The sequence below is a fragment of the Myotis daubentonii genome, chromosome 13, assembly GCF_963259705.1.
Source record: "Myotis daubentonii chromosome 13, mMyoDau2.1, whole genome shotgun sequence".
Taxonomy (NCBI): domain Eukaryota; kingdom Metazoa; phylum Chordata; class Mammalia; order Chiroptera; family Vespertilionidae; genus Myotis; species Myotis daubentonii.
The window spans coordinates 59825214-59895299 of NC_081852.1; the positions used below are offsets into that span (position 1 = coordinate 59825214).

At 56.0% G+C, this 70086-nt stretch overlaps 1 protein-coding gene across 1 annotated transcript; it reads left to right on the forward strand.

The window, feature by feature from the left end:
* Positions 1-6599: 6599 nt before the first annotated feature.
* Positions 6600-40353, forward strand: LOC132214583 (transcription elongation regulator 1-like protein). The gene is made up of 8 exons (XM_059661939.1): positions 6600-6682; positions 9323-9411; positions 14014-14168; positions 21144-21213; positions 23424-23556; positions 31897-31986; positions 38381-38499; positions 39545-40353. Exons 1-8 carry the CDS (start codon positions 6635-6637, stop codon positions 39699-39701), a joined length of 861 nt encoding a protein of 286 aa, XP_059517922.1. The 5' UTR covers positions 6600-6634; the 3' UTR covers positions 39702-40353.
* Positions 40354-70086: the final 29733 nt, after the last annotated feature.

Genomic DNA, 70086 nt, shown 5'->3' on the forward strand with positions numbered 1-70086 from the left:
TGAGAGCCGGACACATATTTTTGGCCAAAAGATGAAGTGACAGTTATCACCCTTTGTCTTCGGGAAGGACTGATGTTGCCAGGCAAGAGGCGACACCTCTCTGTGGTGGGGCCAGAGTGGCTGCCGGGGAACTCAGGGTGTCTGCGCCCCGACCACACAGGGGGCCTCCGCGATTAGTGCCGTGAAAGAGCTGTAGGCTGCCCGCGGCTGTTCCTGGCATGTTCAAGGCTCTACTCGTTATAGATTATAGGTTATAGATTATAGGTGATTATAGAGTATAGAGTATAGATTAGCAAAATCTTCATTAACCTCAAAATCAAAATGAAAAATCTGTGATCCTTGCTTGACAACTTGGGTTTGAAGGTGGTCGTGTTGGAGGGCGGGACTCTGCCTGAACTTCCCAGGGTCACAAGGCTGGGCCGGCTCGGCCACACCGGCTGCCATAGAGGCTGGAGGAGCCGAGGTGACCGCAGGGGCCGCGGGGGAGGGTGCTCTGCGGGGCATGTTCTTTGGACCTCTGTTTAGTGCACTTTCAAATGGAAAGAATAGTTTGAACACCTACTTAAATGTTACAACTTTTGACGTTTTGGTGTTTATAACGCAGGTCAGCCCCACCTCTGAGTATGGCTTGGCTTCTCACTGTGACCCCGGAAAAGGGACCAGGCAGGTTCTCCACCACGGTCACCGCAGCTGCAGCTCCTGCCCAGGTGGCCGGTGCCCCAGCCACCCGGCTCTGACAGTAGTCTGTTCGCCCCTGCCCTTCAGCATAGACTCGCTTCTTCCCCCCGAGGGGAGGGCGGGGGGTGTTCACAGGAGTCCCCCAGAACCCCCACGCTGTGACACTGACTCTGGTCAGCAGAGGCTGCACGACGGGGCTGACGTCTGCACAAGAGGGAGCCAGGAGCCCCTCAGTGATGACATAGCAGAGCGTGTCCCCATGGGGCGAGCACACCTGAGTCGCTGAGCACTTGAGTCAGGGAGAGGTTAGCGGGCTCTGGGGAGGCGCCTGCTCCTCAGGAAACAGTTCAGGGAGGCTGGTTCTGTTCAGCCTGAGGGACAGCCAACCGGGTGGACGCGGTGGTCGACCTGGAGCACAGACACCGAGGAGGCCGGGCTCAGGGTGGGTCCGAGGACCTGGGGAACCGAGGTGGGGCGGGAGGCCTCCCAGGGCCCCACAGTGTGACCAGGTGACAGGGACTGTGGAGACTGCAGGCTCCTGAGGGTGAAGGTCCCCAGGCCAGTCTCCAAGTGCAGGCTCGCACCCCAAGAGCAGGGGTCCTGGGCCGAGAGGGTGAGGAGCCGCCTCTGGAGGAAAGCCGGGGCGCACGCGCAGCCACGACGGCTCTCTCCAGCCCGGGGACCAGCTGTGATGCTCGTGATCGCACTGTCCACGCCCAGCTGGTGGGGACGAGGGCCGCTCAGCGACAGGCCTGCGTCAGCCTTCCCCAGCAGCAATCCGAGGCCTCTCGCCATCGGCTCGCTCATTCCTCGGAGCTGCTGAGAGGTCGTTCATGCCGCGGTCTTGCTTTGCATCCATAATCCTGCTCAAGTAAGACAGGTGGCCGCGCCCCCCGGGGTCTGCACCTGTTGGGGTCTGCGCCCGTTGGGGTCTGCACCCACCGGGGTCTGCACCCACCACGGTCTGCGCCCGCCGGGGTCTGCGCCCGCCGGGGTCTGCGCCCACCGGGGTCTGCACCCACCGGGGTCTGCGCCCGCCGGGGTCTGCGCCCACCGGGGTCTGCACCCACCGGGGTCTGCGCCCGCCGGGGTCTGCGCCCACCGGGGTCTGCACCCACCGGGGTCTGCACCCGCTGGGGCAGGGGCCTTGGGGCCTCGAGCTTTGCTGTTTCCACTCCAACAACTCCAGGCCCCTGTGGAGGCAGCGGTTTGTTAAAGCTCCGAGGAGATCTCGGGGAAGATGAAAAGCCTGGGGGTGAGACTTCATAACTGTCTCACTGAAGAGGCTGGGAGATAAAAGGCAGCGCACCAGGTCGATTGCTAGAAGGAAAAATAGTGGAGACAGACCTTGTTCAAGACCCAGCGAAGCGGCAGTGGGAGAGCACGGTCAGACTCCCGCGGGGATAGGAGGCGTGCAGGCTGGCGTCCCCGGGAACTCTGTCCCTGCTGCGGGGCTGCCACCTCTGTGGCCGTGGCAGACCAGGCACAGCACTCGCCCGCCCCCTGCACGCCCGGGAGGGGTTCGTGCCCGCAGAGCAGGAGGCAAGAACGTGCCGTTGGTGGCAGAGGAGGGAGGCGGACCCCCGATCAGGGAACCGTACACTTTGGGGCAGCTTCCGTCCCCGTCTCGAAGCAGCCTGCTATGCAGAGGTTTTTACTATAACAGACGACTTATTTTTTTATGTCACCTTTGGAAAGTCGCAATGCTGACATTTTGCTTGCTTGTGTTTTGCATACATGCGTCAGCTTCTTTTCCGTTCTAACTAAACAGTGGATTTAGAGGAACCCATTTATCTATCGCCTGTAATCGCTACAAACCCATCATCATAATAATGGTCTTGTCTTTGTGTGCGTGTGTGGGGAGGCGGGTGCAGATGGGGGGTCCCTGAGCCCTGGTGCCTGCTTCCATCACAGCCGGCAGCAGGGCCCGGTGTGTGCCCCCGGAACCCCAGGATCCCTCCTCTCAGCCCCCTAGCCGTGCTCCCAGCTGGACTGGACAGTGACCATGTCCAAGGACAGGGGGCCTGGGCTCTGTGCTGGGCTCCCCTCACTGAGCTGCAGCCAGGCCCCCCCCCAGCACCCCGTCAATCCCAGCCCCCAGGACCCCCAGGCTTCTCTGGGGCTGGCTGTGTCTCTCTCACCTCCGTTAGCACCTGGGCCAGCAGCTTGTGCGATTTACCCTTAGGGCAGCATGAAGACCGGGCTCCGGCCGCTTTCCCCAGGACCCCGTCCCCTCAGTGTTTCCGCTCTTGCGGAGCAGGCCGGCTCTGAAAATCAATGCATTCTTCAAGCCTCATTGAGAGCCGCAGACAGTGGGCCTGAGTGTGTCATCTCTATTATCTCCAACATAAATTGCATTTTTCCCTTATTATCACGATTCTCAAAGGAGCCCAGTGCTGCTTAAATGGACAAATAATCGTAGCCCTCCCTGGAGGCTCGCTTGTCACCTGGAACACGGCGCACCTCGTCTGTTTTCCTTTTGTGTGAGCGAGGAGGTTGCCCTGCTGGCTGCAGAAATGATTTTCAGGTGGCGCTTACGGGCAGACGCTGGACTAAAATGCCGCCCATTCTTCTCCTTACGGCAGCGGTTCTCAACCTGTGGGTCGCGACCCCTTTGTCGGTCGAACGACCCTTCCACAGGGGTCGCCTAAGACCATCCTGCAGATCAGATATTTACATGACGATTCATAACAGTAGCAACATGACAGTGATGAAGTAGCAACGAAAATAATTTTATGGCTGGGTCACCACATGAGGAACTGTATTTAAAGGGCCAGAAGGCTGAGAACCACTGCCTTACAGTGTCTCTGTAGGTGGGTGTTTGTTATGTGTTCTTGGAGGTGAGAACATCTACACACAGAAATGGGGCCCCTGGATTATGGCCGACAGGAAATGGGCCCCAGTGGCTCCGGGCTTGTCCCCTGCCTCCCCCACATCCCACCCGGGCCTCACCAAGAACAGGTCACCGGAGAGTCATCTGTCCCCAGCACGGGTCCCCGACGATGACCTGTTTGCCGAGCTTGTCCCAGGAGGCCTTCCATTGGCTGCGGGCTGAGGCCAGGTGCACAGGTGTCGCCGTGGATTTTCTTCGCAAACCCTTCCCAGAAGGGCCAGTGTTCTGTGACAACCAGGAACTCCTCATCCCACTGCCCCCTCCGAGCTACGGCACCTCCAGGGCATGTGGTTCGGATCATGTGTGGGCCGGGGGTCCTCTCGGGCTAAGGGGAGGATTCCCACAAATTCTTTGGAGAAGGTTGGTTCCAACGGGACAGTCGGTCAGAGGTTGCTTAGCTTTTCAGAACAGGAACAGTGAATCCTCTGTGCTGCCTACTCCTTGGGCTACTCCGTGTCTTTGAGTTGGGAATGAGCCCCCTTCCCTAGCAGGATCTAGAGGAAGCGTGTTCTCACCGGCCCTCCGAGGCCATCATGTTCATCTTGTGTTGCTTTGGGGTATACGCCAGGCAGTTCCCGGTTTCCTGTGGACTTTCGGAATCCAAGAACGGGAAGGGACTTAGGAGACTATTTCATAGATGAGGAAACTGAGACCGGAGATGTCAATGTTATTGAATTAAAATTAGGTTGAATTTCAGAATCACTCTTCGAATAAGGAGATGCTGATATATTTCTCAGGTCTTCTTTTCTTTTTTAAAAAAAAATATATTTATTGATTTCAGAGAGGGAGAGATAGGAACATCAGCGATGAGAGAGAAACATCACTGACCGGCTGCCTCCTGCACACCCCACCCTGGGGATGGAGCGGCAACCTGGGCACGTGCTCTGACTGGGAATCGAACTGTGACAGCCTGTGAGCCACCCCGGCCGGGCATCTTTTTGACAAGTTAGACCGTTTCGACTTGTCTGCCATAGTTCTTTGTTTCAGTCATTTTTAAAAAGCCATTTTTTGAACGTTTAAACACATCCTAGTGCTTTATTCGGCGTGGGTCTCCTTCGCCGCGGCCAGGGCACACAACCACTCCTGGCCCGTCCCCTCCTGTCGTGTCCACGCTGCCCTTGATCTGGGGCCTGACCCGAGGGGATGACCGGTGCCTTTGCGTCCTCATTTCTGAGACTCTCAGAGAGCAGGTGCCTTCGACCTGGACTCCTGACCAAGAGGCGACGGCTGGAGAGCTGGCCGTGGAGTCTGGATGCGGGCAAGCCCGCCGCATTCTTCTCTTACGGGAACGAGGTCGATGAATTGCTGAGCCGCGAGAGAGTGCCAAGCTACGTCTTGCCCCAGAGAAGGAGCCCGGCTTTTCTGTCCCCACTTTTCAAGGGGATAAGGTCCTGCCACTGTCACCCCCGCCCCCAAGGGCTCCTCTCCTGCCCTTGGGTCAGCCTTGCCAGGTCCTGATGCGTTTTGAGGGAAGAAGCTGATTGCTTCCCACAAACGCCCCAGGCTGTTCTGGCTCCCCGTGAGCAGGCAATACATACTCAACAGGTGATCTACGTAGAGATTTCCCGTGTGGAACCCGTTCCCCCTCCCCCCACCCCCTCCCAGACTTCCAGGCGACCTTCCCTGTCCACCTTCCCCAAGGCCAGTCGTGATCAGACCGGTATTTGGCATGGCCGGGCCCCGAGGCATGCCTCTTGGTTGTGGCCACAGCTGCTCAGGATTCTGGGGCCAGTGCTGCCTCTGTGTGAGGACATGGCCTGTTTGCCACCAGCCTGAGCTCCGGGCCCCCTTAACAGCCTGACCCGCCAGCTGGCTGCTGGGGAGAGCCTGCCGGGTCTGGGTCTTCAGAGTGACAGCTAGTGGGCAGCAAGCCTCGCTGTGGTCGTAACGTTGCTGTCCACCCATCTATCACGTGACAGATGAGGGCGCCCGTCGGCTCCATGTGCTTTGGCCTTTCCAGAGGCAGCAGCCCCGTGGGGACCGGACATCGGTCCAGGTCCAGGGCTGTCCCCCCTGCGCTGCCTGCAGCCACGAGGGTTCCCGGTACAGACGCCTCCAGAGGCATGATGCTCGGGCCCCACGTGGGGTCCAGCCTACGTGGTCCCTTCCTGCAAACCTCCTCCCCAGAATGGGGGTCAGAGGAGGCCAGAGTGGCCGTGTCTTGAGGAAAATGGGGTGCAGGTGGGATGGGCTCTTTGGCTCTTCCCCCACCTCTACCCTCTAAATGCAGATGCCTGAGTTGGAGGGGACCTCGAGGCCACTTCCCGCCACTTCCGTGTGTGCGTGTGCATTTGCAGAGGAACACACGTGTGTAAAGGGGTGCCACTGTCTTCATGTTGTCCCTCCCCCCGGGCCCTCCCTGGACCTTCCTGGGCTGACAGAGGCTTCCACAGGGTCCTGGCCTGCAGGGCCATGAGGCGCCTCAGGGCTCCTCGGTGGCTGTGGCTGTGAGGTGGGTAGGAGGTTGATGGTTTGGGCTCCTCTCCTAATTCTTGGTATGAACAGTGGTTAATCCCGGCGTTGCTCATGGCACCTCTCTCCCACTCACAAACGTTTAAGGTCTCTGTAGACGTTTTAGAACAAGATGAAACCTAAATTGTTTTATGTTCAGAATCCAGGTTTTTTGACGTTTCTCCTTCTGTCTCCCAAACAACTACTCTTCGAAGTACAGGGTTGTCTGGTCCATGGCGAAGCCAGCGGCCACGTTAGCGATGAGCAGACAGGATTGGTGGCCATGAGCCGTGGAAGCCTAAGAAACCTGGTCCCCATCAGCCTCCTGTCCTTGTCAGGGAGCCCGTGTCCCCTCCACCCGTAGCCCACGTGGCCTGGTCGTGAGGTGTGGCCGACAGCGTTGGGGGTGGGGCTGCGAGCAGGCACAGATGGGGTCACCAGAGGAGCTGGGCCTCATTGGAGGGACTTGCCACGAGACCACCGTCCAGGCCACATGTTGCCCTCGTTTAGTTTTCTCCAAACGGACGTGACCAAGGGGATGCTAATGACGACTATTTTGGTCCAGCAGAGAAAAGCAGGGACCGGGTCCGCACGCCCCGCCCTCCTGCCCTGATGCTGCGCGCGGAGAGGAAGAGCCCGGCCAGGGACGAAGGACACAAGGTCGGTCTCGGGACGTGAAATCCTGGCGGGGGCGGGGGGTGGGGGCGGGGCGGTCTGGGCCGCACACCCTTCCCACCGCTTTCCCACGTGAGGATGCGCACGGATGCTTGGCCAGTCCCTGTGCAGGACGGTCACACCCAGAAATTGCAGCGGACGCCCCGGGAAGGATACGGCGTGGGAGAGGCTGGGGAGAGCGGAGCTCGCTGGGTGTGACCCTCGCTCCCGTGTCCTTGTCCCCACATTTCACGGGAAGCTTGTGCACGCGGAGCGGCCAGGCTGCGGCAGCAGGCACCCCTCGGGCAAGGCGTGTCGGTGCTTGGCAGTGACTTTTCAAGAAAACCCAACACGCATTTGTTTTTTAACACGTTCTGGTCTTAGACCTTCTCTGTGCCCAATTGCCAAGGGCATTTTAAGGACCAACCATGGACGCACGGGGCACGTTGCTGTCACGTGAAGAACCCCAGAGACCCGCTGTGGCGGCTGCATTGGAGTCACAGCTGGGGCTTATTTTGTCCGGCTCTGTCAGATGGGCTGAGGCCCCTGGTCCGCCCGGTGCTTCGTTCACACTCCCTCTCACTCGGTTTGCTCGGCGGTCTCTGCCTCGGGCCCGTGACGGCCCCGTTCCCCGGTTTTCCTGCCCGCGCGGCAGTCCAGGCACCACCGCGGTGTCCACGGCCTCCTGCCCACCTCAGTGCCCAGCAACTGGTGTGGACGGATCCCGGATGTTAGTGCAAATGAACGTTTTGTTCCTCGGTGGAGGGTTTCGCTCTGAGAGAGCCGAGCTGTACCAGGGTGACATTTATTAATCAGTCTTTCTAGGGCCCTAACTACTTTCTTTATCACTTTGCTCTGCGTGTCTAATTCACTTTTATTACCTCAGCGTGGAAGGGGAGCGTTACGCCTTGATTAGCCATTTTTTATCACCAACAGGAAGCTATCACCTGCGCGGGCCTCGGGACGAGCGAGGGCCTCGGCAATTAGCGGCTCCCAGTCCCAGCGCCGCCGAATTTAAGGGTCCGCCCCTCACAAATCACGGCCCACCGTCCTTCCCCGAGTCATTAGCAGGATCGTCTCCTACTCCGCAGCCCCTCACTGGGTTGCGCCTGTTCAATTAGCCCCATAATGAAACTTTCCCCTCGTTTTTCTAATTGGATTAGTAATATAAACTCCGGTCTTAATGTATTTTTCAACGCAACCCTTTCAGAATATTCCCTGTCCTGTGAATTATTCTTCTCGGCCTCGTTCGATCACAGGAAGCAAAGGCAGTTTCTTCTACCCCGAAGTTCCAAGAGAGATCACTCTGAAGCTTACAAACCGAGGGGCAACCATATACTTACAAGTCATTTCCGTCGGGTAGTTACTTGTTGCAAAGAACGGAGGGGCATGGGGAGACCCAGGACAACACCGAGGCGCGCGTGTGAATGGATGACCCCTCCTTCCTGGGTTGACTCGTCTGTCCGTTAGCAGACGCCCCGGCCAGCGTGCCCGTCCGGAGACCACGCGGGGACGCTCCCGGGTGAACGTTTCCACCCCAGGGCTGCTCGTCCCTCCTCTCGGCCATTTGGTCCCGATGACATGAGCCCTCTCGGCCCTCAGCTCACGGGTGGACGGTGTCCACGGGCCGCAGCCTCCCTCTGTCGTCCACGTTGGACAGAGCACGGTTGGTGTATGTGTTGGAGATTTAGCTCACCTTAGAGACACGTGGGGTTTCCTTTCCCTTTTTAAAAATATATTTTTATTGGTTTCAGAGAGGAAGGGAGAGGGAGAGAAACATCAATGATGAGAGAGAATCATTAGTTGCTTCTCCTGCACGCCCCCCACTGGGGGTCCAGCCCTCGACCGGGCCTGTGCCCTGACCAGGACTCTCACCGTGACCTCCTGGTTCCTAGGTCGACGCTCATCCACTAAGCCACGCCGGCTGGCTTCTTTTTCTTTTTAAGTTTAGGGAAAATAAATCTCCATTTTCTTCTAGGTGTTCACAGCCTCTTCTTTATTTTATACATAGAGACACAGAAACACGGTGCTTTTCAAGCCCAGCTGTGTACAAACCACCTGCACATTGCACTGCCTCTTGAACTCTGGCCCCAGCTGGGAGCTCCGGGAGGGGACGGTCAAGGGCGCAACCAGCCTCTGCAAGGTCGTGGCTCATCGCTCCCTCCTGCTGTCAAGGGAAGGGACGGGCCAGCCCCAGCTGCACCAGGGTCTCTGGCAGCTTTCGGTTTCTCTGCCCCCGACTGTAGTGTTTTGGTGCCACAGTGACTCCAGCCGCTGGGTCACCCTGTTTCCGGAGATGAATCCGGCGGGCTTGTCTGCCGCCAAGAACTTACGGCACCCGGGAGCCACCTCTGGCTGCTCTGCCCGTCTCGTGCCTGTGAAAGCAGACGGTGTGGCTCCTTCGGGATAATTAGGGTGCCTGTGTCTGAGTTACTCCCCACGCTCTGCTGTGCCGCGAATTCCATCTTCTCAGCCTAATTGCCTGGTCCCTCTGGCTGTGCTGTTCAGAGCAGGTCATTATCTCACGGGCACTGTAGGCAGGGCTGTCTGCAGGAGACTTGTTATTCTTTACTTGGTTGCCTGTCATTGAAGACAAGGGTTTAAATAAAAGCATAAAAGGCGCTTTCCTTCTCTTTCTGCTGAAAGGAGCCTCCACCGATCCTCGTGACAGGAGAGGACAGCGCGGCCAAAGGCAGCAGACCCGTGGCCTCCACTCCGGTGCCCGGCTCCCCCTGGTAAGAGGCCCTATACCCCGAGAGCAAGGAGCTAGAGCAGGGGCGGGCAAACTTTTTGACTCGAGGGCCACAATGGTTTCTTAAACTGGACCGGAGGGCCAGAACAAAAGCATGGATGGAGTGTTTGTGTGAACTAATATAAATTCAAAGTAAACATCATTACATAAAAGGGTACGGTCTTTTTTTTCAATAGTTTTATTCATTTCAAACGGGCTGGATCCGGCCCGCCGGGCCGTAGTTTGCCCACGGCTGACTAGAGCCTTGCCTTGTCACCAGAGAGGGATGCGTGCTCCTCAGGTGAGACGGGGCTTAAACGTTAATTGGCAGCTCATGGCAGGTACAGCTCTGCACGCGGTCACATCCTGCAGGGGGGAAAGCGGCGTTTACATGATGCGGTGCCGCAGCAGGGCATCTGCGAACATGTATTAAAATAAGAATGCCGGTGCGTGTGCGTCAGCGAGCCCGGCGTCTGCAGAAAAGGCGCATGCGTGCCTCCAGCTCCAGAGGGTTCCCTGTGCCCAGGAAGAGTAGCGGGTGGCTGTTCATAACGACACCAGTGAAAGTAAAATTGCTAAACACACAGAAAAAGGTGAGGACTCCTCCAAGGAGTCACACTGCAAATACCTTTGGGAGTGAGCAGCATTGGGTTCTTAAATGCCCTTTCAGCATGGAGTGATTTGGAGGCAGAATGAAAAGGTTATTCCAGGAAAAAGCAGTTTTAGAACCGGAGCTTAGAGAGCAGGATGAGGTTGTGGGGGCTGTGTGTGTGTGTGTGGGGGGGTAGGGGGGGGTGGTGCACTGAGAGAGCGGACATCACAGCCACGGCAGATGCTAGGTGCCGTCTGCACCGTCGGCGGGGCGTGTCCCGGGGAACCCTGTGGGCTGTGACCTTCCGGTCCTGCTCTTGGCTTATTCTTGTTAGTCTCCAGGCAGCTCGCTCGAACCCAGAGACAGCCATGGGCTGCACCTGTGTGGGCAGGTGGGCAGGGAAGCCTGCAGTGGGGATCCCCCCGAGATTGGCCGGGCTCTGATGGATGCCACGGCGAAGGAGGTGCACTTTGAATCTCTCGGAGGGCGGACTCTTCTGGAAGCCCTCGCCACTGTCAGATGGAGCCCCGGAAAGCTGCGCTGTGGGGACAGGCTGGGTCCCGGCCGTCGTTCTGGTGTTGAGCCCACGCCGCCTGAGGGTTTCACGTCTCCTCTCAACAGAGCGGAGCCGCCAGCAGCTGCGGGCCCTGGCGTTTTCCTGCTGCTCGTTATTTAAATACGGGACATATGTTTCTGTGCAGCCACAGAGATGGGTAGATACAGTCTTGCAAGAGGCAGCGGAGTTGAAGTGATGGTGGTCGGGCGCGCAGACACGTGGCCCAGGTCTGGTTGAATCTCTGCCATCAGCTGCGCTGCCTTGCGGGTGGGGACGTGAGGACTGTCTGGGCGGCATTGGGTCAGGCTGCCACCCATGTCTCCATCTGCCCCTCAGTGTGGCACACCTCCCCGCAGAAGGAGGGGCTGGAGGAGGTCCCCCCGCAGGAAAACAGCAAGTTGAAAGGTGCCCAGGCATTGCTCTCAGCTGTCCTGGATGCTCATGTGGCACCAGCCTGGCCAGCCTTTGGGAGAGATGTGAGCTGCCCACCCTGGAGCTGAGCGGTGAGCACACGGAGGCTGCGCTTCCAGGCTCAGAGCTGCCTGGCACCCCTCACTGTGCCCGCCTCGCCCTGTTCCAGAGTGGCCAGCAGAACCTCTGGGCCTCGGCTGTGCTCCACTAAGGAAACGCTGTCGGGGGGCGGGCGCTGGAGCTGGGGATGGTGGGGTTGGAGGACGGGCTGGGGAGGGGAGAAAGACACCCCTGCGTGTCTCCTCCGCGCTCGAGACTCCCCTGCAACACGTCACTCCCGACACGGGATGAGCAGGTTTACACGCGGAGCGGTTCTTCCACGCCGGCTGGGTGGCCAGTTTAACCCGGTCGGACACTGTCTCCCTGGAGACAAGTCCAGGTTGTCACCTGGGCTTCTGACCCATTGGCGGTGGATCCAACAGCCCCCTCCTTGGTTTTGATTAATTTGCTGGAATTAATTTGTTCGTTATTTAGATATGAACATATGGGGACATATGTTTCACGAACTCAGAGACGGTTTACTCATAGTTCATTATGAAAGGATGTAACTCAGGACCAGCAGATGGAGAGGGGTGCAGGGCGAGGTCTGGGAAGGGGCACAGAGCTCCCGGGCTCCCCGAGAGTGCCACTCCCCCAAACCCGTATGCTCCCCAACCCAGACGCTCTCTGAACCCTGTCTTTTGGGCATCTATGGCAGGTTCATTACACGGGTGTGATGGATGACATCATCGGCCAGGGGTGATGGGACCCGATCTCCATCCTCTCCCCTGCCCAGAGGTCTGTGGTTCCAACCCTCTCGTCACAGGGGTGGTTCCCCGGTCGCCACCCAGCCCATCCTCAGGCACCGTCCCACGCCGCCTGTGGTGAGAATAACCACACACCATTTCACCTTCGCCATGCCTGCTCTCTTCCCGAGGGTCTGGGGAGCTCTGTGCCAGAAATGGCAAAGATCAAGTACATCCATCCTATAATATAATAAAAGCCTAATATGCAAATTGTCTCCTCAACCAGGTGTTCAAACAGGAGTTTGACCAGGAATTTGACCAGGGGGCGGCAACGGTGGCAGGCAGCTGGAGGAAGGGAGCCCCACCCCCACCCCTGGCCGGCAGCTGGCAGCTGCTAGGGAACCTACCCGTGCATGAATTTTGTGCACTGGGCCTCTAGTTTCATTATAAACCAGGACATCACAGGAAGGAAGGTGGGATGGAGGTTCTACTCTCCCCTCCCTAAATCTTTGTGTCTGCAGATCCCATGGCCCCCTCACCCACCTGCCCTGGGGATCAGCCAGGACTGTTCAACCAGGCTGCCAGGTCAGCCCCTCCCTGAGACAAAGGGGTAGGGGGTAGAATGAGGAGAAGAGAAAAGACAGCAAAGGGCATACGGACACTGCCTCTCAATTCCGAGACTCAGCCCTGGGATGTGACCCCGTGAACACCAGGCTCTGGCCTGGGAAGGACACTTCTCCTGGGACGGGATGCACAGGGCGAAACACGGAGGGTGAGAGGGACCCAGCGTGTCTTTGTGCGGGTGGGCAGGGACCAGGCATGTCGCCTCTCCCTCCGGGGCTGAGGTCGGAGCTGGGAGAGAAGCCGACATGTCCCCCACCCCGTGGAGCCTGCGCATGCTGGGCTTTGCTACCTGAAGGTGACCGTGCGAATCCTGCTCCCCACGAAGCAGCAGCTCTGTGTTCGATGGCGACATCTGGATTTTACGTGTTAGGGCTGCTACGTGTGGGTGCTCTGTACTGGACTTAAACTTGGTGCAGGGCCCAGAGCCTCTGGGGGTGGGAACAGGGAAGAGGGAGTCTGGCCACCATCCAGGAATTACGCTGTGATTAAGGGAGGGGAACATGCACGTATTACTTAAAACGATACATAAAATTAACGTCCCATGGTACAGCGGCTCGGTCTAGTGGGAACCAGCTGTGACGAGTCGATGGTCTGTGTCTTCAAGGGAAGCTGCTGCTGTCATGCCCGCCACCAGCCATCTGGCCCCGTCGCACCGCATCCCGCTGGCCCGGAGCCGGGCTCTCTGTGCCCGGATAGAAATGTACCGAGCTAACTGTCACTCCGCTCCCCGGGGAACAATCCCCTAGTAACCCCTGATTCACTGCGTGTTTCCCTTGCTTAGAAGCTCGGTGGTGGAAGGTCGGGAATCCCCCCCTTTGGAGTCCCCCCCAGCCAGGGTGTCCAGGGAGCGTCTCTGGACCCAGCGTCTCTGGGCTCAGAGGTGGTGCATCCCTGATGCAGCAAACGTACAAGAGACAGTCTAGGATCCGGAGAGAGTGGGGCCAGATAAATCCCCAACTGTAACGCTTCTTCCTTTTAAAAAAACTTTTTATTATCTTTTTCTTAATCCTCATCAGAGGACATTTTTTCCTCCCACTGCTTTTCAGAGAGAGTGGAGGGAGGGAGAAAGGGGGAGAGAAACATCCATGTGAGAGACGCATCGGCTGGTTGCCCCCCGTATGCACCCTGACTAGGGGGCAGGGAGCACACACACAACGCAGGTTCGTGTCCTTGACCGGAAAGTGAACCTGAGATCCCTTGGTGTGTGGGCCGATCTCTGACCACTGAACACGCGAGCCCCTTTCTTAGTGAAATGGACTTTTCCTAAGTTGACTGGCACCAACGGGGAAAATCCCCCAGGAGCTCAGTGGGAAAATGCGTGTATCCCCCTGGTAAGGAATGCCGGGGCCTCACGGTTGGGGGGGGCGGAGGGGCTTTCTGGAAGCCATGCTTCCTGGTGTCTTAGCACCTCCAGTTCCTCAGGGGGAGGGCAGGCGGCAGGGAGGACCCTGGAGGTCGGGCTGGTGGCCTCCGTGGAGGCCTGTGGGACAGCCAGGCTCCCTGGACGTGCTCTGGCCGGAGGTGAGGTGGTCTCTTTTCTTTGGAAACCAGACCCCTGGGAGCACGTGGGGTGGGACCCACCGACCCACCGTGTCCTCCGTGAATGTCTAACTCAGGTGGGTTTTTCCATCGGAACAGGTGTGTGGTCTGGACGGGCGACGACCGGGTTTTCTTCTTCAACCCCACGATGCAGCTATCCGTGTGGGAGAAGCCCGTGGACCTGGAGCACCGCGGGGACCTCAACCGGATCCTCGAGGACCCGCCGCACAAGCGCAAGCTGGAGGCCGCGGCCGGTGAGCGCGGGCCGCACGCGGGCCCCGTGCGTGTCCAGGCGGAGCGTTCCCGGGGAGCGGGCGGGACGTGTGCTCTCCCTGGTTGTGGGGGACATTGACTTTTAAGGAAGCTTCAGAATTTAGTAATTACGTTCTTACGGCGCTTTCTGCCGAAACATCGATCCTCCAGGAGGGTCGGCTCCGGCTTTCTTTCCGTGTCAGTCTTTAACTCAGAGAAGGAAGGCCTTTCCTCCCGCGGCCGCTCCACGTGTCCCTCCCGCCTCATCGTTAGCCAGCGTGTCATTTTCTCAATGGCTCGTGGACCCCACTGGAGAGACCAGGTGTACACAGATAACGCGTTTCCTCCCCCGGGGGCGCGAAACCACCTGTTGTTTCCTTGGAGGCTCCTGGAACCCCGTGGAGCCATGTGCTTGGCGAGGGGACGGTGCCGGGCAGCGGGCCAGCTGTCCCAGAGCCCGAGAACATTGCGTGTCCTCGGTCGGGTCTTTCCGATTAGACCGCCCACATTTTTATTAGCTCTGTGTTGGGCGAGCCCCCCCCCTCAGTTCGTGGGCCACATTGTGGGGGGCACTTGAGGTCAGCCCTGGGCTGACCTGACACACAGGCGCTTGACCCCTTGAAAGAGGGGTTTGGTTTTATTTTGTGGGTGTTTGTCGGGTTTGCAGTGACATTTTTATCTCTACTGATCTAGGGCTAACAGATGACAGCGGCCCCCTCTTTTAGTCAAACCCAGAGGCATCTGCCTGGACTTCAGAAGAGGGGGTTCTACAAGCTTCCTTGACATTTTCACAGCTCTGAGTAGAAGCCACTGCTCCTGGGAAGCCGGTGTTTGTCTCTCAGGATGGAGAGATGACAAGTTTAATATGTTCGTTTCTGTTAATATCATAAGGACGTTCTCCAGAGAGCTGGAGCCCGCGCATGCTGGAAAGAGAGGCGTGTTCTGGGTGCCTCTTGAACCGAATCTGTAAAGTCTTAGCCATGCGGGAGAAGAGACAATAATTTTCCTCCCGCCTTTCTAAGCTCTGGCTGGGCTAACAATCAAATTAGCATGAGACAGATGAACAGGAGAGAATGTCCCAAATTTCTTGTGGATGTACGTATGGGGACCCATAAGAATGAGGGGCGCAAGGACAAGCAGGCCGAGGAGGTTTATACGCCATTCGTAGCTGGAGAGGAAGGGGGATGGTTGTGGTTTGAGACTTCAAAGGGCAGGAGGGCCATCACCTGGGCCTGGGAAAGCCAGTGTTTGGTAACTGAGTGTTTGCTGGGCCCTCAGTAACCACAGGGCCTCGCCGGGTTCCTCTGTCTATGACCCTTAGTTCTTAGTGACTGTGGTTACTGTGATGTAGCTGCCTCCCTGGACAGGGCCTCGGTGTAAATATTAGGGGGAAGGTCAGGAGTTCTTTCTGCATCTTCTGTTCCTTAAAAATAACCAGGTTTGCCGAAACCGGTTTGGCTCAGTGGATAGAGCGTCGGCTTGCGGACTGAGGGGTCCCAGGTTCGATTCCGGTCAAGGGCATGTACCTGGGTTGCGGGCACATCCCCAGAAGGGGATGTGCAGGAGGCAGCTGATCGATGTTTCTCTCTCATCGATGTTTCTAACTCTCTATCTCTCTCCCTTCCTCTCTGTAAAAAATCAATAAAATATATTTAAAAAAAAAATAACCAGGTTAAAATATTCCATGTCCTAAAGAGGCATGCGTTGGGGTGACGAACTCTGCTCCCCCTCAGCTGATGGCAGGCACAATAGAAATTGGGTCTGGGATGGTTTTCTCCTTTGATAAGCAGGCATCCATTTTAAAAATGTACATTTTTATTGATTTCAGAAAGAAAGGGAGAGGGATAGATAGATCAGTGATGAGAGGAAGAGAGATAGAAAGATCAATGATGAGAGAGAATCATTGATTGGCTGCCTCCTGCATGCTCCCTCCTGGGGATCGAGCCCCAAATCAGGTCATGTGCCCTGACCGGGAATTGAACCGTGATCTCCTGGTTCATAGGTTGATGCTCAACCACTGAGCCACACCGTCTGGGCTGGCATCCATATTTTTTTAAAAAAAATATATATATATAGTTTATTGGTTTCAGAGAAGAAGGGAGAGGGAGAGAGAGAGAAACAACAATGATGAGAGAGAATCATTGATTGGCTACCTCCTGCACGCCCCCCCCCCCCCCCCCGGCCTGGGGATTGAGCCTGCAACCCAGGCATGTGCCCTTGACTGGAATTGGACCCGGGACCCTTCAGTCCACAGGCTGACGCTCTATCCACAGAGCCAAACCAGCCAGGGCATGGCATCCGTTTTTAAGAGGGATATTTAACATGCTGAACGAGGGCTGGAGCAAGAGCCCCTGATAGAAAGCCACCTCTTGAGGTCCATCCCCTGGGATCGAGAACTCGGCACGCTGGGGAATGTCAGGAGACCACGCAGCCTGTGAGAAACCATAGGTGCGTCGTGGCGATGGTTCTATTTGCTTGGTGGAAGGCGGATCACGCAGGCAGGCTCCTGGCTCCTGGTTCAGCCTGCATTCTTGTAGATAATTGGGTGCTGTTTTTACTTATTTAGTTATTTTCCCCAACCTTGGTCGCCACGAGAAGGCAGCTAGCTCATTAGCAGTCCACGCATAGTTGCTCTCCCGTTTCTCTCATTTGGAACAAACCAGGCGAGGGCCAACTGAAACTGAACCACATTCACAGACTCCCTCCTGAGGCACCTGCCAGTTCAACGCTCTGGAGGACCGCAGGAGGGGGAGGGACGGTGGTAAAAGATAAACTGAGGCACGTTACACACTTCCACAGTTTATTTGAGCAAAAATGATTCTAATCAGGGAGCACCGAACCGGAAGTGGTTTGGAGCGCCCCTCCCACAGGGAAGGACTCATGTGGCCCAGGGGCAGACGCGAAGAAGGGAAGTTATTGGCTGGCTGTGGTTCAAAGCCCAGTGGCTCCTTGGGAGTGCTTGGTCTTCGTGTTTTGATCGATTCCATAACCACCAGGCAGGCCCTGGCTGAGATTTCTGTTTCTTTGTGGGGGCGCCCTCACATTGAGCCTCCTTGTTTAACGAGCTTCATGACAGGGACCTGAATTACGGGGTCATAGGTCAGTGCTCCATTTCACTCTAGACCACGCGTCTCATTGTATATTGAAAAGGGGGGAGAATGGAGCCTCAGACCCCACAGACACAACCAGGAGCAACCAGTGAATTTAGCTTCAATATATTCAGGTGTTTTTGTCTTCCATCCACTTATTCCGGTGGCCCTAACTCCTCTACCTAGATAGATGTGTGATGGTACAGTTACATGTCGTTACGAAAGTTTTAACCTTGCTTTCTCTTTTCAAAGCGATGTTCTAAAACCAGTAATTTTTAAAACCCGAATCTTAAAGCTATGCCGGTGACCTCAATTCTCAACTTCCTGTTGCCGGGTAGAACTGCCTGCTATTTGAATGCACAGCTTCTAATTTCCGGAGACCCACATGGTTTTGCCTGCGGCAGGTTTCGGACAGGAGGTGCTCTGGAGGATAAGTAGGGATTTCCCGGCAGAGCTGTGACCTTCAGCCGCCAGCCGTGGCATTTTTTCCTGGCTGGTCATCCACTAGGACTCATTAAACCATTTGACCCTAATGAGGATAAGAAGCAGCTCCAGGAGCGGTAGTGATTGGTGGAGACTTTGTTAACTATTATGGATTTGAATGTAGTAATGCCTGTTTCTAGTCTGAGATGGAACAATCAAGCATTCCAGTTGATAGCCACTATTTTTCAAGAGGAAGCAAAATAAATGAATTCTATAAAACAACTGCCACATTTAGCTGCTATTAGGTTTAGAGGTCTGTGTGCACGCACATGTATCCACGTGCGTGTGCATGCACGTATGTGCGCACATACGCGCGCATATGCACACATGTGCATGCGCATGTGTGCACATGCATGTACGCATGCGTGCACACACCTTGGTGTTTCCTGGGAACGGCAGGCACTGAAGTGGGAGCTGAGAGTGTATGGCAGCTCGGGGGGGCAGCAGGCAGAGCTGCCCGCAGTACTGAGCCGCCCATCACTCAGTAGGTCAGGAAAGGGCCCCTTTTTCTCTGTGCTGGCAGGGCTGAGAGATTAAGGCGAAGGCCTGAATTATTTTCTAATTATCTTGCAGAGCATCCAGATTTTTTATGGCCCTAGCAGCCGTGCTGTTAGCTGAGAATAAATGCTCGGGAACAAAAGTGAAATGGAAAGTGCCAGCCCTCACACGCATCCCTGACACGTTGCGGGGTGCTCGGCTATTACGAGCTTTTCAGCATAGAGGGGGCAGATGCTCCTCGGCCTATGACGGGGTTCCGTCCCCATAACCCACCGTAAGTCCAAACGATCATAAGCCACAGGTGCATCTCATGCCTTGAACCTGCCGAAGGCCCTAGCTCAGCCTCGCCCACCTTAACGGTGCTCAGAGCATCCCGCTAGGTGGGCGATTCTCTTGCGTTCCATCTCGAGCCATTGCCTCCTCTTTTTCTCCCCAGAAGCAGGGGACACGGGTGGGTGTTTTGTAGGCATGACGGGATGTGATAACTCAAAACACAACACCGAGAACACACTGGCCATGCTGAGCATCAGGGGGTCACCCTCATCACCCCGCCACCCGGCATCATGAGAGAGTATCCCGCCCCACGGCATATCACTAGCCCAGGAGAGATCAAAATTCGGAATGTGAAGTGCGGTTTCCGCTGAATGTGTGTCACTTTTGCTCACCAAAGTTGACAAATCCTAAGCAGGACCACCGTCAGTTGGGGACCAGTGCACTCACTTTTGTTTTCCCAGGGTCAGCTTTCCTCCAACCTGTGGAGAAGCTGCCCCTGTACTTACCTGCAGCCACAGTCACCTGCTCCAGGTGATGGCAGAACCCTCCTGCAGCCCAGCCCCCACACCCCTGCCTTGTGGCCTCGGCCGCTTTGCCTGCCCCGTGCAAATGGGAAATCCAGGCCCTTCCTCCGGGAGGGGTTGGTGCAGCCTGGGGGGCAGACTGGGGACAGTGACAGCACAGGGGCTCATCCTGTGAGTGGGCAGGAGGAGGGGAGGATGAGACGGGCGATGAGCACTGCAGCTCCTGCTCTTCTGTCCCTGCTGGTGCCTCCCAGTGGCTGAGGAGGACAGGAGACCCCGGTGAGGCCTGCCGAGGTAGAGGGAACACGGAAGGGACAGCGGGGTACACGGATGGCTCCACGCAGCTCCTCGCGGTGGGTGCCTCTGTGTGAGCCTCTGTGGCTCCCAAACCGAGCAGCTTAAAACAACGCAGATGTGTTATCTCACAGCCCTGGAGGTCGGAGCCCAGCAGAGGCCTCCGTGACCAGGGTGGAGCTGTGTTCTTCCTGGCGGCTCCCAGAGGAACATGCTCCCATCTCTCCCAGGTCCCGTGGCTGCAGGGCGGCACCTTCGCAGCGCTCTGGCCCACTCCTCGGAGTCCCGCTCCCACTTAGGGTCCTCGCGATGCCCGGGGGCCTGCCTGGAGGATCCAGGGTTGCCTCTCGTCTCAAGGGCCGCTGTTTGGCCACCTTCATCTCCCTCGGCCTCATAACTAATCCATCCCCAGGCTCCGAGGGTTAGGGCGTGCACGTCTTTGGGGGCCTTATTCTGCAACCCACCGTCGTGATCCCCACTTTATAGGAGAGGGAATGAGAGAGAGGAGGGTAATCACTTGGCCAAGGTTACTCTGCTGTGAAGTGGGGGCTGGGACCTGCACCCTGTGGGTCTGACTCCACAACAGCATGTTGCTCTGAGGCTGTGATTAACACGAGCTCTGGGAGCCTGGGCCCTGTGCCTGCGGCAGGGGCAGCCGGGGACAGCAGCCAGGGGCTTCCACACTGATGGGTCCCAGCCGCCACCGGCTGCACTCGCTCTGTAAACGTTTTAGTCTTTTAAATTCAAGACAAACGTACATACACTGTCCCCATGGGCACACAGCTGTGACACTAAAGGGTGCTTTCCCGAGCTGCGTGTGCCCAGGGACAGTGTACACGGTCTCCAGCCACAGGGCGCCAGGGGCCACGCTCAGCACGATCCGAGACCAGGGTCAATGGAAACGGGGACCCTGCCCCCCAGAACTCCCCCACCCCGCTCTTCGGGAGGAACCCTGACCTTCCCACAGACCCTGTCTCACCTCCGACCCCACCGGTGGCCTGGCCTACGCCTCCTCTTTGCACAATGAGAGAATCAGGCCACTTGTTCCCATAGTTCCGGGTCAGCGCCCGCCCTGGCCAGGCTCTGTAAGGCGACCCCGGCACCCATGCCACGCCGGGACACGGCGGTGAGAGGTGGCTTCCTGGGGAAACTCACGTAGAGAATGAGGACCAGGGCGCCAGGCCGTGGCGATGCCGGGGAGCGTTGGCAAACCACTCTGCCGGCCAGGACGGGAGTCATAATGTTCATTTTTCCTCTCTTCCTTCTGGAGACAAATATAAAACATCCAGGCACCGTTTCACTTTTTCATTCCCAAAGCTCATCAAACATTGACGGAGCCGACCTTCTCGGGATGGGAGGAGGGGAACTGTCTTCAAAATCAGTTTGGCTTTTTGAAGTAGCCGAGGAGCCACCACTGAAGGGCAGGTGGCCTGTGGGAGAAATCTGATCATCCATCGCGGAGGACGAGAGGAGGGGCCCGCTTTGGGGGTTCACGCACAGGGACGCCAGGCAGATGTGGAACGGAAGGGCAGGGGCGAGGGGTGGACACCCACCTTCATCTCCCGTCCTCTGGCCACTCGGAGGGCCTGGCTGCCCAGTGGCAGGACGGGGACACTTGTCCGCACTGAGGGAGTGAGGTTTCTCTTTGGCGGCCATGAAAGGACGCGCTCCCAGAGAATGCTGGCCGCAGGGTTGGAGGTCGGTCATGAAGGGACATCTGTTTGCCCGGTTTCCCAATGAGTCTGCAGGGAAGCCGCCTGGTGGTTTGCCAAGCAGAGTGCTGACGCTCCTCCGTCCTAATCCCACTTTCTTCCAGCCGAGCACAGTGACGGGTCGGGCTCCGAAGACGGCCTGGAAGACCCGAACGTGAAAACCAAGAGGAACCGGTAGGTGTCCTGTCCTTCCTCTGGCTCTTCCCTCGGCAGGGGATTAGGTGGCGGAGAAAGAAAAGGACTGTTGGGCTCTGTTGACTGAGCAAAGCAGGGATTTAGCGCTGAACAGAGGCGGGAGGTCTGAGGCTCATCTCAGCGACGACACGTGGTGGGCAGGCATCTCGGTGGCTCTGGCCTCTGGAGCCTGTAGGAGTGGACAGGGGTGACCAGGGGCTGGGTGGTGCCCTGCGCTGGGTAGGGGGTGGGTTTGGGGTCTGACAGTTCCAGGTGGGCATTCAAGCTCTGTCCCGCTGGCTTTGGGATTTGAGGCAACGCAATTCCACCTCCATCTCGGGGTTTTCATTTGTCAAAGGCGACGGCAGACGCTTGAGGTGGCGCCTGCGTGAGCTGACTCCATGTGGCTTCCTGTCGCCCTCGGGGAAGGGTGGCTCAGTGAAACCCTTTCCCCAGGAGAGACCTTTCCCACCCACTCGGTCAGGATGGAGCGGGTACCCAGACAGTGTGGCCTGGGGGACTCCGCCCTCTCCCTCGGGACAATGATGGCCAGAGCGAGCTTTATGAAAGTATCCGAATTTACTTTAGTTGATGGCACCAAAGTCGTTCAGCCATGAGAATATTAAAAATCTATTTAGCAAGTTTGCATTTGCCTTTGGCCAATTCTGATTGAACCGAGCACTCGGGCTGCAAAGCGCCCCGAGCTCCTGAACCACGCATTTTGCTGAATGAGCTTGAGTGTGAGATCGGCGCCGAGCTCCCGGCTCTCTTATTCGTCTCATTTCAAGTTACAACAATACGAGTCTGGTTTCCACACTTCTATTTTTAACCAATGGAAATCTATTACGAAGAAATCCTAATTATACTCTTCGGATTATACAATTGCAAATCCACTGGTAATTTTCTTTTTTCAAAATTCCACACCATCACCTATGAAGCAAAGCTTGTAAGTTCTCCCGAAATAGTTGGTGTATAAATAAGATTTCTTGATGGGCTGAGCAATCATTTCTTTTCTTTGCACATTTTGCATCAGTAGGATTCATCCCTATTGCAACCCTCGCGGGTGAAAACCCTTGTGAGACACAGAATATGCTTAGCAGGTTCCCCCCCGCCCCCCGCCCCCACTTGGTCGGATGTATGCTCACAATACCCTGGACAGACAGGGGCAGGAAGGCCACGTGCTTGGAGGGTGTCGGGAGGTGGGGACCCGCCTGGTCCTGGCCCCTAAGTGACCATATGACCTTGAACGGTCCCGTCTGCAGTCGTGCAGACGGCCTGACGTCCTGAGAGTCCCCAGATAGGCGCACCGTCCCCGAGGAGGGCTGTCCTGAGCATCGCCGGGCTAGCAGCACCCCTGACCTCCACTCCTGGGAGCTGGGAGCACCTCCCCAGTGTGACCACCACAGGTGTTCCCGGACGCTGCCCAGTGTCCCGGGAGCAAGTCACCCGGGGCGAGCACTGTGCTAGACGCACGTCAGAAAGTCCGGACGTGCCCTAGCCGGTTTGGCTCAGTGCACAGAGCGTCGGCCCACGATTGAAGGGTCCCAGGGTCGATCCCAGTCAAGAGCACGTACCTCGGTTGCAGGCTCGATCCCTGGCCCTGGTAGGGCAAATGTGGGAGGCAACCAATGGATGTGTCTCTCTCTGTCTTTCCCCCTCCATTCTACTCTCTCTAAAAAAAACAAAAAGAAAGTCCGGATGGGACTGTGTGAGGGACTTTACCCACTGAACCCCTGAACCCTGGGGTCCCGGTCTCCCTGTTGTCACTGAAGTCTCGTTTTGGGTTGGAACTCAGGACCACACCTGCCATACCCTGAGGGGTGACAGAACAGTTTCCCCATCACCGTCCTCCAGGCGTTTGTACAGAACCAAGGCCTCTCCTGGAAAAAACTGAGCCAGGTGTGAACTCCGATGATTTGTGAGACGGCTTCCTTCCCCGTGGGCCGTGGCTGCCCGGCCCTCCGGTGCCCCCTCCACCAGCTCCTCGCCGGCTGCCCATCAGTTGGGGTTTCGGTCTCAGCTTTCTGCCCGAAATGCAACAAAGCAGTTTGCACGGTGAGAGCCGATGCCTCCACCTCCGCTGGGGTGACTGCACCAGGATTTAAAACGAATTTCCTGAGAATAAGAGTCTTTGTTGATAAAGAGCTCCTCCGAGGGCTTTGGAGGCTGCGATGGGGTGCGTTTAACTCTCTGTGTCTTGTGCCCCAAAGGACCGAAGGCCTCGTGAGCCCTGGCCCAGAGGAGGCGGAGAGAGAGGACAAGGGCACCGGGACGCCGCCCCAGATCCTCCTGCCGCTGGAGGAGCGGGTGACCCACTTCCGAGACATGCTCCTGGAGAGGGGGGTAAGCACCCGGACCCAGGGCCGGCTCTCGGAGCGAGGAACCGCACCGCTGGCCCCCAGTCACGGAGGCCACTTCCAGGAAGCTCCTGTCTGTGTTAAGAGTCCTGCTGGCGCCCGGCCAGCTTTCAGGGTCCACCCTTCCCAGAGGGACCCCCCTGGGCTTCCTGACTCAGGCAGGGTCTTCACAGCTCTGGGTTCATCTGACAGTTTTTCGTTTCCAAGATGTCTCCATTGCAGTTGGCTACGTATCCCATGTTGAACTTAATGGGGGGAAACACGTTATAATCGAATCTCCTCCCGGTGCCTTTTATGTCCTGCTCTGGCCTTTGGGTAGGAAACGCGCTGAAACACGAGGTGAGCCCAGTCGGATTCTTCGGAAATGAGACTGAGCGCAGAGGCAGCCACGGGCCCTGTGTGTGAGGTAATCGCAGTGAGCGCGTCGGTGACCTTGGGGATTCCAAAGCAAGTTCCGCACAGTCAGCACCCCGGGGCAGGTGCCCTGGGAACTGGGGTGCGGGGCCACGGGGAAGAGAGCTCCCCCAGATCAGCGGTCTGAGCTGGGCCCCGCAGAGCCGGGCTGGAGCGCGGGCACCAGGAACAGAAGGTCCCCGCTCTCAAGGATCAGAAGGGGGTTCTCGCAGCCACTCTCCCCGGAGACCCCCCCCCTCCTTTGCACCGGGACTTTTAATGCCCCCCTTGCTTCCTCTACCGACCGTTCACCCCCAAATAAAAAGCAGCCCGGACCACAGGGGACTGGAAAGGAAAGCGGACATGTGAACTGGAAACCACAGTGCAAGGGGTTTCCCTGAATTAGCACATCACCGAGGCACACACAGGTGCAAGGCAGGGAATGCCAGGGACAGCGGGAGGGGGTCGCTCTTTGTTTTTTCAGGACGTGATTTTAAAACTAGATGTATCTTAAGCTGCAAATTCATTTTAGAAAGGGTCCTAGTCCCTCGGACCAGGATGAAAAGAACCGGGGCGAGGGCGGGGCTTAGGGTGCACCTGGCGTCCTGCCCCTTCCTGCTCAGCCATCTGCCCGCCCTTTCTCTGGGCGTCCCGGGGGATGTCAGCTGTGCGAGGCCCATGGAGACGGAGATGCCGTCCCTGCCACCCAATGGAGTTGCTCGTTCTGGGGCCATCGGACTGGCCTCGTGGTCCTGGGGGCTAGTACCCAGTGTCACCGCGGGTCACCAGCTCTGGTGGCCTCCCTGCCCGCCCCTCCTTCCACTCTCGGCACGGGGTCCCCTTCCTGGCCCTGCCTGCTGCCCCTGCCCCTGCCCCGGCTGCCGTATGATGCTCTGCCTCCCATCACGTTGCCCAGCTACCGAGGGAGCCGCAGCTCCTGGAGCGTCGGGGCCTCCCGACATTTCTTGAGGCTGCATCTTATTCAGATCTACATTTTCATCTCCTTGCTTTGGAAACCCACCAGCCCCAATTCACCGTCACCGCATCACACTGACCTGCGTGAGCTCAGGGCTGCCCGAGGGACCCCCCTTCCCTTCCCTTCCCTTCCCTTCCCTTCCCTTCCCTTCCCTTCCCTTCCCTACCCTTCCCTTCCCTTCCCTACCCTACCCTACCCTACCCTACCCTACCCTACCAGGGGACGCTGGCCGGCTGCGTTTATATGGGCTCATGAATTGATCCCAGTGGCCTTGGTTGAGCGGTTTTCCTAATGAGATTCCCAGATCATTCCTGCCTCACGGAGGTGGGAGGCTCCATTCGGCCTTAGATCCTCACCCCTGAGCATCGGCCACGGGGAAGGAGACCCCCAGCCGGTGTTGGGTTCCCGGGGAGAGAGGCTGCGGGGGAGCCCGAGCCCAGACCTCAGGCCTCCTGAGCAGTCCCAGGAAGCCCACACGCAGCCCCCGGGTAGCAAAGACCGACTGAATGACTGCTGATGGCAGAGAGCAAGGCCACTGTTTATGGCTTTGACTTTATAAAACATGCAGGCAGACTTCATAAGTTACTGGTGCCCATGAGGATGCTATAGCTGAGCCCATCAGATTTCTAGTCGCTTAACAATGAGGCACAGAAAGGTCACTTTTTCATGAGCTGCGTGATTAATACGATGTTTCATTGCCTTTGTCCAGAAATGCATGTGCTTATGGAGCGATGAGGCGAGGTCCTGTGGGTTTCCAGTTTACGAGGGGCACGTTTGAGGTATTCCTGGGCTTGGGGTGGGGGCAGGGCCTTCGCCTTTGTGGTTTGGTAGCAGGTAATTGATGGCTCCGTGGAAGCTTTTGTTTTTATTTTGTTTCCCTACACAAACCACAATGCAGCCTCCTGGTAAACTTCAGCGTCTAAAGGGGCCGGTGTAATTGAACCTCAGGTTATTCATCTAATCCCGCCTATGTAGGTAAATGAGTTCAGAATGATTTACGGGGACCTTATTTCTTCTGCAAGGCCTCCCTCGGAAGTAAGCATGGCTTTCCCAGGAGCCAGGAAGGGGAAGGACTCTCGGGAGCCCTAGCTCTTCATCCGGGGACTCGGGGCTGGGGGTGCGTGGGGTCCTCGCAGGGCCCCTTCTTTGGGTGACCCTGGGCCCGCTTCCCGGCACCAACACAGGCCAGCTCCTGGGGTTTGGCTCCGAGTGTGAGAATGAGGACGCCGCAGACAGCACACTCACCCCAGCCCGGTCACCCGGTCTCCACCCGCACTAAGACAGCCACCGACCTGAGGTTGTTGGGGTGAAGTTGGTACAAATGAAGCAGAGGCTCGGTATGGGGGGCCTGGGGCTGACGGGGCAGCTGGCGCCTTCTCCCAAGCAGCAGGAGGGCCCTGCCTGTGAGTGATGGGTAAACGGCGTCGCTCTCCGGGACTGTCACGGCACTTGGGCCAGCACAGGTGCTGTAAGGGCTCGCTCGTCCTCATGTGCAGGTCACAGGTGGCGGGGAGGTGGCCCTGGGCGTGAGGGAGAGGAATGATGTGTGACTCGAGTCCTGGGCGCCGTGACGTCTGCTCCACTGGGTGCCTCTTGGCTCCTTGGGAAGCTTATCTGCCTCGGGTTCCTATGGCAACGCTTCAAAATCTCACAAGACACATAATACCGCTAATAAAGTTATGCTGTAAAAGAATGCATGCTTATTATAGAAAATGTGCACAATATTAAGAGTATAAATAAGAATTCCCCCGAAATGCCACCCTAAGAGACAGTCAGTGCATTCCTTGGGTGCATTTTCTCCCAGTGTTTTTTTTTTAATAACACAGTTTTTAAAAGTATCAAGAATGAACATTTGATCTTACAGTATAATGAATATTGAACTGTGCTATAGTTAAATGTGGCTGAACATTAATTTTTTAAATATATATTAAACATTAATATTTTACCTAGTTTATATACTTGTATACTATTTCCTCCTTCTAATCATTTAAAAATATTAATATACATTTTTGGAAAACGTTTCTTGATGAGGCAGAAATTGTTGGTTCAAAAATCCTGCGTTTCCTTTATTTAGTGCATCTCCCATTTGGCTGTTTTCAATGATGCTCTGATGGCGCACCTCCCCCCCCCCCCCCAGGCGATCTTGGTCATTGTGAGGGCATGTTCCCTGTGCCCTGTGAGCCCGTGCCCAGCATCCCCGCTCGTTGTGAAGCAGGCTCCTCGCCCCAGGCCCTCCTGGCAGCGATGCTCGAGGTCCTGAGACCCTGTGGCCAGCTTGCTCCGCCAGCACCGGGCAGCGAGGAGCTTGGCATTTGCTGTTGATCGTTGGGGAATCTCCTTGTTTTTTCCCTCCGGTTGAGGCTTCCTCCCGGCTTCTCTGCTGTGGGTCCTCTTTCCCGGATGGGCCGCCAGGGCCTTGGGGATGCAGCTCTTCAGACAGTCACCTCTCCGTCCGCATTAGACAGGCTCCACCCGCGAAGACGACCCCGAGTGGGAGAATAGCTCTCAAAGTCAATTAAGTCAGCCAAGCATATGGTGGAATAAGAGTGTACAATTGTATTTATCCATCAAAATGGAAACAACAACCCTGAATTAGTAAAATACTGTGAGCGCTGGGAGGTGAGGGGTGGGAGTCGAGGTGTCCCAGGCCCCTTGCTTCCCTCTGCTTCACCTGCAGGAACCTGGCTCACCTGGGCTCATGGAACTTTCCACGGGCTGACCACTCTCACCTCTAAATTCAGGATTAAACATCTGCTCAACCCAGCAGGGGTGGGGACCGGGGTGCAAACCCCCACTTCCCTGTCCCTGGGAGACCAATCACAGGCAGGTTCCGGCATGTTCTCCAGGACCCTGCCAGGCCTCCTGTACCGTCCGTGGCTTCTCCTTCCCCGTAAGGGGAACACCTGCCCCGGACTGAAGGGACATCTGTTTGCCCGGTTTCCTGATCACCTCCCAGAAATCTGTGAGCCCGGAATCACCTCCCAGGTGCACTGGCTGCACCCCAGCCCCTGTCTCAGGGCTGCTTCCCAGAAATTCAAAGGATGACACTGTCTCACTGTCAAGGACACACCAAGGGCACAGCCTCCCCCTCCAGCCTGTCCACTTCCTCCTGGCGGTGTCCATCTCCCGCTGCCTGTAACGGTCAGGAGCTCCCGCGCCAGAGACAGAAGACGCGGGCGAGCGTTGCAGGAAATTGGCTAAAGAGGGTAATGGTGTGAGTGCTAATTGCAAAGGACAGTGTTTGTTGTCAGCCTGAGCAGCAGACGGGAGGGAGGGCTGGAAGGGAGGGCCGAGGGTGGACAGGCGGCTCCTCAAGAATGGAATTGGCAGCATTGGGGCTCAGGGGGGGCGGCCGTGGGGTGCTCAGGCCAAAGGGACGTTTATGCACCTTCTTCAGGGGCCGCTGGGTCTCCTGTGTGGTTAAGCGACTGTCACGTCCGCCTGCCCCCAGTGGCCTTGGTGCCCCTCAGGTCGCGGCGCCAGCTTCCCCACCTCCCTCCACCAGGTGAGAAAGGCCTTGCCCCTCCTGCCCGAGGCCTGTGGTCCATCCCCCCGAGAGCAGGGGAGACCGGAGTAGGCAGGAGGGAGAGAGCCCGTGGTCCATGGGTCGCCCTACCAACACAGCGTGTGTGTGATCGTAAAATTTGCTAAAAAACATTAGCGTCCGAAGTAAGTGGATTTTTGTTTGAGATGGAGATTGGCCCCTTACGGAGCCCTGGGCACCCCAGTGCCATGGTCCGGAGCTGAGGCAGCAGCAGCTCTGCTGGGCCCCTATACAGTCAGGCAGGAGGCGACAAGGATGAGGAGGGCGGTGCAGACAGACAGTCACCCAGATGCACACGGAGCCAGGACGGGGTTCCCAGCTGCTCAGAGGGGAGCCCCTGCCTCAGCTGTAACTGAGTGAGCCAGACAGCACTGACCCCCACCTTCCCCCCTCCGAGGCAGACAATTGATCCTGCGATTCAGAACTTGGCAGAGCCGTCCTTGGCCATCTTCCTGCCCGTCCTCCGGCCTTTAAGTCCCGGCCTCCTCTGGGATCCAGGGATTGACAGAGACTCAAAATAGCCTTTGGCTTTGAAGATCAAAGTAGTGCCTGCTGCCCGCAGGCGCCCTGCCTGCCGAGGTCTGGTCTAGAGACGGAGGGACTGTCGCCGGCATCGGGCGCTAAGGGACTTACGTGATCTCACCTTTTAGCCCGAGCTGAACTCTCAGACACTTTACTTAAACAGGATCCATTTTCCTCCAAAACGCAATCTCCCCAGCGGCCACAGCGGCCCTTTGCTCAGTGCTCGGACGGGCTCTGGTGATGCTGGGACTGAGGCGGAGCCGTCTCATCCTTTGTGCTCAAGACTCTTCACCCTCGCCCTGCCCCCCGTGGCCTGCTGACCCCCGGGGGGCTTTGGTGAGGGCCACCCTCGAACTCTGTCCTCTGGGTGGGGACAGCCCAGTGCTCAGCTGGTCAAGAGGCAGACAGTGGAGCTGTTTGTTCTGATAAAACACGTCGTTGGGGTTTCCAAACGAGACATTTTCACGAAGAGGCGTTGAAACAGCTGTAGAAGGAAGGGCCGGTCCCAGGGGCTGCAGACAGGACACCAGCTTTGACCTTGAGCTGCAGCCTCCCTCCGCCTGCCCTCCCTCCAGCCTTGGCATCTGCAGGTGCAGATGGTGCCGCACAGGGACGCCATGCCAGCCAGCCACCACGGTGACCTCTGACCCTGCCCGATGTGGCCACTTTCTGGCGGTGGCATCTGTCGGGTGGGAAGTGGGCCCTGCCGCTCCTCCTGTGCCCGCGCTGTAGACACCAGCTCTGGTGTCTCCGCTGGAGAAACGGCAGGGGACAGACAGCCACTCAACATAGTGACGTCAGAGGACCTGCGCCAAGAGGCTGGCGGCTGCAGGGGCAAGGACACGGCGCCAGCGCAGCCCCCAGTGGGGAGGTCACATCCCACCACTGCCCAGGCAGAGGACGGCTCCAATCCTGGGTGAAATGAAGACCGTGCGTAAATGCGAGCGGCCAGCGGCTCTGTCCACCACGGTGACAACAGACGCGCTCCCGCCAAGACAGACGTCTCCCCCTCCACGGACAGCGCCGGCCACCAGTGGGCACACGCTGGATGCCCAGATGTTTCTGGAAGGACAGCTTCTGGTTGTCCAGAGCTGACACGACGAGTGGGGAACACGGTTCCGGAAGGACATGGAGTCAGCCTCACAGTCAGGCTGCCGTGGGAGGCTGGATGTCACAGGGAGGGTGTGAACTGCCTGAAGGGTCCCGTTGTTCAAGGACAAACGCCGCAGAATCCAGGGAGCGCGAGGTGCGATGGGTAGAGATCAGTGTTGGAGATGAAGGGAAGTTCAGGAGAGAACGGCACTGGTCTGGGGGACCTGTGCATGGGCAGAGTTCTACAGAGGCCCCAAGACCGAACCCCTGGGTGCATGATCCAGAACAGTGTGGGCGGGGCCTGTGGACAGGGTGGGGGTCACCAGGACAACGTCGCACTGTGAAGGGTGCTGTGGAGAAGAGAGTACCCTACTGTGGGGGGAACCCCGGGGCTCCTCGGGGCTGAGAACGGCCCCAAGAAGCGCTCAGCCTGCCCCATAGGGGGGACTTTCCGTCCCACCTGTGGGGGCACAGGCCTGGGGGACTGGGCATTTATCAGAGGCGATCACGGGGCTGATTGTAACGAGTCATCGAGAGTCCCTGTTCCGGAACAGCTGTGCCCCCCTCAGGCAGCGAGGGCCCTGTGTCATGCGCATGCTGTCTGGCTCCCGCCTCCGTCCTGGGCCCCACGCCCCGGCCACCCTCTCTCGACTGCTCAAGCCCTGCAGGAGGTTAGCATGGCTGCCTGGAGATACAATGACGCCTGTTTTATCTCCGTGAATCACAGTCGCTGTCGACGTGGCTCATCTCAAGTATTCACAGATTGTAGATTCGGTCAAAGGCAAGGATGATATACTGTTAATTTTTTAAAAATGTATTTTATTATGCATCTACACCTCTGAAGAGTGTCAGCAAACTGGTGGAGTGAGTTATGTGACACCGAGTCCCTGGCAGGGCCCACAGGAGACAGGAGACTAAGTGTCACGTGGTTCGTAGGTAGGAGCCTGGGCAGGAAGGGAGAACTAGGTGGACACTAAAGACCTCTGAGTGCAGGGTGGGCTTTGTGAGATGGTCGTGTGGAAGAATCGAGAGAATGTGGAGATGTTGACAATATGGAAATCTAGGTGTGGGGTACATGCCAACTTTGCAATATGCTTGTGACTTCTCCGTAAACCTTACACTATTGCCAAATAAAATAGTTTTAAAAAATAAATCCCACCTCAGAAAGGGTTAAGTGTGGATTCAAAATCAACTAAGCCCAGCCGGTATGGCTCAGCGGCTGAGCATCAGCCCAGGAACCAAGAGGTCATTGGTTCGGTTCCCAGTCAAGGCACATGCCCAGGTGGCAGGCTCGATCTCCAGCAGGGGATGTGCAGGAGGCAGCCTATTGATGTTTCTCTCTTGTTGATGTTTCTATCTCTCTATCCCTCTGCCTTCCTCTCTCTCTAAAAATCAATAAAGGAAAAAAAAAAATTAAAACTCAACTAAAATGATGCTCCCCTCAGACTATTTGCAGGGCGTGGCGTCTCCCTGGGCTGCGCGCTGAAGTTTTCGGTGCCCTTTCTTCCTTCAAGCTGTGACAGCCCAGCGTGTCACAGCTCCACGGATGTACGGGGCTTCTGGTCAGAGACGCGTGGCCCCGAAAGACGCCCCAGGAAGAAATAGGGTCACGAGAGTAGACGTGAAACTTCCTAATGCTCTCAGCATGGACATCTTAGAAGCATGACGTGTCGAACACTTTTCGGCAGCCCTGCATCCCCGCCCCGGCGTCCTGAAGGCTGTCCTTGGCCCGTGACCTTGTCAGCAGCTGCAGGCTCAGCACAGGTGCTAAAAACAACTCTGTTCCTCCCTCCCTGCAGGTGTCAGCGTTTTCTACGTGGGAGAAAGAATTGCATAAGGTCGTGTTTGATCCCCGCTACCTCCTGCTGAACTCCGAGGAACGGAAACAGGTACGGGTGGCAAGGAGACAGCCTGGGGACGCGCCATCGGGATGACCCGCCTGGGAGCACGGCTGGCGGACAGATGCCGCCGTCCGGGGGAGGTGTGGACGGGTGCTCCAGCCCGGGAGTTGGTGGCCGGTGTGTGGTGGGTCTGGAGGAAGGGTGTCCTGTCACCTGCTTGATGAGCTCGCCCTGGATGACCGTGTTAGGGAGATAAAGGTCTGTTGTACGAATGGGGAGACGGGAGAGGACCCAGGGAACTGTGTCCCTAAGTAACGGATGGACGTCCCCACAAAGGACAGGGCTGGATCGCGGGTCGCCTGCCTGGAGCATGTTTCAAAGGGAGGTCTGGCCGACGGGCGCTTGGTCCCGAGGCCGAGGAGGAAGGGAAGGAGCCGGTGGCTGATGCACTGGGCACGGGCGTCCGCAGAGGGTGGACGCCAGCGTTCAGGAGGATCCGCCCCACCCCGGGGAGAGGCGGCAGTCTAGGAGGCGTGGAACTGAGGCTGACCTGATCGGGGGACGACAGTGGGGCCCCATTCAAAGCACACAGCCCTGTTTATGAATGGAAGCATGCCGGGAGCCGGTCCATCCTTGCTGTTTCAAGGGACCTGGCATATATGGCATACAGTTCTTAATATGTTTGCTCACCTTCTTGGCGCTGTGTTTTAACCAAGGTCACCTCTCCGAGAAAGGTTGAATCCCCAGGTAGGGATTTTCCCCTGAAGTTAGGGAGGGAATAAAACCCCTCAACTAAGTGCCAGGCAGGTAATTAATCACTTTAACTATGAACAATTATGCTTAAGCTACATAATCTTTACTCCCTGGAATGGAGATAAGAAATGCCCTAACCTTTGGAATAGAGATTGATAGGATTGAATCAACTGGTATAAATACAGATGTAACAAGACAGGAGGAGACAGAACTTAAGAAGAGAGCCAAGAAGACAGAACCTACACAGAACCTACAGACAGAAGAACTTCGCTGGAGAGAACATGGCAAAAGATCCTGGACTGAACCTGACTATAGAACATGGCAAGAGAACCTGACTAGAACCTGGTGACTGAACCTGGCTGGAGAACCTGGACAGAACCTGGCTGGAGAACCTAGCGAGGGAACATGGCTACAGAACCCGGCTGGAGAACCTGTACAGAACCTGGCTGGAGATCCTAAGGAGAACCTCTCTGGAGATCGAGACCAGACTTGGCTGGAGATCCGGGCTAGAGATCCTGGCTAGGCTGCTGAACAACTGAACGCTGTCTCCGTGTCATTCCTTCTTCGCCGATTCTGTCCACACCTTTGGGAACCCCTGAAACAGGATTCCCATAGGTAAGCCCCCCCCCATTGAGAACCCCCACACTCAGGACGGATAGGACTCCACCAGGGTGCTACAGACCCCCCTATAGAGGATAAGTAGGGTAAGAAGGTGGATAGTACAGAACTTAGATTGAGAAGATGTGCCATACTGAGTCCAAAGAAAGAAGACTCTGTGTTGATCCTTAGATTGAGAAGATGTGCCATACTGAGTCCAAAGAAAGAAGACTCTGTATTGATCTTTAGATTAAGAAGATGTGCCATACTGAGTCTAAAGAAATAAGACTCTGTATTGATCTTTTAACACATATGCTTGCTAGCAGAGGAGTTAAGGTTACTCCCAGTCAGACAGAACGTTTTATACAAGAAGTATGTCCATGCTTTTCTGAGGAAGGAAAGGTAAATGTAGAGGCATGGGAGAAGGTAGGCCCAAGGAGCCTTATCCTTAACCCCACTGCAGCCTTTCCACCCCGGGAAAGTGCAGGATTGGCAAGCTCTCCCTGGGATGATAGATCAGGACTCAGGTAATAGCGGAAAGCGTCAATCCTACTCTTAAAATGGATATAAGAGAGCATTTGAGGTTTTTCTTTTTAATGCCTGCTTTTAAAAAATAAAAAAAGGGGGAATTTGCCGGGAGCCGGTCCATGCTTGCTGTTTCAAGGGACCTGGCATATATGGCATACAGTTCTTAATATGTTTGCTCACCTTCTTGGCGCTGTGTTTTAACCAAGGTCACCTCTCCGAGAAAGGTTGAATCCCCAGGTAGGGATTTTCCCCTGAAGTTAGGGAGGGAATAAAACCCCTCAACTAAGTGCCAGGCGGGTAATTAATCACTTTAACTATGAACAATCATGCTTAAGCTACATAATCTTTACTCCCTGGAATGGAGATAAGAAACGCCCTAACCTTTGGAATAGAGATTGATAGGATTGGAATCAACTGGTATATATACAGATGCAACAAGACAACAGACAGAATTCAGAACACAGAACCTACACAGAACGTTCTCTAGAGACAGAAGAACTTCGCTGGAGAGAACATGGCAAAAGATCCTGGACTGAACCTGACTACAGAAATTGGCAAGAGAACCTGACTAGAACCTGGGGACTGAACCTGGCTGGAGAACCTGGACAGAGCCTGGCTGGGGAACCTAGCGAGAGAACATGGCTACAGAACCTGGCTGGAGAACCAGCAGAACCTCTCTGGAGATCGAGACCAGATCCTGGCTGTAGATCCTGGCTAGGCTGCTGATCAACTGAACGCTGTCTCCGTGTCCTTCCTTCTTCGCCGACTCCGTCCATGCCTTTGGGGACCCCTGACCCGTCCCCAAAGGCGTGGACGGAGTCGGCGAAGAAGGAAGAACACGGAGACAGCGTTCAGTTGATCAGCAGCCTAGCCAGGATCTCTAGCCCGGATCTCCAGCCAAGTCTGGTCTCGATCTCCAGAGAGGTTCTCCTTAGGATCTCCAGCCAGGTTCTGTACAGGTTCTCCAGCCGGGTTCTGTAGCCATGTTCCCTCGCTAGGTTCTCCAGCCAGGTTCTGTCCAGGTTCTCCAGCCAGGTTCAGTCACCAGGTTCTAGTCAGGTTCTCTTGCCATGTTCTATAGTCAGGTTCAGTCCAGGATCTTTTGCCATGTTCTCTCCAGCGAAGTTCTTCTGTCTGTAGGTTCTGTGTAGGTTCTGTCTTCTTGGCTCTCTTCTTAAGTTCTGTCTCCTCCTGTCTTGTTACATCTGTATTTATACCAGTTGATTCCAATCCTATCAATCTCTATTCCAAAGGTTAGGGCGTTTCTTATCTCCATTCCAGGGAGTAAAGATTATGTAGCTTAAGCATGATTGTTCATAGTTAAAGTGATTAATTACCCGCCTGGCACTTAGTTGAGGGGTTTTATTCCCTCCCTAACTTCAGGGGAAAATCCCTACCTGGGGATTCAACCTTTCTCGGAGAGGTGACCTTGGTTAAAACACAGCGCCAAGAAGGTGAGCAAACATATTAAGAACTGTATGCCATATATGCCAGGTCCCTTGAAACAGCAAGCATGGACTGGCTCCTGGCAAATTCCCCCTTTTTTTATTTTTTAAAAGCAGGCATTAAAAAGAAAAACCTCAAATGCTCTCTTATATCCATTTTAAGAGTAGGATTGACGCTTTCCGCTATTACCTGAGTCCTGATCTATCATCCCAGGGAGAGCTTGCCAATCCTGCACTTTCCCGGGGTGGAAAGGCTGCAGTGGGGTTAAGGATAAGGCTCCTTGGGCCTACCTTCTCCCATGCCTCTACATTTACCTTTCCGGCACCTTTCCTTCCTCAGAAAAGCATGGACATATTTCTTGTATAAAATGTTCCATCTGACTGGGAGTAACCTTAACTCCTCTGCTAGCAAGCATATGTGTTAAAAGATCAATACAGAGTCTTTTTTCTTTAGACTCAGTATGGCACATCTTCTCAATCTAAGGATCAATACAGAGTCTTCTTTCTTTGGACTCAGTATGGCACATCTTCTCAATCTAAGTTCTGTACTATCCACCTTCTTACCCTACTTATCCTCTATAGGGGGGTCTGTAGCACCCTGGTGGAGTCCTATCCGTCCCGAGTGCGGGGTGCTTACCTAGGGGTCCCTGTTCGGGCGCCATATGCCGGGGTCGAACCCCAGCAGGTCCAGGGGTCCCCAAAGGTGTGGACGGAGTCGGCGAAGAAGGAATGACACAGAGGCAGTGTTCAGTTGATCAGCAGCCTAGCCAGGATCTACAGCCAGGATCTGGTCTCGATCTCCAGAGAGGTTCTGCTGGTTCTCCAGCCAGGTTCTGTAGCCATGTTCTCTCGCTAGGTTCCCCAGCCAGGCTCTGTCCAGGTTCTCCAGCCAGGTTCAGTCCCCAGGTTCTAGTCAGGTTCTCTTGCCAATTTCTGTAGTCAGGTTCAGTCCAGGATCTTTTGCCATGTTCTCTCCAGCGAAGTTCTTCTGTCTCTAGAGAACGTTCTGTGTAGGTTCTGTGTTCTGAATTCTGTCTGTTGTCTTGTTGCATCTGTATTTATACCAGTTGATTCCAATCCTATCAATCTCTATTCCAAAGGTTAGGGCATTTCTTATCTCCATTCCAGGGAGTAAAGATTATGTAGCTTAAGCATGATTGTTCATAGTTAAAGTGATTAATTACCCGCCTGGCACTTAGTTGAGGGGTTTTATTCCCTCCCTAACTTCAGGGGAAAATCCCTACCTGGGGATTCAACCTTTCTCGGAGAGGTGACCTTGGTTAAAACACAGCGCCAAGAAGGTGAGCAAACATATTAAGAACAGTATGCCATATATGCCAGGTCCCTTGAAACAGCAAGGATGGACCGGCTCCCGGCAGAAGCATCCATCCCACTCGGAGCCTGTGAGGGCCTCCCGTCAGTAGCGTGGTCATGGCGAACCCTGAGGCTCCTGGGGCGGCGGAGGGGAAGCGGGTGAGCCTAGACAGGGAGCGGGGGTCCAGGGCCTGCAATCAGACCTGTTTCTATGGTAACGCGTGGTGTTTCATCTCGTTACACTAGAACATGCCATCCTGGGACGAGAGCCAGCAGGGTCTCTGTGGGAAAGCCAGACCCCACTCTGAATAAAGCGGGTCCAGTTTGCTAAAGAGGGACGAGCCCTGCAGCATGCAGTGATGCTGCGTAAATAACGCGGCGGAGAGCGCAAAGGGGGAGGAAAGAGGGGCATCTGATCAGGCGGATAAACGGCTCTGGGCAGAGAGGGCCGGGCTCGCTCTCCAGATTTAAAATGAATAGAGCAGGACTCCCACCAACAGCAGAGCCGCACGCTCCTCTTTGGGTAATAAGCCCGCGTCCACCTTCCCGATGAGTTAAAATACCAGGCAACCGGGGAGCTGACATCACCGCCTGCCTTGAAGGGGGAATCAGCCGGTCACATCCCGACTTAGTGCCTGTGCGCGCCTTGTCCCTCTAAGTCCCCTGCGTGGATGTCTCTGCTGCTGCGTCTTCAGGGGGCGCCCAGCATTCCGTGTGTCTAGTCCCAGAGGCTTGTGACGGATGGAATCCAGAGCCAGACAAGCCGCAGCGTCCACCAGCCCATCCTGTCCCCTCCACCCTGTCCTGTCCCGGTCCCCTCGGCAGGAAGGCGAGGCTTCCCGGGCACCCACGTCGAAGCCCGCTCTCCGCCAGGGCCACTGGTCGGAATGGCACAGAATTGCTCATTATTGGTCTGATAGGATCCCGTGTGGGGTTTTCATTCATCTTTTTATTTGTGTTCGCGCACACCTTCCACGGGTCTGCAGCTGATGTTCTCCTTCATGTTCCTGAGGCTTGGAGGGCACGGGCAGCCAACAGCCCTGCTCTGTCCGCCGTGGCTTTAGCATCTGGAACGACCCTTTTCCTGACGTTAGAACAATGAGCCACCTTAACCTACCAGGGGGAGGGCCACCCCAGTGCCCCAGAGAAACCGTCCCGGTCCTGAGGGATTTGCCTTCCGGCATCCACGCCCTTCCCAGTGCAGACACACCGCTTGTCAACCTCAGGCAGCCAGTGTCCAGGCCAGTTCTCCTCTTGGTCCTTTCCGCTTTGATGACCCACCCGGTGACCTGGAGGCTCCATGACACCCCCGGGAGAGGGTGTCCCTGAGACCACACTCAAGGGGGGGTCTTTCTGGAGGCCAGAGTGTGCGGAATCAGGTGCCACACTGACTCAAAGCCAATTACGTTGCCATAAGAATTGACTAGAACAGAGTACGTCCTCTGCGTGTTGCTGGCTGTGATGTGAGAGTTGGTGGAACGGGACTGCAGGCTGCTCTCCGAGACCCAAGAGGAGACTCACGGGGGCCTCAGGGATGGGTGTCCGCACTGCCAGCCCTTCACAGCCAGCCACCCCCGGTGATTTGGTGTTGGAGGGATGGTGCCTGCAGGGGCCGCACGCTGGCCTCCGGGGGGAACCCAGGCGGAGTCCTGGGCAGTGACCCCTCCAAGGGCCGTGGCTTGCAGCTGCAGCCCCTGGAGGAGAAAGGCTCACCTCCGCTCCCGCTGTCCCCTGTAGTGTCTGAAACACAAGGTTGCATGTCTGACACGCAGCCCCTAATACTTTCCTCTTGTGTGTGTTTTCAGATATTTGAACAGTTTGTCAAGACGAGGATAAAAGAGGAATACAAGGAAAAGAAAAGCAAATTGCTGCTAGCCAAAGAAGAATTCAGAAAACTTCTGGAGGAGTCGAAGGTGTCGCCCAGGTATGGAGAGAGATACACCAGGAATGGGGGTGGGGGGTAGAGGTGCCCCCTGGACCAAGGCTGAGCTTTCCCCTGCTCCCCAGGTGCCCTAGCCGCTCAGGCCCCCCCCCTCCCCCCGCCAGGCTCCGAGGGAGGCAGGTCTGAATGCCTGCATGGGACCCCTGGCCTTGGCCGCTCTGTAGCTGTCACAGCTCCTGAGCTTCAGGTCCAGACCTGGAAGGAGCGAAAGCTCCGAGGACCCCGCGCTGGCGAAGGTTCCAGGACCCCTCTCCAGTGACCTCACAGGGACTCCCTGGCCTGGCAGTTACGGATCCAGTCCGCCAATATCTGGGTGCTCACTACACCCGGCCGCAGGGCCAGACCTTCAGGATGTCCAATGGGAACAAAGCCGATACTGGCGTTCCCACTCCCGTGAGGGAGGATCCAGTAAAACTGCACTATGGAGGCTTATGGAGGTCGTATCCGTGACGAAGGTCATGCCTGAGCCATGCACAGGTCTCTGGCCCTCCAGATAGGGAGCATGTTCTCAAGGAAAATATGGTTGGCCTGACGCCTAGTGATGAGTGGGCTTTAAATGATGAGTGAAGAAATAAGGGAAGGGTGTGCCAGGCAAGGGAACAGCATATGCCAAGACCCGTGGCAGGTTGGTGATTGGAAAGAGCAAGAGACGGAAGAAGACCTGTGTGGCCAAAACAACGATGGGGGGCAGCTGGGCAGCAGCGGGCTCAGAGCGAGGAGGCTGGAGAGGCAGGGAGGCCAGGCTCATTCCTAGAGGCTATTGGATGTGCTGATGGGGGGTCTGCAAGTGACAGTGGGTCAGGACCCTGCCAGCCCCAGTGGGAGTAGCCCAGTGTGGGGAGCAGGTGGGTCAGCTGTTGGAGGCCCAGAGCTACTCCCTCTAGCCCGTCGATTCCCCCAAACTCCCTGCTCCCCTGGCCCTGGGGAAGAAGGGGTGCCCTCCCTCTCGGGCAGGCCGGTGGGCACGGTTCCGGAACACCAGGACTGGGCTCAGGGGAGGGCTTAGCAGGATCCTCTTGCTTTTTAGGACCACATTCAAGGAGTTTGCCGAGAAGTATGGCCGGGACCAGAGATTTCGACTTGTTCAAAAAAGGAAGGACCAAGAGCACTTTTTCAACCAATTCATCCTTACGCTTAAGAAACGGGACAAGGAAAACAGACTCAGGCTGCGGAAAATGAGATGAGTGTGTGGAAAATGCAATAAGACTGAGCTTCGCGGGAAAGGGGTGGGCGGTGGGGGCGGCCCAGGCTGCGCAGCGGGGGTGCCTCCCGGGCCGGCTCAGTTCTCAGAGGATTACTGTTTCATATTGAAGCTTTTTGTACAACGTGCAGAGTTCGATGCATTTCTGATTGCCATGCCATGTGGATCCCTTGGTTGTTTTAATTCTGCAAATGACTTGTAATATATACAGATGCTAAACCCACTGCAGGTTGGTAACGCGGCAGAAACGGGCACCATCTGAAACCATCTCGAGGCGTTTTCCCGAGTTGAGCCGACTCCCTGCAGCTTCCCTGCCAACCTCTGTGAGTCCCTGCGGGCCCCCAGGAGTTCCCGGAGCCGGGGGGCGCTCCTCAGTCAAGTGTCCTCACGTCTCCATCTCGTTTTCTGCGTCGTAGCAATAGGGTACTTTATCATTCGTCATAGTGACATCTGTGAACACCAGGGCACGGGGGCGGGGGGGCACCCCCAGGTGTCGTAAAGTAATCACCTCATACCCCCGGGACACCCCGGTCCGGAGAGGGGGCTGCACTGCCTGTCGGAGGTCCCACCGAAAAAGAATTATTTTGTACAAAACCATCCAATGACATTTGAGTTATTTTTATTGTATGCCCAGAGTGTGCATGGGATTTTTCTCATCATCTTTGTATAGAAAAAAAATTTAAAATTTTTAAATTAATAAATATTTTAAACCAATGTGTTTTTGTGGCGAAGTCGTCTGACACAACCGTAAGCAGCAAAGCTGTGTGGTAACTGAAGATACTCTACTTTGAAACATTCACAAAAACATTGATGATGGCCCAGATGGGCTGTCTACATCCTACTCAAACAAAACTCCTCCTTTTCAACATACAATGACGTGGGATAAAACCCCGGAAAATGAATCGCGCTCTTTAAATGATGGAGCGCCCACCTACTCGCTCCCAGGTGCAGGGAGTGTCTGTTCAGAGACGCTGCCCCTGCCCCTGGCCCACAGTGGCACCACCTCCCCGCCTGCCTCTCAGTCAGTCCCACACATATTAGGACACACCTGGGCACGTGGGTTCTCTCTCTTGGGCTGTGCCCTGGTCTTCATGCCGGTGCTGTTCACAGGCCACTCTCTGTGAGGTGCTGGGCCATGGCTCGGGGGAAGGCCGTGGCCCAGCGGGGTGTCTTCTAGGGCATCACTGGGAATTGAACCTTGACCTCCTGATTTATATGCGGCTGCTCCTAGGGAAACCAATCCCACTCTCATCAGCCAGGGTCTCATCGGGAACCAGAAACCACCTTGTGATCTGAGCAGGGCCGTTTCAGGGGAAGAAGACTAACGGTGACGGATTCATGTTAAGGCCAGCAAGGACAGAGACGGTGGCAGACAGAGGGATAGCTGACCTAAGAAGCAGCCATTACCCCCAGGGCTCGGAGAAGCCTCTACAGAAAGTGCCTCCCCGCCCGGCAGGTGTGGCTCAGTGGTTGAGCGTCGACCTATGAACCAGGAGGTCAGGGTTCAATTCCTGGTCAGGGCACATGCCCGGTTGAGGCTCGATCCCCAGTCGGGGGCATGCAGGAGGCATCCGATCAATGATTCTCTGTTTTCATTGATGTTTCTCTCTCCCTTCCTCTCTGAAATCAGTATATTAGAAAAAAGGCAGAGGTCTCGCCCTCGCTGGAGAAGGCACATCTGCTCAGCAAGTGGCAGGGATGTCACTGCTGCTCCTGTGCTAGAACCCCCTCTGGGCCCGGGAGAGCCCCCCTGTGTCCTCAGCTGCTGGCCACCCAGGCCTCAGAGGAGGGGTGCAGGGCAGCTGCAGTGACCCCCGTGATGTAGTCATCCACAGGACGGGGGCTCACTGGGGACAGGCCCTGGCCAACCAGACATTTTCTTCCATGTCCTGTCTTCTGTCCCGTAACAGGAGTCCGACCCCATCTCCTGCCATGGCAGCAGGACCGGGTGTCCAGGGATCAAGGTGAGGTAGAGCTGGCCGGTGGCCGTGAGCAGACGTTCGAAACGTTTTTGTTTTGTGGGGAGGGGGCGGATATATTGGATTATCAAGAAAAACATCCCCTCCGGGTGCCCAAGTGTGGAGTTCCCAGAACCGAATGGGGGCAGAGCGAAATGGCGATGAGCCGGCAGCCATGTGTGTGTGTTGTGCACACGTGTGTGTGGTGTGTGCACACGTGCGTGAAACAGCCCATGGTGGAACCTGGTGCTCAAGTGTGGCTCCCAGTAGTCCCCTCTCTGCACCTTCTGTCACCACCCCCTGCTCACAGTCCCTCCCGGGGAGCATCCGAATGCCTGCATTTCCCCGTGCCCCTCGCTGGTGCTGGTTGTGTCTGTTCTCTGAGCCCCTTGACATCAAGTCGCCTTCCTGGGCCCCGTCTCGGCCCCGTGGGGACCGTCCTTTGGGGGGAGACCTGCAGCTCTAGGAGACAGAAGTCAGGACCATGAAGAGGAACAGGCCGCAGCTCACAGGAGAGGACAGAACCCCTCTGCCCTTGCAGCACGGGCGGGGCGCCGGCCCCAGTGGGCGGTGCTGCTGCTCATCTCCGCGTCCACCCGCGATGGTGTGTCCACTGTAGGCCCCTGATCTGCCTGTGAGGTCTCGGGATGGGGGCGTCCCACGTGCTCCTTAACATAAGGCACCTTCCGGCAAAGCGTGCGGAGGAATGAATGATTTTCACCCTCCTTCCAACTTCCTCACCTCGGCAACACACGCAGTTAACACGAGGCCCGAATGTGCGGTTCGGACCGGCCCAGGTGAGGGGCTCTCTGGAGCCACACGTGTCTGCACCCTCACCTTATCTTCCCACAGCGCCCTGCCCGCCGGGATGTGGAACGAGGGATCTGGATCCAATCGGGCCTCCGATTACAGAATCAGCGTGTGCAGGAAGCGGCCATTTCCCGGCTTTGGGGAGCTGTTCCTGGCACGTCCGACGGTCCCGGTCAGAGCGGGGTCCTTCAGGACAGTGGTGGTGAAGCGCGCTGACAGGGAACGGTCACTGTAGCTCATGTTCACTGCCACTAAATTTTGGCTAAACCGCTGGACCGGGGCCGTAATGGGGAGACGTAAAAGGGGCCCACAAAACATTCAGGACTTTTCGGTTTTATTTAGGGTATAAAAGCAATATTTGTTACGGTCCTACACACGGTAAATATCTCTTGCCACAGGCATCGTCACTTTGCAACGGACGCCATATTTTAGGAACGGAATGGCCCATAAAGGCCCACTGATCCGACCGCGTCCACGCCGTCCGCGTCCGCTCCGCCTGCTGGTGGCCTCGGTGGGGTGCCTGGCAGGGAGCTGTTCCCGGAGCTGATTTCCAAGGTCGGCCTGACCTTGGTGGCCACGAGGCCTGGACAGCAAAGCCTGGGTTACTGATGCGGGGCGTCCTTTGTCCAGCGGGGTCACTGCTGCTGAGTCCCCTGCCAATGCCCCTCGTCTCTAGCTGAGCGGGGAGTGGAGGGGGCAGAACAACAGGGTCGCATGTGGCGATCAGCCACAGCAGCCACTGAGCCCCAGCAAGGCCACAGCCCGGTTTGTCCAGGGGCAGAAATGGAGAGTCAGCCCCCCGGGAGCAACGAGTGCGAGAAGGCAGAGTGGCGAAGTGGACCGTGCTGGCCTGGGGTGCAATGGCCCTAAGGCAACAATGACACTCAGACGTCCTCAACTCGGACCTCTGCCAGACATTTCCCTGCTTCCTGCTTCCATGGGCTGCTAACTCCTGTGATCCTCGCAGGAACCCACAGGGCAGTCAAGATTGCCCCATTTTACAGACGGACAGACTGAGTCAGAGAGGCAGTGAGCGATCGGGCTGGAGTGCAGGCAATTGGCCTCGGGGCCCTGGTGTCTCACCACTGCTCAGCAAGACCCCACACAGTCACGCTGGGAGGTTAAGCCAGGACCGGCTCTGAGCTCAGAGCTCCCTGTACCCCCTTATCTCCTCCAGGGCGCGTGGGCCCTCAGGAGTCCCGGTCCTATGCCTTCCAGGCAGCACAAGTCACCTGCCCAGGCCCACGGAGCTAGCACACCTGTCCCCGTTTCTCTCCAGGGCTGGGCAACGCTCTGCTGGGCAATGCTGTTTAAAACAGACGTGGGGTCAGAGATTCCGGCACCCGCGGCTGAGCCTGGGGCTGGTCTTTAAACTAAAGATTGGATTCCGCTCTTTCCAAATAGCCCTCCCCATCCTGCGGGGGCTGAGGGTGAGCAGGGCCAGGTGAGCCACAGAGCAGGCTTGATCGATGCCACGTGCGCCATACCCTTATCCCAGAGAGAGCGTCTTGGTCCGGCCGGGCTGCCCCAGGAGTGACCGGTGCCTGGGCCTGTGGGGCCGAAGCGGGGGGGCGGGGAGGTCAAGAGATGGCAGGTAGGGGAGGGAGAGGCTCCCCAGGCAGCTGGAGCTGGGAGGAGGCCGGCCTTGCCCCAATTGCTGTACTTAATCACCCGTCGGAGGTATTATTATCCCATCTTCTTATGACTCAGGCTGAGATAGGGGAGTGAATATACAGCCTGATTATGCACCATATAATGTATTAAGCCAGGAAGGTCTTAAAATTAAAACATTTAAGAAGAACTATCTGGGGAGGTAGTTAAAATCCATTTAAATCCTTATCAAATAATGGAAATATCTCGGGGAGGGGTGGGGGGTCAGCCTCTTAGCTGTGTTCACTTTCACGAGTTTAGCATAAGACAGATTTCCATGAAAATGTTTAGGATTTAGACGTCCCTTTCGGCCACGGGCTGAGAACACAGGACAGGTACAGGGTGAGTTCCATGAGGGGTTCCTACCCCTAACGGGGAGGGTGTCCTTGTCACAGACCCGCTGGCTCCCCTGGGGGTGCTGGCAGCTGCTCGGGCTCCTTCCTTCAGCTTCTCTGCCCCTGGGCCAGGCACCTGTGGGTGCACAGCACACCTGTGTGGTCCAGGTTGGAAGCCTGGAGGTGGAGAGACGGCCATCCCCCAGGTCCTGCTGGTCCCGTCCCCCTGCAGGCCCAGCCCCTGTGCCCTGTCAGCCTCAGGGCCTGCGGCTGGGCTGAGCCCTGACGCATACACCTGTCCCAGGTGTTAGCCATCCCCTGTGTCAGAGGGGACAGCAGTGGGACAGAACTGGTTTCTTCTGCTCAGAAAGCTCCGAGCCCAGGCCACCATGACTGGTCATTTACGGGGTCACCCTGTGTGGCTCCCCAGCCCTGTAGGCAGCCGGGCCATCCCTTACTGCTCCTCCAGGATCGGCGGCACAGAGGCGGGACCCACCTGTCTGCCACCAGGTCCCTAAAGCCGGGTCCCTACAGCTCGGAAGGAGCCCTGGATCTGTCTCAGCCCCTGAGGCCTCACCCAGGCCGCCGGCCCCCCGCTCCCACTAGGAGGCACCCTCCCTCACGGGTTTTGCCTGAGTCCTCACTGTGGCTCTGGAGAGGAAGCCCAGAGAGGGGGTGACGGTCAGGACAGAGTCGGGGTGCAGCAGGGCCCCCACTGCTGTGGCCTCTCCCTGCCTGGAGCTCCTGGTTGGAGGGCACAGGGGCAGCGCTCCATCAGTGGCCTGGCCCCTGGTGGCCATGTGGGGGTCTGTGCGGTGGCGGCTGCTCCTGGGAGGGAACCAGGTCCCGGGCGGCCTTGCTGAGAGCTTCATGCATATTTCATACATTCATCTCCTTCTCAGCAGCCCTGGCACCGGCAGACAGCGGCGCTGGGAAGCACAGACAGAGAGGCGAGCGGCCCGGATCAGCCTGGTGGCTTGGGAGGTTGCTTTGCCAACAGGCTCGGAGGGGCTCTTAGCGGGGAGCCCATGAGCTCGGAGAAGGAGCCAGCCCGTGACGGGTCGGTGAGTAATGGCCCCTGCCTGGCCGTGGGCCGACCTGGTGGAGATCCATGACCGAGACCCAGCGTGGGGAGACTGGGCCCAGGGGGTGCGAGCGCCCAGGACGGGGTGCGGCTGACACGGCACCGGGGTAGCAGGTGTCACCCTGGCGGGCAGGCAAGGTGGCTGAGACGCCGCACGTCCTGAGCCTTTGACCCTCCTTGTTTGAGAAGGAGGCTTCCCTGTGCTCAAACGAGATGAGGATCTGGGAGGAACTAGGCCTTTAAGAGGTTTGATGATGGAATTTTCCAAGAGCATAGACGTGGGGAGAGAATAATGGCCCCAGGCACCCTCATGGCACAGCAGGAACCAGGCCCTACTGCTGGGTCCCTTGGGTGTCCTCCCCGCTCCAGCCCCCCACGTCAGACCCCGCAGGAGTGGGCACCTGGGCTGATGCTGGCAGAGGAGGCCCAGCCCCCCCCCCCCCCCGCCCCCCGCAACCCCCGGCAGGTAGGCTCACACCTGGGCATCCCCTGCGTCTCGGGCACCTGGACTCTCGCTCCTGCCAGGGTTCCCAGAGCGGGGTGCCCCTGTCCCAGTGGCTGTGACATAAGGAGAGAAAGGTCTGGCCCTGGCTCTGTCGGTTGGGTTCGTCCCAGATCCCGAAAAGTTGCGGGTTGGATTCCCAGTCAGGGCACACGCCCTGGCTGTGGGCTTGATCCCTGGTGGGGGCCGTGCAGGAGGCAGACGATCGATGTTGTGCTCTCGCATCAATTTTCTCTCCCTCCCCCTCTCCCTCCCCCCTCCCTCCCCCTCTCCCTCCCCCTCTCCCTCTCCCTCTCCCTCTCCCTCTCCCTCTCCCTCTCCCTCTCCCTCTCCCTCTCCCTCCATCTCTCTCTAAAATCAATAAACTGTTCTTTTAAAAAAATCAACACTAGAAGAGAGAGAGAGAGAGAGAGAGAGAGAGAGAGAGAGAGAAAGGTCTGGCTGGGGGCACCCAACCCCCACCCCCACCCCCCGAGGCCGCCATGGGCCCGAGGAGCTCCTCTGGGAGCCGGCTGGGTGCCGAGGGCGAGAGCCCAGACTGCGTCTTTAGGTCGAGTCGCTGATGAGCTTTCTGGGAAGAGATGCCAGGCGATACCCAGCCCGGGCTGCCTCCTGCAGGCAGCTCAGACCCCACGCACCCACAGCTGGTTCCACGTTTCTGATTGTTTCTGATTTAATTCCCATTGGTTGTTTAGGCTGCCACGGTGAGGGGAGGGGTAGACCTGTTTCCATGGAGATAAAACCTGGGTGTGGGGCCACAGCTGGGTTCACCGGGGAAGACAAGGTTCAGCACTGCGACCAGGGCACTCGCTGCCTTCGCAGGTGCAGCTGCATCCTGGGTCGTCCGGGGCCCGGCCCCGCTGCTCCAGGCCAGCGGCCTCCAGTCCTGTTCTGGGCTCAGGACCTTGAAACATAAATTTGTGATGAAGGCCCAGTCACGAGAGGGGGACAAAAGAGTTTGCAACTTTAGAAACGCTTGTTGATAGTCTCAGCAGAGATGTGTAAAATTTTGATTCATGGAAAGACTATTTTTCTGCAAGAGAAACACAGTGAGAGCTCCCGGCCAGTCTGAAGTTAGGGCGCGGGCGAAGGCTGCAGCCCCACAGCCCTGGACCGGAGCTTGGGTTTCCGGTGGACGATGATGAGGGTGAACTGTTCGGCAGTCAGGCCTCGCTGAGCTCCCCCCTCATGACCTTCAGGGGGACACAGGCCTCCCACCTGCTCCTGGGGGATGGGGGTCACAGCCCGAGGTCAGGGGGTGGAGGGAGAGGGCTGGTGATGGGTGTCCGGCTCCGGCCTCCGGGAGCCACCCGGCTGGTGGTGGATGGAGGACCTGCTCTGCCTGTGACAGGTCTGTAGGAAGAAGTGCTGGGGAGGCGTCACCGCAGGACAGGGCGGGCTGTGGGATTCTGGAGAAAAGAGCTGGACATTGCCAGGAAGCTGGAGGGCGTGGTCTGAAGGTCAGGGTCACATGGCTGTGCAGGCCCTGCCCCTTGAAGCTGCCTGACCCCATGCACAGCACGCCAAGGGGCCGGCCACCGTGGGAACGTGTCCTTGGGCTCTTCCTTCCCTTTCTAGATGGCTCAGGTGCCAGCCCTCCGGGGCCACGGAGGTCCCTTTGGCTTCGCAGGACACATGCCACCCTTCCCTCCACCAGCACCCTGGGGGCTGAGACCGCGGCCAGAGCACCTGCTCAGCAGGGACCTAAGTCAGCTTCCCGGGGAGCGTCCACACGGTCTCTCCTACAGGGTCAGAGCCGTTCTCTCCGCGGTCACCTGTCACTCTGGGGCCTTGTTGCCCTAGGTCAGTGGTCGGCAAACTGCGGCCCCTTGAGTGTGGCTCTTCCACAAAATACCACGTGCGGGCGCGCACGTACAGTGCAATTGAAACTTCATGGCCACACTCAAGGGACCAAAGAGCCGCATGTGGCTTGCGAACCGCAGTTTGCCGACCACTGCCCTAGGTCACCAACCCAGCGATTTGATTCTGCTGTTCTCCATTACCTGGATGGCACTCAGTGAGGAGTGGGACCTGGGCAGGTCGGCAGCAGAGGCCGGGCCAGGCTGGGGGGAGGGGAGGGCTGGATCGAAGGTGGAGGCAGCAGGGGCCCAGTGTGGGCCATCAGGACCCAAGACCACAGCCCCAGTGGAACCACGGACGTGGGACATGCTTTGAGCTCTCACGGAGAGCAGGGATGCTGGGTGGTCTGAGCCATGTGGGTTAAATGTGCCCCTTACAGTGAGAGACACTTTGGAGTAAGGGTGCATGTGTGTATGCGTGTGCATGAAAAGGAAGATGAAGTGTGGCTCACGGCGGGCGATCTGTTCACAGGGGACTCAGGAGTGGGTTGCGGGCCGTGGCACTGCAGGACCCCTGGGAGGGTCACCCAGCAGGAGGCCCGTGTGTCCCGTTTCTACAGTTGCTGGAAAATGCCAGTGCTAGACAATTTGGGCACAGAAATTATTAAATGCATAATCTCCTTTTGAAATATTCATTTTATTTTGCTATAAACATTTTTGTAATGAGCACATAAACATCGTGTGTCATGGAGCTGGTGTACAACGCAAGCTGAGTGAGTGGATTCGTGCCCAACAATATTACAAGCATATTTTAGGGAGTGTGGCTTAGGGAAGGGGCATGTCCCCTGAGGAACTCTGATTGGGCACTGAAGAAGGAGCACACAGCCAGGGGCGGAAGGGCTTGCCCAGGCAGGGGTCCTGGTGGGGGGAGGGGCGGGGTGCCCAGGTTCACAGGCGCTCTCCCTCTCCAGCCTAAGAGTCACCCATTTCTCCAAGGAAGCCTGATTCCTTTCAATGGGAAGATAGAGGAGGTCATATACACAAACATATACATACATACTTTCATTACACTAGAGCAGTGGTAGGCAAACTGCGGCTCGCAAGCCACATGCGGCTCTTTGGCCCCTTGAGTGTGGCTCTTCCACAAAATACCACGTGCGGGTGTGCACGTACAGTGCGATTGAAACTTCGTGGCCCAGGCGCAGAAGTCGGTATTTTGTGGAAGAGCCACACTCAAGGGGCCAAAGAGCCACATGTGGCTTGAGAGCCGCAGTTTGCCGAGCCGCAGTTTGCCGACCACTGCACTAGAAAAGGATTGCTACATCTTAATTAAATACTTCATCTTTGCAATCATGGGTCTTTGGTGATGGCACGAATTCAAAGCCAGCATCACAGGTGTCCCCACACCGCCTGCCTTTCCGCATTTCCCCTCCCCCTCCCCCAGTGAGCACCACCTCCCAATGTCGTCCATTATGACATGCTCATCTGCTCACTCCTGCGACACGCGATTTCACTCTTGCTGCGTCATCAGCCCTTCCAACAAACCCAGTTAAAGCCCCAGTTCTCCTGCTGTTCTGAGTATGTATATCCCAGGAAGGGTGGACACTGAACGTATGCTATTTACACGATATCTGAATTGTTTGTGTGATTTTCATTATAAATTTGCTGTACCCTTGGGTCCATGGAGTTCTGTTTGGATTTGACTCTATGGCTTGTCGTTTTATTCCTTTACTTTTGTTTTATGCAAATGTAAACTATGTACGTGATTGAATAGAAAATTACCCCTCACCCTTTGTCTGCTTCTATTTGGACATAAGCGATCATGTACTATGTTCACTCTTTTGCACTTTTTTTTTTTCCACTTAAAAAATCAAACAGGCCATCCCTCACGTCAGCACAGAGCCCCCATCATCTCTCCAGCCTCCTGGCCATGTGACCCTCCGCCCTGCGGGCTTCCCATATTTCCTATGTAAGATGATGGAATCATTAAATTTTTGCCAATGTTGGTTCATATTTCGGGGCATTGGTCTTTGAGGGAAACTCGTAGGCATGTGGCACTAGGCCATGGTGTGTGCTCATGTCGTTTCCTGAGGTGTGAGTCCCCCTCCGTGGGACAGCGACTCTCTCTACACCCACCAGCATTGTCAGGGTGCCCATCCCCCCCATCTTGTCAAGCTTATAAACTGTGTTAATCTGAAAGGGGATAAATGGGATCAACATGCAATTTTAACATGTTATTCTCCATGGTGAATACAGCTGTAAATAGTTTCTCAGTGTGCTGTGTATCTTGAATTCGTTTATAGTGATTTGTGCACTCTAATTTTAAAAGTATGCCATTCTGCTTATCCATCTTTCATGTTATTGCTTCCAAATTTGAGTTCCAGATAGAAAAGCGTTTCTCATTTCCAGGTTACAGCCACTCCTGCTTCCTCTGATATTTGCACATTCCTGTTTTTGCCTCCAGATCCAGTTGAAATGCGTTGGGGTGAATGCTGTGAGCGGGGGGAGTCCACTTTTCCAAGTGGCTGCCAAGTTTCCAACACCACCAAAACATACGTTTATATTTCCCCCGCGGATTTGAGAGATGCTCTCTTTAATATGTGTTCAGTTCCCACATGTAATTGGGTTTATTTATGGATTTCTATTTTCTTCTATTGATCTGTGGCTTCTTCTGTTCGTCTGTTTATCATATTTTTAATATCTAGTAAGCCTCCCTTAAGTGCTCAAAATATCTGTTAAGCTATTTTGCAGTAGTTTCCATATGAGGTGTAGAATCTACTTGTTTGGTTTCAGAAAAAGATAGATTCATTAGCCTTTGTATTGGTATCACAGGAAATGTATACATTAACCTGAGGAAACTGGCCTCTATCATTTTGAATATTACTACCCACGAGCAGGAGATGCCTCTCCATTCAGGCAAGTCTAATTTTAGTTTTAAAAGGGGTATTTTGGCATTTTTTCTCATATAAGTTCATAGTTTTTCCAAGTTTATTTTATGTCTTTCTTATCGCTAGTTAAATGCTCTGTTCTTGTCCACTGCCTCTTCTGTTAGGTTATTATTGTGCAAAGGCTATTTATTACTATGTTCATTTTATACCATGGTACTTCACTGAATTCTTTAATTTGTTTTGCTTTGTAGGTTTTAGTTTTAGTTTAATAACTTTATTTTAATTCCGATTTTCTTGGGGTTTGGGGGATACTCACATATCACAGGAAACAGAAAGGGTTTTCTTCCTGCCCTGCTATTATTTTTTCCTGTCTGATTGCATTGGCTAATGTCTCCTCTACAATGGCCCACAGGTATGGAGATGTTTTCTGATGAGGTATGGGCTTGGCTTTGGTACTAAGGAATATTTATCATGTCAAGGATATGTCCCTCAATTCCTACTTAATTGAGCATGTTTGCTGTTTCAATCGGGGTCTTTAAGATTTTGTCTTCTGTTTTCTGGCAAAGCTGCTGAAGGAATAGTAGGTTATTTACAAGGAAAGTATTGATAAACACAAACATGATCCAAATCTGTGGTGATTAGGGAGAAGCAATTCACCGCAATGGTGAGACATTCATTACTTACTGGCTAGAAAAGTTTAAAAATAAGGACAGTAGTCACTGCCCATTAAGGAAGAGAGCAGTGAGCCTGCTTCTGCTGCTTAAGGATTAGCTACTGCAGACTTTTCCCGCTTATATAATTTGATTCAGTGATTCCTTTTCTTAGTAACTATTCCCAGGAAACAGTCATAATGAGCATCAAAGACTCCCCCGAAAAGGTGCTCATCACAATATTAGCCATAATAGTGGCAAAATGCAAAAATCTCACGTCCAACGATCGGGGAATAATTAAATGGTGCCGGATCGTACAACGGATAAATTACAGAACCATTCAACGACTTCTTGAAAATTGTCAACAACTGGCAAAAAAAATCGACTATACAATATTCAGTAAAAAAATCAGGACATAAAATTGCATGTGCAGTATAAGCTCAATTATGTAAATACGTGTGCATAACGCTCGCAGAGAATGCAAATGCCTCTGCCAGCGCTCACCCCGGTTACAGTGGGCAGGTCCTTACAATGTGTTTCTTCTTTGCATTTCTTATGAGCATGTATTACTTTCCAAAAATAATAATAATGACAGGAAAGCAACAGGCGGCCTCTCCCTAAAGAGGGGCCCCGGGGCCCCCCAGGCTGAGCTGGGGGGTGGTTTCCGAGCCCGGATCGCCTCGCCTCCTCCTCCAGAGCCGCAGCCTTCCTGAGCCTCCTGGAAAATCAGATCTTTCTATTCTGCTCTCTATTGACTAACGGAGCACCTCATCACACATCATTACACATTTATAGATCTTCATTTTCCAGTCTGTTTTCCTCTCCTCTTGGTTTATTGTGATTCGGTTTGTTTTATGTGTATGATTGAAATACAGTTTTGGTTTCTTTATTTTCCTCCTTAGAAGTTAAGTGTGATCTGCCGGGGGGTTAGGTGTGGCTCATGGAGTCTTGCTAAGGGCAGTTCCAGAGGGAGGGGGGCTCACTCCTGTCCCACCAGGGACTGCCACCCTGGTCCTCTGCTGGGCGTTCGCTGTCCTTTCCAGAGAGCCCAGGGCCGTGGCAGTGTTTTGTAACCTCTGATGTGCTGGGGCCGGCCGGCCAGACTGGCTCTGTTGGTTGAGCATCATCCTGGGCCCTGAAAGGCTGCGGGTTCGGTTCCCGGTCAGGGCACATGGCTGCATGGCAGGTTTGATCCCCACTCGGGGAGCATATGGAAGGCAACCGATGGTGTTTCTCTCTCACATCAACGTCTCTTTCTCCCTCTCTAAGCATGTCCTTGGGTGAGAATAATAATAATAATAAAATAATAATAATAATGAAAGATGCTGTTGCCGGGGTACCCGATGATGGCCTGTGATTCCAGTGCAGAACAGAATGAGGCTACTCTGGTTTGTCCTGGAAAACAACACATGTGCCCGAGGGAGAGAGGGCCCCAGCTCTGCCCGCCCCACGCCGGACACCGGGTCTCCGGGCCCGAAACCCCGGCAGGAAACCTGGAGAGAGACGTCTCTCAGTAAAGGGCCCTGGACGGCGGCCTCTGCAAGGGCTACTGCTTGTCCTCAGGCCGGCTGGACGCTGCAGCAGGCCCTTCGAAGGCCTGGGCAGGGGGGGACCACGAGGGGGACCCGGCCAGCTGCCGCTCAGGAAGGTCAGAAACTAACTCCCCAGGGCCTGCCCCTGCTTCTGAACCCCGTCGGCTGGCCCCCCCTGCGCACCCTTCTCCTGTCCTGATGCTTGGAAGCCCCCTGGCGCCTGGTCTGTTTTAGCAGAAGAGCCGATGGTCAGGAAAAGGCGGAGACGCCCACCGTGGCCCAGGAGCAGGGCGTCCTGGCCTGGTTGGGCCAATGGGCCTTCCCTACCACGGCGCCTCCAGCGGCTGGGCCTTCGTGACCGTCCGCAGCCCGGCGGCTCTGTCGCGGCTGGCACGGGCACGGACACGCTGTGTGTGGGCCTGTGGTCGGGACAGCGTCCTCCAGCCGTAAGGAATGTTCAGACCTTCAGGGAACTTGTATAAGTTTATTTGAGCCCAACTGACGACAATTGCCGGGAAGCGGAATCTCAGCGGACCGAGAAAATGCTCCGGCAAATGGCAGTTTTGTACCTTATTTCACACACGACAATCAGAAGAGAAGACGTAAGTGGGTCACGTGAACGCCATTGGTGATCGATTAGGGAGGCGGGAGAAAGCCAAGCAGGGAAACCTCTGGGATTGGATGGAAGGTAAAATGATGGACACGTGCTTCTTTGACACAGATGGGGGGAGCAGGGTCGTTAACGTCCGCCGTTAACACGACAGCAGTGAGGGGTGGTGGTCGCTGCTCTGGTGCCTGTGCTTTGAGGGGCCCAGAGAAGAGGAAAGCCCTTCGCTGTGGCCACGGCATGTTTCCAGGTACGTGGTGCCGGGTGCAAAAAGACAGGGGCGTCTCAATGAAGGAGAAGGTGGGCTTTTGTTGGGAAAAATACCACCCTCGGACAAGACTCCCGCCACGAACTGCTTTCAGCTAAACGGTTTTAACTTCAGACCGTCCTAGGTGGTTACTTCCGGTCTCTGAGTTTGTAAGGCTGCCGCGCGGGCCTCCCCTGAGCTTGTCGGGGTCAGTCTGTGGCCCCCTCCCTCCCTCGAATACCCCAAGACAGCGGTTCTCAGCCTTGGCTGCACAGTAGAGTCACCTGGGAATCTTTTTAAAATCCCGATTTCTAGGCCTCATCCTCCGGAAATTCTGTTTCTTTGTTACTAATGTGGTGGCCCCTCCCCAAAACAAAGAATCAGAATTTCCGGAGGATGAGGCCCAGAAATCAGGATTTTAAAAAGATTCCCAGGTGACTCTACTGTGCAGCCAAGGCTGAGAGCCACTGCCCCAAGACCTCCTGTGCAGCAGCAGCCAGGCCTCACGGGGAGGCCGTCAGCTGCAGGCCCTCGTTAGGTCCTCGCCCGGAAGCCCGGTGAATCCACAGTGAGAGGCAGGCCTTGGCCTTCAGGGACGCTCTCTGGGGTCGCGAGGGTGTGAGCCGACTCCCTGGAAACGGCGAGGAGGACAGGCAGGCGACGGGAAACCGGGAAGAGCTTTGTAAGTGGGACTGTGTTTGCGCCGGGTCTTGAGGTTCCGTGGGGGTTTCTCAGGTGGACGGGAGTGGGCCAGAGCGTCCCGGCAGAGGAAGAGCGGGGGCCGAGTGTGGGAGCCCAGACCTCAGAAAGAGGCCCCTGAGGCCGAGAAGGGGGGCTCTGTGGGCTGGGCTGGGGTGGGAGGAGAGCCGCAGGGGAGGTGTCCCCAAGCCCCTGAAGCTCTCTCTTTGGGCGGGGCCAGAGGTGGGCTGTCCAGGATGGGCACAGCCTGGGTGTGTGTGTGTGCCTGGGGCTCCCAGGAAAGCTTCCTTGTGATGAGCAGTGGGCATCTAGCCTGGTCCCTGCAAGAACATGACCCGTGCATGCCCTCTAGTGGACGGGCAAGTGGAGGTGCTGACTTGGGAGTTGGAATGTGGTGTTTCTAGGCCCAGCCCTTCTTGTTTTAAGGCCCAGACGCCAAGGAAATGGTGCGGAGGCATTTTCTGAACTGAGCTCAGCTCACTCCTAACCCCTCCCCCCGCAATCCAAACACTCAGGGAGCCAAGCTGTGCTATTGCTTAATGAGCGAGAGGAGGCTTCTCCCTACTCGGGAACGGCCATCTCGGCTCATTAGCCCCGGGAAGACCTTAGTGCTCATTCCTTCCGCCCCTCATCTCACAGCTGAGGAGACCAAGGCCCTTCCTCACACACTCCGGGAGGGCATCACCCAGAATAAAAGCTTTCCCGTCTTGGTAGTTGGGTTATTTTTAAACAGTGACCAATGCCAATGTCCTGGAGACCTGAGCACGCGGGTGAGGGACCGTGAGGGGATGCGGGCAGCAAGGCCGGGTGACACTGCAGCCTCAAGCGGCCTGGGCTGGGTGTGTGAGTTTGCTCAGACACCACACAGGCACCTGTTTTGTGAGAGCTGCAGTGCTTGGTCATTGTTCTTTTCTTTAATGCATGTTATTTAAACGATCTAAAAGGAGCACTGCAAATAATTCCTCTTGGGAAATTTGATCATCTATACCAGGGGTCCTCAAACTTTTTAAACAGGGGGCCAGTTCACTGTCTCTCAGACGGTTGGAGGGCCGGACTATAGTTTAAAAAGAAACTATGAACAAATTCCTATGCACACTGCACATATCTTATTTTGAAGTAAAAAAACAAAACGGGAACAAATACAATATTTGTATTTGCATGTGGCCCATGGGCCGTAGTTTGAGGACCCCTGGTCTATAATAATAAAAGCATAATATGCTAATTAGACCAGACAGCCGAACGGCCTTCTGGATGTCATTCTGGACATCCTTCTTGATGAAGCCGTGGTAGCAGGGGCCAAGGCCGAGGCAGTTAGGGGCAATCAGGCAGGCAGGCTGAGTGGTTAGGGGCCATCAGGCAGGCAGACAGAGGCAGTTAGGGGCATCAGGCAGGCAGACAGAGGCAGTTAGGGGCATCAGGCAGGCAGGCAGAGTGGTTAGGAGTGATCAGGCAGGCAGGCAGAGTGGCTAGGGGCCATCAGGCAGGCAGGAAGGTGAGCGTTAGGAGCCAATGGTCCCAGACTGTGAGAGGGATGTCTGACTGCTGGTTTAGGCCTGATCCAGTCGGATATCCCCCGAGGGGTCCCGGATTGCGAGAGGGTGCAGGCTGGGCTGAGGGACATCCCCTCTCCCCCCATGCATGAATTTCATGCACCGGGCCTCTAGTATAAGTTATAAAAGTCCAGAAGGTCAGTGGTTCTTTACTTTTTTTTTTTTTAACCATGGGCTCTAAAATTATGATGAAAGTTATAATCTCCTGACTCAGGCTCATAGTAATTTGCATACAATTATGCTTTAATTGAAAATGAATATTTTTAATAAAAGTGAATATATTTTGAAGAAAATATCTTTAAGCTTTAATTTGCTGGTGTAAAAATCGATTTCTAGTTTATGTAAAATAATTCACACAAATCTTAGTTGAGCCAATAAAACAAAAAAGTTAATTTGAATACTGCATAACAGGAAGAGTCTATGAGAAGGCTGCTTCAGCCGGGCTTAACGAGTTGAAAGTGAGGTGGCTTGCCCTCGCTGGTTTAGCTCAGTGGATAGAGTGTCAGCCTGCGGGACTGAAGGGTCCTGGATTCAATTCCCATCAAGGGCACAGAGCTAGGTTGCAGGCTCGATTCCTGGCCCTGGTTGAGGCATGTGTGTGAGGCAACCAATCTGTCACATTGATGTTTCTCGCTCTCTGTCTCTCCCCTCCCTTCCACTCTTTCTAATAATTAATGGGAAAATATCCTTGGGTGAGGATTAACAAACGGAAAGGAAAGGAAAGGAAAGGAAAGGAAAGGAAAGGAAAGGAAAGGAAAGGAAAGGAAAGGAAAGGGAAAGGGAAAGGGAAAGGGAAAGGAAAGGGAAGGGAAGGAAAGGAAAGGGAAGGGAAAGGGAAAGGAAAGGAAAGGAAAGGAAAGGGAAAGGGAAAGGGAAAGGAAAGGGAAAGGAAAGGAAAGGAAAGGAAAGGGAAGGAAAGGAAAGGAAAAGTGAGGTGGCCTTGGACATGGCCACTTGTCATCTTGGACATTTCATGTTGATTTTCATCTTCATGGCAGAAAGAGTGAAAACGCTGATTTTCAAAAAAATCCATTTGCAACAGACTTAGAGCTTCTAGAATTTAATTTGCCAGGTGAGAGCACAGTTTTGTCCAGGAGCCAGCATTCTCCTCTGAGCTCAGTGTGGGTCAAATTGCTCTGTGTGCTCCCGGGCCAGTGAGGTCACCATTGGTAAGATCTGCACCCCTCACTGCACAGCCTTCTTGTCTTTGTAAACACCTACCGCCCATGTCAGTTGGACTTCCCAGGGGCGCAGGGAGCAGGTCAGCGACCCCTCCTTGCTGGAAGGAGCCCCAGATTCTTCTATAAAGAGCAACGCGTGCGAGCTTCTCACCATGTTCCCCTGGGCTCTTGCCTGCAGGACTAAGGGAGGGGCAGGCTGAGGTTTTCGGATGCAGGTCGCACCCCTCTCCCAGGGAACGCTCTCCGTGGCTCTCAGCATGGCGGTGGCCCTGAATCATGTCTGCCCTCGTCCATGCGTCAGCGAAATCCACCCAGGAGCCCCACCCGCCTCGCGCCTCCCCGCAGGCTGTTCCCAGGGCAGCTCTTCTTTTCCTCCCCCAAAGCGGCCTGTTTGCATGAGGTTCAGGCCAGCCCTGAAGAACAGATTTTCCTGCAAATCAAAAGGATTTCTGCGGAGAAAAATCATACACCCTACTTCCATTTCTTAACAAAACCTCTTGAAAGGCAGCCATTCCAGGCCCGTCTTAGGAATTTGATAAATTCCATGGTAGTGGCGGAGCCCTCTTCCAGGTTATTGATGGTGGTTGAGAGCAATCTGATCTTGGGGACAAGAGAACATGACGGCTCCTCTTTACGCGAAAGCACCGGCGCCGCCGGGCTGCCAGGCGCGGGCAGCCTGGCCTGTGCACTGAATACTAAGACTCCCGGAGCCAGAGCGGCTCTTGGAAAAGCACTTCCCACAGTTTCCGAGGTACACACCCCTTCAAGCTTTAGAAAAGAGGCGGAGAAGGAAGGCACGCACGGGCAGGAGGCACAGGATTGGGTGACCGCGCAGTGGGCAGGATGGAGGCGGGTGCGGGCCACGTGAGCAGACGCCAGTGGAGTCACCTGGGTGCACAGTGCGGGGGAACCTGTGCGGTGGGTCCCAGGAAACGGCAGGGATTCTGGAAAGGGCCACCCCTCTGGGCGAGGAAGTCTCCCCTCCCCACCCCCACACCAAGCCACCCCCCCACAGCTTCTTCCCAGGACCTGGGGCTGTGCCAGCATTTCTCACTTTTTAAGAAATGTTTTTTTATTGATTTCTAGAAAGAGAGGAAGGGAGAGGGAGAAAGAGATACAAACATCAATGAGAGAGAAACATCATGGATCAGCTGCCTCCTGCACGCCCCCTACTGGGGGGATCAAGCCTGCAACCTGATCATGTGCCCTTGACCTCTAGGGAACCGAACCTTGACCTCTTGGTTCCTGGGTCGATACCTAACCATTGAACCACACAGGCCGGGCCTTTTCTCACTTTGATGTGGCTTCTTCTGCGTGGCCTTCGATGAACAGCTTTTGCCTTGGAGCCAATTTGAGTTTTGTTTAAATTACAGTCTTTGCAGAAGGAGCAACCCTCCAGCGTCGCTATGCAGATACGCCGGCCTAAATTACGGCTAACATGTCAACTGTCAGCAGCCTCCACCGAAGGCCCTGGCCTTTCCTCCCCTTCCACTCAGGGACCAGAGCGAACGGACGCGCAGCTGCACTCAGTGGGGCCCTCCCGTCTCTGCTACCTGGATGATGCCGAAAGAAATGTCAAATAAAAGCATCAATAACGGCAAAGGCGTTGTCTGAATTCCTCCCGCCGGCCATAAAGATGATGAGAGGCCGTGAGGCGGCGGTAATGACAGCTGTTTCACCGGGTTCTGTGCCTCAGCAGCCCCTGCTCCGAGGGAAACCATATGCTAATGAGGTTCTTTGACACTGCGATTTGCAAAAATCCCAGCAGCCCGAGGGGAAGGGCCCCCCTGTTCCTCTTTTGAATGGGACTCAGCCACCAGGAAAAGCTTCCTTTAAAACTGAGCTCAGGCAACTGGAGCCTCAGGAAAATGACTTATTTATTTTCTCTCCCAAGTAACAGTCAGACCTAGAGAGGGACCCGTTCCAGAAGCTGAAAAGCCGGTGTTTTGTCCTGGAGGGGGTTTGCCCAAGGCCTCCGGGTGGAGATTTTAAAGGAGGTCCGGGGGCACCTGGACCTTTCACACGTGTTCATGGCAGCCGTCGGGCTCATGGAGCTTGACACGCTCTACCTGGCTGGAAGCCGTCAGGCAATAGAGCGGTTTAAGGAAAATTTAAAAATTCAACTTTCCATCCAAACAGAAAAATAAGATTCTAACCTGCAGTGAGTCTGGGGGAAAATGCAGACCTGGGGAACACGCTCTTTCCTCCGACACGTCACAGGGAACCCCAACAGCAGCAGGGACACAGGCCTCCTCCCCCCGCCCATCGGTTCGCGGAGGTGCAAGCTCACTTTCTGTGCCTGGAACACGCCCTCACTACGTGCTGATATAGACAACCTGGGAACATGGTCCTCTTTAGGCTCAAAATATATATCCACTAACCGAATGTTCAATGTCTGATGCGTCGTATTTTTGAGTTTTAAACGTGTATGTGTGTGCAATCCAACACTTTCTTACTTTCATCTGTGTAAAGGTGCAAAATTCTCTGTTTGTATTAACTATGGGAACTGTGAGCTCCCAGTGACCTGGTATAAAATGGTGTGCTTGTATATAAGCTTCATTTCACAATTCTAGAGAGAATTTAGAACTTCATAATTTTTGATTTACTAGAAATAACATGGAACAACTCAATTCCCAATGCATTTTGAATATCGAGCTGTTGCTGAATAGATCAGGGGCCAAATCTTCACCCTGGGCTCTGAGAGCAGCTTCTCAATCCTCTGCGTTTCCTCAGGGATGGGAGTGAGCATCTGTGTTATTCATGGTGGGCCCTGGACCACATCTGAGCTCATGGTAACTAGTAGCCTTGGGGTGGGGGCCGGCCATGCCGGAACCACCAGCTACTAGTATGTAACTTAAGGGCTGGGGCTGTGAGCCATGCTGGAGTCCGACTTGTGGGGAAGGAGAGGGGCTGGAGACCAAGTTCAGTCACGTGGCTGACAGTTCAATCAGTCATGCTGACATAATGAAACCCCATCAAAACTCCAGCTACCAGGCTCAGGTGAATTTCCCAGTTGGCAGTCTCATCAGCCGGCTGGGAAGTTGACATGTCCTGATTCCCTGAGGTGAGGACACAGGAGCTCCGTGTCTGGGACCATCTCAGACCTCATCCCATGTGTCTCTTCACGGGGCTGGCACGGAATTGTATCCTTTGTCCTGGAACGAATCCTAAGGAGAGCACCTCACTGAGTTCTCTGAGTCGTCCCAGTGAATTATCAAAACGGGGAGGGTCGAGAAACCCTCACATTTGGAGCCAGTTGGTTGGAAGAGTGGGTGCCCTTGGGGCCCCTGAACTTGCAGTTGGCATCTGAATGAGGGCAGTCCTGTTGGGGACTGTGCCCTCAACCGCTGGGGTCTGCTCTAACTGTCCATGGTCACACCAGAGCCACACTGTAGCGTTGTACTAACTACGATGTTCGTCTCCAATGATGCAGCCGCTTGGAGTCATGTGCTCAATGATGACTAGATGTTGGGTCCAGAAGATTTCTCCCAAATGCTACATATTCATAGGCCCCATTACGCCAGGCCCTGGGCACATCACTCATTCGACGACTCGGTGATGGATAACACGGCATCACTGGCGTCCTTGGGGTGGAGGGGAGGGAGCAATCCTTTACAAGCCTTTCACTCGTCTGGGAAATAGATGCCCATGTTTCAAACTCGGAGGATGAGGCAGAGACAAATCTGAGAGGAGGGGATTTTATCAAGCGTCAGAGCAATTCAGGAAAGAGAAGGATCCGTTTGACTCTGTGTCACATGAATTCCTTAATGAGATAATAGTAAGAGAAACTGTAGGAATTGAACCTGGTGAGGGTAAGGCTGGCGGGTGGGAGCAGGGCAGTGTGGGTGGAGGATGAGAGAAGCAGGTAGTAGTGGCGGGTGGTGATGGTGTTAGGGAACAGGGGACAGATGGGGCTCTGTCCTGGAGTCGCACCGCGGAGATGTCCATGGTCTTGTAGTACTTGTGTGGGTGAGGAAAGCAGGCCTTGGAGATGTGAACAGTCTTCCCAGGTCACCCTCCGAGGAGGAGGTGGGGCAGAACCTACCCAGGTGCCCTGCCCGCCCAGCCCTCCCTCTGAGCCGTGAGGAAGCAGCAGTGAGGGAAGCTCGGAGCCGGATTGCGATGAGTGACTGTGATGAGTGACTGTGATGAGTGACTGTGATGAGTGGCGCCGTGACCTGTGAGGTGGCCGAGCACTTGAGATGGGGCAGGGCGCCCCTGAGACCCGTGAGAGGACAGGAGTGCTGGAGCACAAACGCCTGCCTAGCGGGAAGAGCATGCAAAGCGCTTCATTAACAATTCATGTTCGATGGCATGTTGCCGCGACGATACCTTAGATTGGGTCAGTCATATATTTCTAACATTTTTCTTTTCAAGAAGCACGGCTGCCAGAAACACCTTTACTAGATGACCTGTGTGGCCTGCCGCACTCCATGGCGGTGACAGTTGTGTTGTGTTTCTGTTGTTCAGTCAAGTGCCTCTTTGAAGACCCAGGGGAGGGCCGGGGAGGGGAGGCCCAGCCCCCGGTCAAGAAGGGCAGCACCCATAGGGGTCCCTGCAAAGCCAGGAGCGGGAATGGAAAACCCTGTCCTGGGCCCCAATTATCCCCTCCCCACGTCCTCCTGGGCCCAGGGGAGTGTGCCCTATCCCCCCTACCCCTACCCCGAAGGCTCTGCAGATGAACCCTGTGGGGGCGGGGCTAGGGTTAGGGTGCAGGAATCCCTCTTCAGGGAGCAGACAGGCTGTCTTCCCGGAGCAGGCACACACCCTCAGAGAAGAGGCCTCCCTCCGCCTAAGAGGTCCTGCTTCCCTTTTTCTTTTAAATATATTGGTATTGATTTCAGAGAGGAAGGGAGAGGGAGAGGGAGAGAGAAACATGGATGATGAGAGAGAAGTATCGATAGGCCACTTCCCACACACCCCCTACTGGGGATTGAGCCTGAAACCCGGGCATGTGCCCTGACCTAGAACCAAACCATGACCTGGTTCATAGGTCGACGCTCAACCACTGAGCCACGCCGGCCAGGTAGAGGGTCCTGCTTTTCCGTGAGGTGGAAGGTACTGGCCGAAGGTAGGCCGGGAGCCTTCCTCCCACCGCCGTCCCCCTTATCTGCGGTTTCTCTTTCCACGCTTTCAGTCAACTGTGGACCAAAAATATAAAATGGAAAACTCCAGAAATAAACCACCTTTGGGAGAGACAATACCATTACAAACGTAAGTGAGGTACTGAAGTGCCTGTGTATAATGACGACAGAAATCACAACAAATGACCAATTTAAAACTGTAGACAAATGCCCGACCTCACAAGCCCCCGAATCCATCACACGTCCGTCAGCGCCAACGTCCAGGCAGCCTTCTTATTTTTGCTGCTTTTCTGGCTGCGCGCGCACACGACTGTTTGTTTCACGTGGTTTTGCAAAAACGTCTCGTAAGCAGGAGAGAAACATGAGCCAGGGCAGATCAACGCTGGTGTTTTTTCAATGGTCAGTGTAGGAAACTTCCTCCGCTTCCCCAGTTTGGGGGTGTCGTGCACACGTGCAGGACTGTGGTCTAGTTTGGGGAACTCTCTTTAGGTTTCTTTCACGTGCGAACTGTAAGATTTCCGGGCCTTTCTGACGTCGTAAGCGGCCACTGCCCTCCATACCGGTGACTTGTTCACCCGGCTACCCCTGGGGGCTCGTGTGGTGGGGGTTTCATGTTATCCGCATCGACGGGAGCCGTTCGTGTCCAATCAGCGGAGAATGTCAGCTCGTGGTCTCCCGCCTTCTCCTCGTGACCCCAACTCTCGGTTCTGGCTGCTGCTTCGCTGCTCTTGAGCCTCATTTCTAGCGCCCTACCAGCTAGTCTCACCCACAATCTCTCAAACTCGGGGGTTCAAAGGTCCCCCATCTTTTTCCTGTGAGACTCACTCCACTTCCTGGATCCCCTGATGGACAGACTGTGGCTTCTGGGCTCCCCGATTCCGGAGTCACAGACCTGGCTGCCCCTTCCTCCCCCCTCTCCCCCCAAGTCTAACACCTGCCCCTGGGCGTCAGGTCTGAGTCTGGGAAGGCTCGGCACCCGCCACGCCCCCCCTGGTACCTGGACGCTGTAATAGGCGAAAGCATCACCCATTTCCTCCCAATTCTCCCAGGTGGTTTTGTTTTCAATGTATTGAGGTCATAGCGCATCCCAGTTTGAAATGCACCAAAGCATTTGGGATTCTCACGTGTCAGTGCTCACACAGAGCTCTCCTGCCACCCACAGGTGACTGGCTGAGCCATGGGTCCCCCTCGACCCCTCGGGGACAATGGCCATGGGCCCCCGACCTGTGCTCTCGCACGGATGCACTGCGGGCTCTAAGATTAGGGCCGTGGAGTCCAATTATGAGCCTTTGACACCATTAGCATTAATATTCAAAATGTATTCCCATCCATTGTGCAGAGTAATCTGAATTGCCCTGTGAACGCAGGGCCGGGTCTTTGGAAGCCGGCCATGCGGGGCTGAGGTCCCCAGGGCACAAGCCCCGGGCAGCCTTGCTATTTGCAAAATACTGGCTCATGTTCACCTCCTTCCTGGGAGCCACAATTAACCGCGCCGTGACCCGGTCCGCATCTCTGGCGCTGCAGCCTGGTGTGCAAAGACAGCACTCAGGTCGGAGCCTTTTCAAGTCTGTTATCCTCCTGAAGGGTGTGGGTGGGGTTCTTGCAGAGGCCTTTTCTGGAAAGTTTACGTGGTTTCATGGGTTTTCTAGCTGGTGGGACACCAGAGTGACCCAGGCTTGTCCACAGTCCTGGTCCCAAGAATGGCTGGTGCTGGAGCCAGGCCTGAAATTCTTGACTCGAGAGCCCAGCTGGGCACAGATGGATTCATCTGCCCAGGGACTGTCCCGTGTCCCTAGCCTATCATCTAGAGGGGACTCCGTGTCCCCTGTGGTATATACTCGTTCCTCGGTGAATTTCTATTTCTGTTTAGGAATGTTGGGTGGAACCAAGTTCATGGTGGATTGAGTCCCTCTGATGCCACTGACATGAATGGCAGCAGACGCAGAAACCCTTTAGGGAGGGGAGGATGTAGACATGGCTGAGCCGAGCCCTCGGGGAAAGAAGGACAGCAGTCCAGGCAGGAGGATGGAAGCTGCTAGGCTGTGGAGGTGGGAGGGAGCACGCGCAGTGCGAAGGCGGGAGGGAAAAGCAGAGGGCCACTCCTCTGGTGTGATGGCAAAGGACCAAAAAGATGTTTAACGTCATTAACCATGAGTAGCATGCAAAGCAGATCCAGGATGAAATAAATTCACATGCCTATCAGGATGGATGACATAGAAACTACGGACAGTAGCAAGTGCTGACAAGCGCACGGAACAGCCGGCATTCTCCTGCACTGTGGGCGGGAGTGCAGACTGGCACGTCCGTTCCGAGAATTGTTTGGCAGTTTCCAAATAATTGGCAAGATGCCGAGAATTGGTAGGCAGGCGTGGCTTTATGATCAGCAGTATCAGGGGTATTTATCCTGGAGAGATGAAAACTACGTTCATACAAAAACCCATTCACACATGTTCCTAGCAATGGTATTTTTTGTTTGTTTGTTTTAATTCTCACATGGGGACATACTTCGAGAGAGGAAGGGAGAGAGAGAGAGAGAGAGAGAGAGAGAGAGAGAGAGAGAGAGAGAGAGAGAGAGAGAGAGACATTGATTGGTTGCCTTCCATACGTGCCCCGACCAGGGGATGGAACCTGCCACGGTTCGGTGCACAGGACGATGCTCCCACCAGCTGAGCCATCCCAGCGGGGGCAGCAGTTGTATTTCTGTTACTTCACATCAGAAGCAACCACATGTTCTTCAAGAAGTGAGTGGCCAACCTGCGGTGGATCTGCAGGAAGGATGCTGCTCGGCCATGAAAAGGAGCGTGCTGTGGGTCCACACAACATGCTACCCAAGGGTAGACCTCAGGGTGTCATGCTGCGTGACGACAGCCAGTGTCAAGTGGCTACATGTGTGTAATTTCACTACTATAATTTTCTAGCTGTGGCGGAGCTATAGCCGTGGAGAGCAGACGACGGCCAGGGATTGGCGTGAGGGCGTGTCCATGTGGCGCTGGGCCAGGTCACCGTCTTGGTTGTGCGACTGGAACGTGAATCTGCATCTACGGTAAGTTTTCATAGTATGACACACCAAACATTCAAAAACAGAGCGAGCCCTTATGAGAACGGACGAAACTCCCCAAAAGACTGTATTTGAGTCTATTATATGGCACCAATGCCTGTTTCCTGCTTTTGACAGCGCACCATGACATAAGGCGCCACACTGGGGGCAACGGGGAAGGGTGTTTGGGGACTCACACACAGTGCCCGAGGCCACCCCGGGGACAAGCACGGAGCTAGAGGGCAGGTCATCACCTGTATGCCACCCCCGGGCTCCCAGCATCGTCTGTCACACACAGTGCCCGGGGCCACCCCGGGGACAAGCACAGAGCTAGAGGGCAGGCCATCACCTGTATGCCACCCCTGGGCTCCCAGCATTGCCGTGTCGCTGGTGCATGCGCCGGGTCTGTGGTAAGTAGGGCACACCTGTGAGTTGGGACTGAGCATGCCTGCGGACCAGAAAGGGTGCGTGGAGAGAGACTGGGGACCCTCCAGCCCGCCTGGTGTCCTGGGAGCTTTATTTTAAAGAGGGGCTGCTGAGAGCTGATGGGGAAACCGACGCCGTGAGTCTACATCCTGACAGAAGCCCAATTCCCCAGAAAGAGCAAGGTCAAGGTCAAGGCTGTTGCCTTAAGCAAGCCAGACAGATAAACGCTCAATACCCACCACGCACGCAGAAGGACGGAGCCGCTTGGGCAGATGCCAAAATGCTTCTGTTGATCTTAGGGATGAAACAGAGGTCGGGCAAGGGAGCTTCACGGCAGATTTAAGCGCTGAGGTCAAGGGCAGTCCTCCCCCTCGCCCCCCTCCTCCCGCACCAGCTACACAGCGGCTGCGGTCCCGAGGATGGGAGCTGACTTCTGAGCAGGAGGGGCTGCGGGCTCGATCCCAGCCGCACCATCGGCTTCCCGTGCGGGAAAGGGAAGCCAGAGAAACAGAGCGCGGCTCCAGGTCATTTTATCACATTTCCGCGTGTCAGAAATAGAGCAGGAGCCGAGGCGTCAAAGACGGGCTTTTAAAGGTTTTAGAAGAACTTTTGGGAGAGTATCCTTGACTCTGGGGTCAGGAAAGGTTTCTTGAATACGACATCCAGAGCAAAGGTCATGGAAGGAAGGGCGGCTCATGTTACATTTCCGACAACAGACGATTCCGTAAGCAGAGTGGACACACAGGCCCGGGCAGGGAAGGAGTTTAAAATGCCGTCAGCACTGAGATCCATAAGTATCAAAGCGATTCACACAAAAAGCAAAACCTGGTAGACAAGCAGATGGCTACGGACGAGGAGCCCTGAGCCACCACAAACACCCTGCGTGTGGGGCCTCGCGGGTGATGGGAAGATGCGTGTTGAGGCTGGAAGCCACCCAGCCGGTCAGGGGGACGGTCTGACGGGGAAACGTGCCGGGGGCCAGGGGCGGACGGAGGACAGGAAACGGAGTGACCACGTGCTCGAGCAGCTTAGCCCAAATTCGAGAAGTTGAAGGTGCCCTCAAAGGTGCATTTCTGAGCAAATACCCTTTGGAAAGGAACTCCCACCCGGGCACACGGGGACTCGGATTGGGATGTGGGTTGTGATGTAAACTGTGAATGACGGGGTTTCTGTGAACAAGAAAATGCAGGGGTGAACCACGGTAGGCCTAGCCGGAGCCCCCCCCCCCCACCCGGGCCCTGAGGGTGGGTCCCCGTGGGAGGACCCGTGAGGAGCACAGTGGCCTCTGCGTCCGGTTCTGAAGGGGGACGCGCTGGGCAGGGTCTCCCCTCGAGGTGCGGGCTGCCCAGTGCTGACCGGTCAGGACCACGGACAGCGCTGTCTGTCATCATGGGCCGTCTCCTGCTTCACATCAGACCAGGGCACTTTGGAGAGAGAAGGGACTGGGACCCGAACAGGAGGCATCATCCCAGGGGCACCGTGGGCATGAAGGCACTGTCCCTGCAGGACGGGACGTGGGGCGACCCTGGCCCTGCCCTGTGGTTGGAGGCGTCGTGACAGATGTGCGGTTCCTGCAACCAGGATCTTACAGGCTCACTGGACACAAGGCAGGTCACAGCGAGAGGTCACAGTACCCGGATGTAAAGCGTAAAGGCGGGTCCCCGGACCGTCCTCAGAGCCAGCCTGCGTCCAACCACCCACGTGCCTGGGCCAGGGCCACAGACTATGGCGATGGTGCCCAGGTCCACATAGCCGCCTCCAGTGCAGGCCTGTCCACTTCCCAGAGGTCAGCCTGCATGGAACGTCGCACGGGCCTGTGGACAGTCCTCAGACTGGCCTTTATGCTGTGGTCCCTGAAACCCATGTCCCACCCGGCGCGGGTGAGGCCACGGGGAGGGCTGCGGGGTGGGCCGCGACAGCCTGGGAGCCCTGCCAGGACTGCGGCTCTGAAACGCTACCATCAAAATCACTTCTTCACAGTTTATTGCCCTCACAATTTGAAAGGAGAAATCTATTGATAGCTCCAATTTACTCACTTACCTACGCAGACTCCCGCTCTGAGCACTGACTCTCAGATGTGTCTCCAGGAGGAAAATGTTCAAATGGTGACGGATTTTCTGGGCAAACCATCGAGGCCGGCAGCAGGCCAAGCACGGCCTCGCCCAGGCCTCGGTGGAGCAGTGCGGGGCAGCCCACCAGCGTCCCCCGGCCCCTGGTGTAGAGCGCCCCGTCCCAGGGAGGGTTCTGTGCTGCGCTGGAGAAATCCCCTGCGTCCCGTGTGTCGGGGGCAGGAGCACGAGTCTGTGCGAAGCCAGGTTTCCTCTGTGCCGGCTCCTCTGGCCTTGGGTCTCCCCTAAATCGCCTTGATTTTTGTTCCAACACCTTGAGCCAGGAATCAGCCTCAGAACTGAGCCGGGGCCGGTCCTCCTGTCCGGGTCCCAGCTCTGTCTGCAGTCGCTTTTATTGCCGCGGGCGGATGAAGCCCCTCGTGTGCCATGAAGGCTTGTGTTTGAAGGTCACACCGCTGCCGGCCTGAAGTGAGAGCCAGCGGGGGCGGTAGATGCAGGCGGTGAGTTTGACAGGGTGTGGTGCCAAGTATAAGAAATGGTCTTTTGGGGATTAGTGTCACCCCATGAGGCCTCATAGTGAACTGTTGGATACAACAGGCTCTGTGTACGTAATCCTGATCTCAGGGCAGCCAGGCGTGAAGCTTAAAGAGCCAGCGGGCACCCCACGGGCTGTCCTGTGGGGGCACCACATCCTCAGGGCCCAGGACCTGGGGGAGGACGTGGACGTGGGGAGGGGCGTGCGCACCTGCTTCTCCACTCCGGCCCCCTCTGCAGCTCCGTCCCCAGCTTGACCTCTTGGAGCTGCCTCTGGGGAACAGGTTCTCAGTCCCTGCCCACCCAGAGCGGCACGTCGCCCGCCAGCTCGGGGCTGAGAGCAGCTGGAGCCCTGAGCACAGCCGCCCGCTGCAGGTGCCCTTCGAGAGCCCTGCCCCGGAGGCCACCCATAGGGAGCTCGCTGCTCCCCGCCCCCCTAAACCTGGGTGCGCCCTTTAATCTCCCTGGGACACTTGCCTTCTCGGCCTCGTCCTGGGGATCAGAGCCCCTCCCTCCCTCCCACCCTGCCTGTTCTGTTCTGGAAGGCACTGCCTCAGTCACTCAGCTCCTCGGGGACCAGGCTGCGCCCCTGGGTGGGTCCTTCCTGCCGGGGCCACAGTGTGAAAGGCACAGGCTGGTCTGGGCGTCACGGCTTCCCTTCGGCCTCGTAAGAGCTGCGGGTCCATCTCCGGTTGACCATGGAGCCGGTGGCCGTCTAGGGTTCTGAGTGTCCCCTCCTCCCCTGAGCTGGTCCTGTGCCTGAGGGAGACTGTGCTTCCTGCCTGTGGCAGTGGGTACGAGGCACCCGTGGGATCCCTGGGCTCAGCATGGCTGGGTATCCGCAGGGTGGGGGAAATTCGGGGAAGATGGATGCTCCCATCGTAGCCCTGTTGTGTCTCCAGCACGGGGTGGTGGAGGGGCAGCTGTGGCTGATAGGGCGGCCCAGGGATAAGGGGGTCCCCTCAGACTTCCCTGCGCAGGCTCCCCAGGTTCAGGGTGTAGAGCTCACACTGGCCCTAAAAAAAGGGTAGGAAGTGGGTTCCATCCAATCTGACCAGCTCCAGACCACTGCCCCCCCCCCCCAACCCAACAGCACCCTGATGCCTGCCTCCACCCGCCAGGTGCTGACAGACCTGAGTGCCAGGCACAGGGCCTGGCTGGTCATGGCCTCGCTCCCACGCCTGTGTTCCACAAGGACTGGGTCTTAGGGGGAGGACAGGCAGCCCCCTCTTTGCACACGGATGGCTCAACTACACGCGTGGCACATAAGCAGACGCACACGTGCCTGTGGCAGCGACGGCTCCTGGGCAGCAACGCCAGGGACACATCTGAAGAGGCTCCTGAGGGTGGTGATGACAAAGGGCTCTGGGACCCAGAGGAGAGGGAGAACTTAAGGTCCTCAGGCACACGGGCTCCATGACCGGAGCTAGGGCTGTGTGAGAGCAAAGCAAGGTCACTCCCGGACCCCACAGGGTGGCCTGGACAGCGGCAGGCAAAGCCAGGGGCATGACAGGGAGACCCCTTTCCACCCAGGGACCCGCTCAGGACATGTGTCCCACCCTCTGGACGGCCCAGAAGGAGAGGCAGAGACGCCTGGGCCCCTGGGCTGCTCTGGGTCCGCGGGGCCACCGCTCTGATTCCCTGCGTTAACCCACGTCTGGGCGCTGGCCTCAGTCCGTCTTCCTTCAAGCGTCCCCGCCCCAGGCTGCAGGAGCCACTGGGATTT

Bases quoted from the DNA above. Each gene is read 5' to 3' on its own strand.
- LOC132214583 (XM_059661939.1), top strand. From the start codon at position 6,635: ATGCTGCGCGCGGAGAGGAAGAGCCCGGCCAGGGACGAAGGACACAAG. The intron at 6,683-9,322 runs GTCGGTCTCGGG...TTCTGCTGAAAG, and splicing joins CCAGGGACGAAGGACACAAG to GAGCCTCCACCGATCCTCGT. The intron at 14,169-21,143 runs GTGAGCGCGGGC...ACTTTCTTCCAG, and splicing joins CAAGCTGGAGGCCGCGGCCG to CCGAGCACAGTGACGGGTCG.